The sequence below is a fragment of the Trachypithecus francoisi genome, unplaced genomic scaffold (assembly GCF_009764315.1).
Source record: "Trachypithecus francoisi isolate TF-2019V2 unplaced genomic scaffold, Tfra_2.0 Lachesis_group15, whole genome shotgun sequence".
Classification (NCBI taxonomy): domain Eukaryota; kingdom Metazoa; phylum Chordata; class Mammalia; order Primates; family Cercopithecidae; genus Trachypithecus; species Trachypithecus francoisi.
Window position 1 is genome coordinate 104,511,144 of NW_022681460.1, and position 72,089 is coordinate 104,583,232.

The 72,089-nt window shown below is 40.2% G+C and overlaps 1 protein-coding gene and 1 long non-coding RNA gene across 3 annotated transcripts; one reads left to right on the forward strand and one right to left on the reverse strand.

Moving 5' to 3' along the window:
* Nucleotides 1-217: 217 nt before the first annotated feature.
* ATF7IP2 (activating transcription factor 7 interacting protein 2) lies at nucleotides 218-60,127 on the reverse strand. Of its 2 annotated transcripts, XM_033235775.1 has the most exons (11): nucleotides 59,974-60,127; nucleotides 57,723-58,555; nucleotides 54,890-55,014; nucleotides 44,045-44,179; nucleotides 41,797-41,895; nucleotides 24,624-24,781; nucleotides 10,186-10,259; nucleotides 8,855-8,910; nucleotides 7,703-7,769; nucleotides 2,884-2,969; nucleotides 218-2,033 (listed from the first exon to the last, which is right to left on the reverse strand). In XM_033235775.1, the coding sequence occupies exons 2-11, from the start codon at nucleotides 58,543-58,545 to the stop codon at nucleotides 1,620-1,622; spliced, it is 2,037 nt and encodes a 678-aa protein (XP_033091666.1). In that variant the 5' UTR covers nucleotides 58,546-58,555; nucleotides 59,974-60,127; the 3' UTR covers nucleotides 218-1,619. The 2 variants fall into 2 exon arrangements, with proteins under 2 accessions (XP_033091666.1, XP_033091667.1); XM_033235776.1 differs by lacking the exon at nucleotides 7,703-7,769 and having other exon boundaries at nucleotides 1,756-2,033.
* On the forward strand, nucleotides 37,417-38,920 carry LOC117097662. Its single transcript, XR_004443021.1, has 3 exons — nucleotides 37,417-37,658; nucleotides 37,776-37,881; nucleotides 38,721-38,920. It is a non-coding gene; the product is annotated as an uncharacterized LOC117097662 (long non-coding RNA).
* Nucleotides 60,128-72,089: the final 11,962 nt, after the last annotated feature.

Sequence of the window (72,089 nt, forward strand, 5' to 3'; positions counted from 1 at the left end):
TAGATGGCCCAATGGTTGCAGATGTAGACTCACTTGGTGATGGGTACCAAAATCTTGTTTATGGGCTGCGTCTTTGGGCTTCACAATGAGTAAATGTCTACTCCATGACAATCCCAGGGTGAAATCTTCACCCAGGGTGGCTCTGAGCAGGAAATGGGAACTCACAGGGCAGTTCCTCTCATGAATCAGTAATTTTCTTAAAAATGAAGACATAGGATGCAGAAAATAACAGCTTTATTACTGCAGATGTGAGAGCATTTACAAAATGCCAAGGAAAACCATTCCCCGTTTTAAGCCTCTGGAGCCCGAACCTTCACCATGTACCAGGAAAGAATGCCCCTCTTTCGAACTTTCAAACAGTTGGGATTATTTTTATTTTTTATCATCCCAGTTATTTTCTCAAGTTTGCCTCCACTGGGTCCTGTTGAGTTTCTTGGGCTGCTTGTACTAGTCACAGCTCCACTTCTTCTCAGGAAGAGGTGGGCACAAGACACATCTGAGCTCCTTAGTATTGGGATGGCAGCCAGGAAATGATCAAAGGGTAGCATTTAGGAAATCAATAAACTAAAGCCTCACATCTAAGGTGGACAAATCCATTCTCAACTCAAACAGTAGGTTGGGTAATGCTTTCATGAGAGATACTATTACGTTTTTGTGTACACAGCACACAAATTTTATTATGTCTACAGATTCAGGAAAGACCTCCAGGCTTTTTCCTCAAATGATTGACATAGTGCAAAACAAAACAAAAAAGAGGAGGGGCACAAATGAACAGCCCACTTAGAAGCTGAATAGAATGGGAAGCCATTTCTTTTCATAAAATCTTTTAGTTTTTGGCCAGGTGTGGTGGCTCAACGCCTGTAATCCCAGCACTTTGGGAGGCCGAGGTGGGTGGATCCCCTGAGGTCAGGAGTTTGAGACCAGCCTGACCAACAAGGTGAAACCTCATCTCTACTAAAAATAAATTAGCTGGGTGTGGTGGCAAGCTACTATAGTCCCAGCTACTTGAGAGGCTGACACCGGAGAATTGCTTGAACCTGGGAGATGGAGGTTGCAGTGAGCTGATATTGTGCCACTGTATTCCACCCTGAGCAATGGAGCAAAATTTCATCTCAAAAAAAATTTTTTAAAAATTTTTATATTAATTTTTATTATGCAGTCCAACATGTCATCTTTTCATAAAATCTTGGTAGAGGTGCACTCCAGGGATGATCTGGCCCTCAGTCAAGGGCTGACTTTTCCTGTAGCTATGCTGACCACAGCAGGTCACTAAAAGCTGATTGTTAATGGAGGAAACAGTGGCTGCTTGTATCCTAGGTCTTCTGATAGAAACAGCAGTTCCACAGTCACCAAAGGTATTGTTCACAACACACCTCAGCAACACGCGACCAAGATAGCATATGTTTTAGAACTTATCCATTGGAAGGACATATTTAATACAAACCAGAAATTCATCAAATTATTGGCCACTTACAACATATAGAAGAGGACTGTCCCAATAGAAAGGGCTCACAATCTGAGCTGGCCTTTTACAACGGCAAATAGTATTGCAGTAACATTGTAAACAAACAAATATGAAAAAAAAGTAGTATAATATATAATTATTAAAGACCTCCCTTTTAGGTAAGATTTTCAGAAAACCCAGGGACAGATTTTATATCACAGAATGGTCCATATCGTCCAAAAATATCTTTTGACTGGACAGTAAAATAGTATCTGTTGGAAGCTAAAAACTGAGATAAAGTACAGGCCATGGGGAGTGGTAAAGCTTTAATTTCTCCAATCTTCTTCCAAATCAATTTATTATTAGAGTTCTCATGACACAGGAAGAGGTGGTAGCTTTCTACAGGAGCGCACTTGGGATTGATTTTGGTTATATTCCAAGTCAGGGCAATGCCATTTGGTCTGAAAACCCGTTTCACTTTGAGCTCAGGCTTCTGGGGAGGAAGTGTGTCTCGGGTTTTGTCTACTAATTCAGGTAGTGGTGCTGGTGGTTCTGGGAGAGGTGGCAGGTGCTCAAAGGACTGAGGAACCTAAAAACACAATTGTAAGAAAGTACAGCTTTTAAAGTGGTCAATTGCAGTTGTAGAAATATATACTTCCCATTCTTCAATCCATTTATCAAAATAATAAAAGGATATTTCAATAATATGTGAGGCTGGATCCAGTCCTTTAAGCATAATCCTCTTTTGGATTTAAGATTTCTACACCCTGGAATGTCAATAATCCAGAATGGGTTAGGTTCCAGATATGTGGGATAAATATTCCATCTCATTTCCAAATTGCGTTCTCAAACACTGTACTAATTTACATGAAAAGTGTCAGCGTGGCTGGGTGTGTTGCCTCACCTGAGGTCAGGAGTTTGAAACCAGCCTGGCCAACATCGCGAAACCCCGACTCTACTAAAAATACAAAAATTAGCTGGGCATGGTGGTGCACGCCTGTAATCCCAGCTACTCAGGAGGCTGAGGCAGGGGACCCACTTGAACCCAGGAGGTAGAGGTTGCAGTGAGCCACGATCACGCCACCGCACTACAGCCTGGGCGACAGGGCAAGATTCGGTATAGTCTGGGCAAGATTTGGAGTCAAAAAAAAGAAAAAAAGTATCAGTGTATGAGAACACCCTTTTCCTCCCATCCTCATCAACAATGGCTATTGCTTCTTTTCCAATTTCTTCAATTTAAAAAAAGTATTTGTTTTAATTTCTGTAGCTTCTGTAAAACTCACCTGATTTTAATTGTATAAATAAGTAGATTAACAACAGCATATTAAATTGTTTTCTAAGCTGAAATGTGACCCAAATGTTTCTTCAAGAGTAAGATAGGTAGTACTTCCCACTCAATTTAGAATACATATCCCTTACAGAGCACTCTGAATCAGTACCTGGGCTGCATTTTGCGCCAGTGGGGTTGTTCCTTTTGAGTTTGAAACAGCTTTCGAATGTGACTCCAGAGGGGATACTGGACTTTCTGTGAACAACACAAGGTTTAAGAAGTAAATTTTATCTGCAGTAATCAATTCCATAGCCTTTAAGATATAGTTTACATCTTTGATGATAATTAAATGTGAATTAAAATTATAAAATTGAATTATGAAGACACACTTTTAAAGTTCAAGATACAGAGGTACCAAACAGAAAATTTTTAGGGTGACAAAAATTCTGCTTAAGGTGAACACTTTAGACATTGTGTAACTGGGAACCAGATACGTTTACACATGGGACAGAGACCTCTGATCAATGATCTTAGAGGCAAATTTTCTCGTTAGGCCAACAAAGATGTTCAAACACAGAGCCATTTATAATCTATACCCAAGTTTTAGGAATTCAAACTAAAAATCATGTGGGTTGGGATTAAAGAAATCTCAACTAATGAGGTCTGTGCTCATCTGGAAGGAATTAGGTATAAAATGTGGAGTGGGGAAAAGAAGAGGGGAAGGAGTAGAAACGGAAAGGAAAATAGATGGTGAGAAGAAGAAAGGAGGCGAATAGGAAAGATGTGGGTGGGTGGGAGGGAAAGAAGGTACAAGTAGGTAAAAGAATGGATTGAAAACAACTGGGGAGGCCAGGCGTAGAGGCTCATGCCTGTCATCCCAGCACTTTAGGACACAGATGACTTGAGGTCAGAAGTTCCAAATCAGCCTGGGCAACATGGTGAAATCCCATCTCTACTGAAAATACAAAATTAGCCAGGCGTGGTGGTGCATGCCTGTAGTCCCAGCTACTCGGGAGGCTGACACAGGAGAATTGCTTAAACCTGGGAGGCGGAGGTTGAAGTGAGCTGAGATCAAGCCACTGCATTCTAGCCTGGATGACAGAGGATAGAGTGAGACTGTCTCAAAAAAAAAAAAAAAAAAGATATTTCCAGTTCTAAATCACTGAGACTGTCTTCCACAATGGTGGAACTAATTTACATTCCCAACAACAGTGTAAACGCATTCCTATTTCTCCATATCCTCGCCAGCATCTGTTGTTTTTTGACTTTAATAATCGCCATTCTGACAGGCATGAGATGGTATCTCACTGTGGTTTTGATTTGCATTTCTCTGACGATCAGTGATGTTGAGCTTTTTTTCATGTTTGTTGGCCAAATGTACGTCTTCTTTTGAGAAATGTCTGTTCATGTCCTTTGCCCACATTTTTTTTTTTGGGACGGAGTCTTGCTCTGTCGCCCAGGCTGGAGTGCAGTGGCAGGATCTCAGCTCGCTGCAAGCTCCGCCTCCCGGGTTTATGCCATTCTCCTGCCTCAGCCTCCCGAGTAGCTGGGACTACAGGCGCCCACCACCTCGCCCGGCTAGTTTTTTTGTATTTTTTTAGTAGAGACAGGGTTTCACCATGTTAGTCAGGATGGTCTCGATCTCCTGACCTCGTGATCCGCCCGTCTCGGCCTCCCAAAGTGCTGGGATTACAGGCTTGAGCCACCGCGCTGGGCCCTTTGCCCACTTTTTAATGGGGTTGCTTTTCTTGTAATTTTGCTTAAGTTCCTTGTAGATTCTGGGTATTAGACAGATTGCAAAAATTTTCTCCCATTCCATAGGTTGTCTGTCTGCTGATGACAGTTTCTTCTGTGGTACAGAGGCTCTTTAATTAGATCCCATTTGTCAATTTTTGCTTTTGTTGCAATTGCTTTTGACGATTTCATAATAAAATTGTCATTTGGTCTAGCAGTCTCATTACTGGGTATATACCCAAAGGAATATTAATCATTCTACTATAAAGATACATGCATGTATATGTTAATTAATTGCAGCACTATTCACAATAGCAAAGATATGGAATCAACCCAAAAGCCCATCCATGATAGCCTAGATAAAGAAAATGTGGTACATATATACATAGAATACTATGCAGCCATAAAAAGAAATGAGATCCTGTTCTTTGCAGGGACACGGATGGAGCTAGAAGCCATTACCCTCAGCAAAGTAACGCAGGAACAGAAAACTAAACACCACATGTTCTCGCTTATAAGTGGAAGCTAAACAATGAGAACACATGGACATAGGGAGGGGAACAACACACACTGGGCCTGTTGGGGGAGGGCGGAGGGTGGAGAGAACATCAGGAAAAATAGTTAATGCATGCCAGGCTTAACACCTAGGTGATGGGTTGATAGGTGCAGCAAACTACCATGGCACACATTTACCTATGTAACAAACCTGCACGTCCTGCACATGTACACCAGAATATAAAGATAAACACACACACACACACACACAACTGGGGAGAGCAAATATAGGGATGATAAGAAAAGGGGGCTTATATTGGAAAGTATGAAAGCTGGGTAGCTAAAAATCCCAGAACTAAGCAGTAAAAACCATTTTAGATCCTTTATATCCTATGATATAACTAATACATTTTATGAATCCTCCAAATGAAATTTCTTTTACTTGTATTTTTCTTTTGACAAAGATGAACAAGATTCTGTACTGTTGTTTCAGAGTTAGTCCCTTATTTACTGGTATTTTTACAAAAACCTTCCTAGAAGAATTAATGAGTTTATTGTTTTAGAGAGTCTGTTCAGCTCTTTTGTACTAGCTTTAAGAGACAGATTTGTAAAATTATAATCTGTAGGTTAAGAACTAATACAAATAACCTTTAAATTTTTAGCCAACAGCTGAATATTCAAAATATCCTAGCAAATATCATTTCTTGTAAATAATATTCCTTCTTTCAAGGCAGTAAGTCAACAGGCCCTTGGCAAATTAAAACACACTGCAATAGAAGCTCAACTTTATGATAATAAGAGACAAGACACGACTTTCATTTCAACCCAATTAATGTTTATTTCCTTTTTTTTTTTTTGAGACGGAGTCTCGCTCTGTCGCCCAGGCTGGAGTGCAGTGGCCGGATCTCAGCTCACTGCAAGCTCCACCTCCGGGGTTTACGCCGTTCTCCTGCCTCAGCCTCCCGAGTAGCTGGGACTACAGGCGCCCGCCACCTCGCCCGGCTAGTTTTTTGTATTTTTTTTAGTAGAGACGGGGTTTCACCGTGTTAGCCAGGATGGTCTCGACCTCCTGACCTCGTGATCCGCCCGTCTCGGCCTCCCAAAGTGCTGGGATTACAGGCTTGAGCCACCGTGCCCGGCCTGTTTATTTCCTTTTTAAAGTACATCTCTTGTAATCACAGTTGAGACTTGTATTGTTCTCCAGTCTAACAATGCTTTTCAATTGAGTGGACCATTTATATTTATTATCAGTGTGGTCAGATTTAAATTGATCATTTTGCCTTTTGTTCTCTATTAGTCTTGTTTGTTCTTTCTCTGCTGTTTTTTTCTTTTTTTCTTTTTTTTCTGGCTTAGATTGGGTATTTTAAAAATTCCGTTTATCTCCACTACTGGTTTTTCAGCTTTACTTCTATGTAAAAGAAAAAACTGTTGCTCTAGGCATTACCATGTATATCTCTAGCTTCAAACAACATGACACCACTTCACTTAAGAGCGTTACAACAGCATACTTTCAATCCTGTGACTATCTTTTGCACTACTGTTTTCATCTACTGACTTCTATATACATTCTATAATACAGTTTTATTCTTTGTGTAGATCTGCTTTCTATCTGGTATCTTTTACTATCACTTGAAGAACTTCCTTTATTTCTGATAGCAAAGGTCTGCTGGGCAATGCATTTTGTTGATCTGAAAAATTTTAATTTTGCTTTATTCTTATTTTTGTAGAGATGGGGTTTTGCTATGTTGCCTAGGCTGGTCTCAAACTCCTGGCCTCAAGCCATCCTCCTGACCCGATCTCCCAAAGTTGCTTTCATTTTTGAAAGACTTATTTTCTAGATAAAGAATTACAGGTTGATAGTTATTTTCCCCCAGCCTTTTAATGAAGTCATTCAATTGTCTTTGGCTTGTGTTGTTCTAGCCTAGAAACCTGTGAATTCTCTGTTCTTTCACCTACATTGTATCTTCACTTTTCTCCTTATCACTGGATTTCAGGAACTTGACTATGATATGTCTTGGTATGACTTCTTTTTTTTTTCCTGGAGTTTATTAAACATCTTGGATATGTGGGTTTATACTTCTCATTAAATTTGAATGAGACCTTATAATTGATCCCCAGCCCCATGATTGTATTTCACTTCTGTTTCCTTAAATGTGTGAAAGACAGACACTGTTGTCACTCTCCCTCTACATTTTTATGTTATACCCCAGTTTCTGTCTCTCTGTGCGTCCTCTCAGTAGCTATTGTTGTGGTTAGGGAAAAAAGTATGTACCACAGGAAGAAAAGAAATTTGTAAAAGTCCCCAACATGCCAGATGTCTTTCAGTGGGTTTATGAATAAACAAATTATGATGCATCCACACCACGGGCTACTCTTGGCAATAAAGAGGACCACACTACTGATACACAACAATGTGGATGACCCTTAGAATTATGCTGAGTGGAAGAAGTCAATCTCAGAAGAACACATATTGCATTACCAAATTTATATAAATTTGTGAAATAACAGTTACAGTACAGAACAGATTGGTGTTTGCCAGGGACTGGGGCAGAAATAAGGTGTGAGTATAAAGGGGTAGCACGAAGGAGCCTTGTGGCTACAGGTTCTGTACTATGACTGGGATGGCAGTTACCTGAATCTGCACATGTGCTAAAACTGCATAGAGATATAAACATCTGCACACTAACATATTAAAACAAACTTCATAAGTAAGCCCTTCCTGCCTTTTTACAAAAGAAAGATCTAAAAAATCATTTTACCTGTATTGCAGTTGGATAGGCCTTCTTTTGTCAAATCAATTATAAAATCAAGTTTCTTCTGTACAGCCTAAAAAAATTATAAATAATAATAAAGCTTTGCCTCAATAGCTGAAAATGTTTTTAAAAACTTAAACGTTTGGTAATTTTAAATGGTAATTTTCTTTTTTTTTTTTTTTTTTTGAGGCGGAGTCTCGCTCTGTCGCCCGGACTGGAGTGCAGTGGCCAGATCTCAGCTCACTGCAAGCTCCGCCTCCCGGGTTTACGCCATTCTCCTGCCTCAGCCTCCTGAGTAGCTGGGACTACAGGCGCCCGCCACCTCGCCCGGCTCGTTTTTGTATTTTTAGTAGAGATGGGGTTTCACCGTGTTAGCCAGGATGGTCTCGATCTCCTGACCTCGTGATCCGCCCGTCTCGGCCTCCCAAAGTGCTGGGATTACAGGCTTGAGCCACCGCGCCCGGCCTTAAATGGTAATTTTCAATTACCATTCAGAAAAATTTGGTAATTTTAAATGGTAATTTTCTTTTTTTTTTTTTTTTTTTGAGGCGGAGTCTCGCTCTGTCGCCCGGACTGGAGTGCAGTGGCCAGATCTCAGCTCACTGCAAGCTCCGCCTCCCGGGTTTACGCCATTCTCCTGCCTCAGCCTCCTGAGTAGCTGGGACTACAGGCGCCCGCCACCTCGCCCGGCTCGTTTTTGTATTTTTAGTAGAGATGGGGTTTCACCGTGTTAGCCAGGATGGTCTCGATCTCCTGACCTCGTGATCCGCCCGTCTCGGCCTCCCAAAGTGCTGGGATTACAGGCTTGAGCCACCGCGCCCGGCCTTAAATGGTAATTTTCAATTACCATTCAGAAAAATTTGGTAATTTTAAATGGTAATTTCAAATTACCATTCAGAAACTAGAGATGAATATCTCAAAGTTTCCTGTGGTTTAACTCTACTATTAAAAAGTTCTTATAAAATACTATATGGTTTCTGAGAATAAGACTAAGGAGAACGTACATGAATTTGGTAAATGAGTATCGTTATGAATTATGCTTATCATTAGCTGTCTGCTTTTCATTGTGTAAGCTGGACTAAAACTAAATCATCCAAGATGTCGCAAACACTGAAGTTCCTAGAACTAACATGTTTAAATGAACAATTTCTTACTTACCGTAACTTCAGCATTAGGAGAACTGCTAGAATTTCCTGATGTAGTTTTTCTGGTATCTGAAAGAAATGAGTCATTTGACAAATTGATTACACAGTATTTATGGGCTTTGTGAAATATGAATGCTAAAACAAAATAATGGGGATGCTAATTAGCTGTTAATTATATAGTGATAAAAAGTAACTCAATTGACTTTACCTATTCCAAAGACTGAATGAATTTTTTTTTTTAAATGTAATTTTGGGTCAAACCATTTTTTCTTTCTGTAACTTTGCAACTATATTAGTAACTCTTTTTTTGAAAATCCTTCTACCTAGAAATTTGCATGAGAAAATACACTTGGAAATGCACGTACTTTTAATTCACAGTATCTTTAGACTACAACTGCCTGACCTGGCTGAGAAGCGCCCTTCCTGGAACCAGTAGGAAGCCTAAGATAAATGATTAACATCCTTTGTAATTGTGATTCACAATCTTAACAGCCCAAACTGTGGGGACAAGTAAGTAGCTATAAGTGGAGGCAAAGCTTTAAAATTACAACGCAAATACTCTAACATAGTAGAAAATGAAATGAAAATGGGGAATTTTGGATAATAAATTATGAGCCAAACAAGATGGCTATTTTTGAGACAGAAATGTTATCATTGGAAATGTAAGGTTAATTTTTTTTTTTTGAGATGGAGTCTTGCTCTGCTGCCCAGGCTGGAGAGCAGTAGCGTGATCTCAGCTCACTGCAGTCTCCGCCTCCCAGGTTCAAGCAATTCTCCTGCCTCAGCCTCCCGAGTAGCTGGGATTACAGGCATGCGCCTCCAGGCCCAGCTAATTTTGTATTTTTTAGTAGAGACGGGGTTTTTCCATGTTGGTCAGACTGGTCTCGAACTCCTGACCTCAGGTGATCCACCCACCTCGGTCTCCCAAAGTGCTGGGATTAGAGGCATGAGCTACCACACCCAGACTAAGAAAAACTTTAAATCTTAAGTTGAGTATAAGATAACTTAATAAATAACAAAAAGACAAAAAACAAACCATCACTACCATCAACAAAAGGCCAGGGCAAACGATTAAAAATAAGTAGTTTTACAACTTATAAAGTCATTAAACATATAAAAGAAACAAAAAGGCCATAAACTGATAGAAGGTTAAAATGAAATCTCAATTACATTAAGGAATCATTTATTTAGGTAATATTAACCATGATATAAGTTAGAACATTTGAGAGTACATTTAAATTTTTCATTTTATTAAAAGATATTATTCAATTTTTCACTTTTAAGCAAACATTGATTTAAGGCCTTCTAACTTGATAGATCATATTCTAATCAGCTATAAGATACCTGTTGGATTTGATGTAATTGGAGTTGTCAAATTAGGACTTTCCACAGAAATCAACATAACATCATCATTGTTACTAAAATGATAAAAAGAAATTAAAAACAAAAACTAAACATGCATTATTAGGCTTAAACATGCAATTAGTGGTTAGGAGTCCTCTAACTTAACATTTCATAATGTTTTAATTGAACAATCGTGGGGGGAAATAGAAATGATAAAACCAAATACCCAAAAAAACGCCATTTATTACCAATTCAGTTATATGACCAAAGGTTCATCAAAATCCAGTAATTAGATCCCTACTACATTTTATAGGTCCTTCACAATGACTCAAAATACATATAAATATACAACGGACATAAATGTATAAAACATACAAATTCATTTGAGCATATATACTTGCTTCTATAAAAATGAAACATCATTTAATGATGGAAATCTATTAAGACCAATAAAGACACCTGGACTCTTAAAGGTAGAAAACTAGAACAAAATTATTTTAAAAATAACTGCTACTGTATCTCTCCAGTAGCAATATTGACCACAAATTGAGGCAATGATGATAAATGATGCTGATTATGGTTACAGAATATTTCAAGCCATTTTGACCCTGTTCTTTTATGAGTGACTTTTTTGTTTTTTTGAGATGGAGTTTTGCTCTTGTTCCCCAGGCTGAAGTGCAATGGCACAATCTTGGGCTCACTGAAACCTCTGCCTCCTGGGTTCAAGTGACTCTCCTGCCTCAGCCTCTTGAGTAGCTGGGATTATAGGCATATGACACCACGCCCGGCTTTTATATTTTTAGTAGAGACAGGATTTCACCATGTTGGTCAGGCTGCTCTTGAACTCCTGACCTCAGGTGATCAGCCCACCTTGGCCTCCCAAAGTGGTGGGATTACAGGCGTGAGCCACGGTACCCAGTCCAATTATACCATTTCCTTGCAGACATCTTATATTTTTACTGTTTGTACTTAGGTGTATGATCCATTTTGAGTTAATTTTTGTTTATGGTATGAAGAGCTGAGGTTCACTTTTCCCTCTATTCCAGCAACATTTGTTGAAAAGAACATCTTTTCGTGTTAAACTACGTTGGTTCCTTTGTCTTAAACCAATGAACTGCATGTGTATTCTCTAGTGTGTCCATTGGTCAACATGCCTATCTCTGTGCCAACAACAGTCTTTTTTTTTTTTTTTTGAGACGGAGTCTCGCTCTGTCGCCCAGGCTGAAGTGCAGTGGCGTGATCTTGGCTCACTGCAAGCTCGGCCTCCCAGGTTTACGCCACTCTCCTGCCTCAGCCTCCCGAGTAGCTGGGACTACAGGCGCCCGCCATCTCGCCCGGCTAGTTTTTTGTATTTTTTCATAGGGACGGGGTTTCACCATGTAGGCCAGGATGGTCTCGATCTCCTGACCTCGTGATCCACCCGTCTCGGCCTCCCAAAATGCTGGGATTACAGGCTTGAGCCACCGCGCCCGGTGCCAACAACACTGTCTTAATACTACAGCTTTATAGTTAAGTCTTGAACAAAGATAGTGTAGTCTTGTAACTTTGTTCTTTCCCAACATTGTTTTCATCTTCTAGGTCTCTGCATCTTCAATGTATATAAAATTTTTTATTTTATTTTATTTTAAGAGACAAACTCTTGCTCTGTCTCCCAGGCTGGAGTGCACTGGTGCAAATGTATCTTGCTGAAGCCTAGACCTCCTGGGCTCAAAGGATCCTCTCACCTCGGCCTTCTAAGTAGCTGGGAAGACAGCATGTGTCACGAGGCCTGGCTAACTTTAAACAAAAAAAAATTTTTTAAATTTTTTTTATGTTGGCCAGGCTGGTCTTGAACTCCTGACCTCAAGTGATCCTCCTGCCCTGGCCTCCCAAGGTTCTGGGATTATAGGTGTAAGCCATCACACCTGGCCTGAAGTTTTTAACTAGTTTGTTACTTTCTACAGAAATGGCTGAGGCATTGATAGGTATACAATTTGGGGTGAAGTAACATCTTAATGAATTCATGAAAGTTGCATATATATCTCACCACTTATTCAGGTCTCCTTTAATTTCTTCAGTAATACTTTGTAGTTTTAGGTTAGGTAGTTTTGGTTTATTCCCAAATATATTATGATCTCTGAAGTTACTGTAAATGGTGTCCATTTTAAATTTCAAATTCCAATTGTTTCTTGCTTGTGTGTGTGTATATATATAATTTCCAAACTATATATTGTACATATATAGGATGTAGTGTTTCCATATAGTGTGTGTATACACTATTTAGAAACACAAATATTTTCTATTTGCCTACATATTTATAATGTCTGTCAGTCTATATTACTTTGTACAGATCCAAATTTCTATTTAATACTATTTTCCTTTTGCCTGAAAAATCTCCTCCAAAATTTCTTGTAGTGTACGTCTGTTGATGTATTCTTCTCACCTTTTTTTAGCTTAAAAAGTCTGTTTTCCCCTACACATATTTTCACTGCATATAGAATTCTGAATGGACTTTTTTTTTTTTAACCTTTCAATACTTTAGAAGTATCTATGATCTTAATTTTAGAGATGTCTTCTAGTTTGCACAGCTTACAGCATGAAGTCTGGTGCCATTCTACTTTTTGTTCCTTTTTTATTTTTTTTTTTTTGAGATGGTGTTTCGCTCTTGTTGCCCAGGCTGGAGTGCAGTGGCACAATCTCGGCTCACCGCAACCTCTGCCTCCTGGATTCAAACTGATTCTCCTGCCTCAGCCTCCCGAATAGCTGGGATTACAGGCATGCGCCACAATGCCAGGCTAATTTTGTATTTTTAGTAGAGACGTGGTTTCCCCATGTTGGTCAGACTTTCTGTTCCTTTATATGTGATGTGTCTTTTGTGTGGCGACTTTTTAAAATTTTCCCTTCCTCACTGACTTTCAGCAATCTGATGATGTGGTTTTATATGCTTTTATGTTTCTTCTGCTTGAATTTAAGTTTTTTTTCATTTATGGATTGAGAGTTTGCATCAACTATGGAAAATTTTCAGACATTGTATCTTCAAACATTTGCTCAGCCCCTGCCTTAGTGATACTCCAATAATATGTGTATTAGACTCCTTGATACTGTTCCATAGGTCTCTGATGCTCTGTTCATTGTTTTTTTGGTCTTTTTCCTCTCCATGCTTTAGAGTGAACATTTTCTATACCTATTTCACTGATATATTGGCAATAGCTCTTCTATGTCATCTGCTAAGTCCAAATTATTTCTAGGTAGATCACTTCATTCTTCTCCTTGTTAATGGGCCATTTTTTTTGCTATGTTGCATGCCTGGGAATTTCTCATTAGATGTCAGATATTGTAAAATTTATGCTGTTGGGTAATGGATGTTGTTCCATTCCTTCAAAAGAGTGTTAGACTTTCTTCTGGCATGCAATTAAATTACTTAGGATTAGCCTGATTCCTTTGAAGCTTGTTTTTGGCTTTTCTGTGTATAGATTCTTTGCAGTCTCTGGGACTAATTGAGCCCCACTAAAGCAGTCCCCATCTGTGGACCCTACCTGTTACTTCTGATTACAGTTTCTTCATTTTAGCCAAGGGGAAAGCAAAATGTTCCCAATCCTCCTAGTCAGAGGGAAAACAAGATGTATGACTTCTAGCAATCAATCACTTGGCCTTCTTTCCAATAGTACTTTCCCCAGTCTCTAGTAGTTTCATCCTTTGCATGCAGATCTGTACTCAGCCAGTATTTCAAGGACCCTTTGCAGATCTTCATAGCTCTATCTGAATTTTTTTCTCTTCACTGTTCCACCTCATAACTTCTAGCCAACTCAGACGCTCCAATCTCTGACCTAAACTCAGCAAGACCACAAGGCTCTGTTTGGAATCCCTCCTCCATCCCTGCTCTTGACCTGGAAAATGCCTCCAGGCAGTAAGCTGGGACAATGGTCGAGTTCATTTCCTTCGTTTTCCGAATCATGATCCTGAACTCCTGGTTGAACAATATCTGAAAACAATTTTTTTTTAGCCTGATTTGCCTTGTTTACGGCAAAATGTCAGTTCCTGTAGCTGTTGACTGCATGGGGAGAGGCAAAAATCATGTTCATTTTTCAGTTCATGCTCAACAGTTTTCCATGCAGATTTAAAAAAACACAAATTCAACAACTTTTTAAATATCACATTTCTCAATGGGACTCGAACATTTGCCATTATTTCTAACTAAGAAACACAAATATTTAAATCTAAATTTTATTAAGAATATTTGATTGGGGCCAGGCGCGGTGGCTCAGCCTGTAATCCCAGCACTTTGGGAGGTGCAGGTGGGAGGATCACCTGAGGTCAGGAGGTCGAGACCAGCCTGACCAACATGGAGAAACCTCGTCTCTACTAAAAAATACAGAATTAGTCGGGCATGGTGGCACAGGCCTTTAATCCCAGCTACTTGGGAGGCTGAGGCAGGAGAATCACTTAAACCTGGGAGGCAGAGGTTGTGGTGAGCCGAGATCGTGACATTACATTCTAGCCTGGGCAACTAGAGCAAAACTCTGTCTCAAAAAAAAAAAAAAAAAGAAAATTTGATTTTTGGCTGGGTGCCACGGCTCATGCCTGTAATCCCAGCATTTCGTGGGGTTGAGATGGGTGGATCACCTAAGGTCAGGAGTTCGAGACCAGCCTGGACAACATGGCAAAACCCCATCTCTGCTAAAAATACAAAAAATTACCAGGTGTGGTGGGAGCTCTACTCAGGAGGCTGAGGCAGGAGAATTGCTTGAACCCGTGAGGCACAGGTTGCAATGAGCCAAGATTACACCACTCTACTCCAGCCTGGGTGACAGAGAGAGAATCTATCTGTAAGAAATCTATCTGTAAGAAAATTTTAAGTAATTCTTCTCAGATGTTCATTATATGACAGTCAAAATACTTTAACTTTATCAATCTCAAAATCCTTCACTTAATTTTTCTTTGGTTGAAGCTATAGTACTTCCAATTAATGCTATTTGAGTGTGTAAGAAACTGAGCAGAAAGTCTTTAAAAAGGAAGGAATTTTTGGCAGTCTCACTATATTTACGAGGTAAATAATAATATTTGGGACCCACCAAGGTGAAGGAGCCCTGGCAACAGTCCAAACTTTCAGATGGGATCCATGGTAGACTATGTCTTAGAGACCAGAATGAACTAGAGGTAGAAGGAGCCTTACCAAGATTACTACAAGGCTTGTGATACCGTTCCCCGAGTAGATTAGGTGATCAGACCCCTACTCTATTTGGCAAGCAGAGGATTAGCCTTGTCTTATGGCAAGACATCACTTAGAGCCTCAACAATTTTTCAGAAACTATCAAGCATGCCAAAACAAACAAAAAAACTGGAAACTGACAGAAAAACAAAAGAAACAGACGCACAGGTTATCCAAATACTGGAGTTAAAACAAGAGCATTAAAACAACTATGATTAATAATTTTAAAAATATAGAAGATGTAGAAAACAGTTAAAACAGATGGAGCATTCATCAGAAAAGCATACAGTCTATGAAAAAAAGACTACACTGAAATTAAGTACAGTTGGTTCATATAAAGACACCATCAGGGAAACAACATGACTTTGGGTCAGGAAAGGTATTTATAATAAATGTATCTGTCAAAAAAACTTGAAAAGACAAAGCAAAAATCTTCATAAAAGAAGATATCCAAATGGCTAACAGGCAAATTCGCTTAATTTTCTTTATTAGAAGGAAATACAAATTAAAACCACAATGTGATGCTATACACCAGTATGGCTAAAAAGAAAGAGATACCACCAAGAGTTGACAAGGATATGCAGCAACCAAAACCTCATGTACTTATAGTGGGAGTATAACTTGGTACAACTTCTTTGGTAAACTGGTTGGTGGTATCAGACCTCAAGATACACATACCTTATGACCTAGCAATTCCACTTCTAGGCATATGTCCAACAGAAGTGTATATATGTACATTCACCAAAAGACATGTAAAAGAATGTTCACAGCAACACCATTTATACTTTCCCCAGTCTGAAAACAATCCAAATGGCCATGAACTAAACAGATTAACTGTGGCACATTCATATGATTGATATTACACAATTGTGGCATATTCATATGATAGATATTATATAGCAATGAATAAACTGCTGAATAGCAACAGCATGGATGGATCTCACAGCACATCATGTGGGATGAAAGAAGACATTAGAGAGCTCACTGAGTATGATTCCATTTCTATAAAGGCAAAAACAAAGCAAAAACAATTAAGACTGATGACTAGGAGAACAGGCATGAGGCAGGCTGGATGCCATTGGTGTTTCTTAATCTGGGTCATTTGTCACTTTGTGAAAATTCATCAGCCTAACACACTGTTCATGCAGCTTTTAGTAGATATTACATGTCCACTAACTTTATTTTTAAAATTATGTCTGTATATAAAGCTGTTAATGCTTATCCTGAGAAATCCATTTGTAAAACGGCAAACTTATGGTCTAACTGGAATTCCACTAGATTTTGATGTAATGATAGGAAACTTTCATGAAACTTTTCAACTAACTGCGACCAATGAAAGCTCTTTTTTGTTTTTGGGCAGGAGTCTCGTTCTGTTGCCCAGGCTGGAGTGCAGTGGCGCGATCTCAGGTGACTCCAACCTCCACCTCCCGGGTTCAAGCAAATCTCCTGCCTCAGCCTCCCGAGTAGCTGGGACTACAGGCGCACACCACCACGCCCAGCTAATTTTTTGTGTTTTTAGTAGAGATGGGGTTTCACCATGTTGCCCAGGCTGGTGTCAAACTCCTGAGCTCAGGAGCCTCGGCCTGAGGTTGGGATTACAGGTGTGAGCCACCGCGCTCGGCCCAGCTCTTTTTTAATGAACCATATCTGGGAGGAAAACTGAGGAAACTGTTAATTTTTATGGAAGCCTGAGTGTGACTAACATATGTTATCTACTTGTTTACCTTGGAGAAACATTTCTATGTCTAAAATTAGTAATTCATTTCTCCAGGCATTGTTATTATGTAGTAGTTATGTAGTAGGTAAGAGCATAGGTTCTGAAGACAGAATGTTTAGATCCAAATCCAGGCTCTGCCATTTACTACTTGAGTGTTTTGGGGCAAGAAACTGATTTCCTCATCTGTAAAAGAGGGATACATTTATTATTAGGATTAGATAAATTTTAATAAAGAATGAGTAGGATGGACAGGCATGGTGGCTCACACCTATAATTCCACTTGGGAGGCTGAGGCAGGCGGATCACCTGAGGTGACGAGTTCGAGAGCAGCCTGGCCAACATGGTAAAACCCTATCTCTACTGAAAACACAAAATTAGCCGGGCGTGGCAACACATGCCTGTAATCTCAGCTACTCAGGAGGGTGAGGCCAAAGAATTTCCTAAACCCAGGAGGTGAGGGTTGCAGTGAGCTGAGATCGTGCCATTGCACTCCAGCCTGGGCAAAAAGAGCGAAACTCTGTCTCCCAAATAACAACATCAACAACAACAGCAACCAAAGAATGAGTATGGAGGAACACATGCAAAATAGTAGTAACTTTCTTAAGATACTGTGGCTCGTAACTCCTTCCTGTCCCCCTTTCTATCTCTGTAAACATTTTTTTTATCACATGAAATTCAATGTGAGATTTTTTTAGGCCGTATTAATATTTTATTCAGTCAGTATTGGTGAAATGGTCTGCTCTTGGGTGCCTTAGACCCTGCTGCTTACTCTTTGGAAGTAATTGCATATAAAGGCATTTTCTTCCAACTTAAGCAAGTTTCATTTTTGTCATGTGTTTTGGGCCATAAACTTTCTCTTCTATGAGATTCTGCAGCTCAGTTGTTATTGCCTTTCCCATTTCCTCTTGATTCTAAAAACAAAAATGCTTAAACTTCTAAATCCAGCCATACTATAGACACAGACAACAGTGGCACTAATTCCTTCAATACCTGGGGCATGAGAAAAAACAACGATAAAATCCAGTTTTCTCTAGAGCCAGGATAATAATGGGGAACAATATATTTCTTTTTTCCTTTGTAACGGTTCCTTTATTTCTTAAATGTTTTTAAAAATTTAAAAATAGATAATGTACACAAAACTACATGAATGACAGGTAGAACAGCTACGATGGAGCCCCACACTTAAGTAATCTGAAAAACTGGGGGAAAAAATATCTATTTGAAGACATTAGAAAGCTGTGGAGAAAGCCATAACCTGAGAGACCAATAACTAGAGAGACCAAGATCCAAGAGACGTGAGCTAGACACTTGGCCAGTGTTCTTCTCTCAAGGCATTTGTCAAATCAGGCACACAGGATGCTATGAAACCAAGCAAAAAGTGACTGAAATCACAGAGGGCTGGTATTAAGGAGCCAAGAACTGGAATATAAGACCAGCAATAGGAGGGCAGCCACAGACCATATCCCAGGCAAGAGGGCTGTAACACAAGAATGGGGGAAAATAAGAAATCACCAAGTCTTATAACATCTGCAGATCAGCCTCAGTTCTGCTCAATTTCTGAATAGATTGAAATGTTGTACTGTATCTCTATTGCCACATAATAATGTACTCCAAAACATAATGGCCTAAAAATCCAAACATTCATTATTGCAATTCCCGTGGGTAAATAAGTAGGAAGTCGTGGAGTCAGGGGTTCTGGCTCACGTTTTCTCATGAGGTTGCAGCCAGGATGCTGGCAGGTGCTGTAGTCACTTGCTCCAGAGCAAGTGATCTAAGAGAGAACAAGGAAGCTAATGTATTTTATGATCTACTAAAATAATGTCACTTGTGCCATATTCTATGCATTAGAAGTGAGTCACTAAGTATAGTCCAAGATGGAATTAGGCTCCACATTTTAAAGGAGGGGTACTGAAAATTTGTGGACATATCTAAAATCCATCACAGGTGCTATGTCTCTCTGCTGCTTTCCAGAGTACAGGGTGAGTCTAGTCTAGTTGGAAGACATCATTCAGAGCCTTTACAATTTCCAATATACAATATCCAGTAATCAAACACAAAATTAGCAACTGTCCTAACAGACAGGTCAAAGATGTAAAACAGCAAGCACAAATAGAGTTCAAAGTGACCTAGATAGGAGAGTTGTCAGAAATAGATCTGAAAATCTTAGTGACTAAAATGTTCAACACATGGATGGCAAGGTAAAGAATTTCACCAGAGAATGTGAATCTGTAAAAAATAACCAAGAACTGAAAAATATACAAATTGAAATTAAGAATTCAATACATGAGTTTAATAGCTACTTGATCAAGTAAAAGAAAGGATTATGATTAATAAGCTGGAACACAATACAGTTAGTTGAAGATACCCACACAAAAGTATCTAGAGCAAAACAGATGCAGTATATAGAAAAGCACATAATTAGAAACCAGTAAGATAGAAGACATGGAATGCTCCAGAAGCAATATCTGAAGCAATATCAATAACTTTCCCAAGACAATGAAAGGTATCAAGCCATAGATTCAAGAAGGGCCAAGTATACTCCCCACCACCTAACATCTTATATTAATAGTATATTGATGAAAACCAAAGTAGAATATCTTAAAAGCAGCTGGAGACATATCTTCGAAAAAGCAAAAATTAAAACAAATGTTAAAACATTTCAACAGAAACAGAAGTCAGAAAGCAATGTGATGAAAATAACAGTACTCAAAGAAAATAGCTGCCAACCTATAATTCTATACCCAAGTTAACATACCCTTCAAAAGTAAAGACAACATGAAGTCATTTCCGGATAAAAACTGAAGGCATTTTTTTCTAAGCAGTACTAAAACCAAAAGAAATAATAAATAGAGATCTTCATGTGGAAAAAAAAATGAGCCCAGATGGAAAGATGAAACTACAGGAAGAAATGGGCAAGAGAAAACATAAATATGTGGGTAACTCTAAATAAACAATGATGGTACATAGTAGTCATCCTCTGGGACTTAATGTAAAATTGAAGTGCACAAAAACACATACGATGGGGAAAACAGTAAACAAAGCTGAAGTATTCTAAGATCAAGCATTGTCTATAAAAGAGCAGAAGTAGTACTCCAATGAGTAAAGAATACATATCATTAGGATAACTTCTAAAGGAATAATGAAAACAGTAAAATTAACAAGGTAATGGGGATGAAAAAAAGATTAATTCAAAAGATGGCTAAAACAGAGAGACAGCTACATATGAGGAAAAGGACCATAAAACTGGGCAAACAGAAAACAGACAGTAAGACTGTAATTATAAATCCACACACATCAGTCAGATTACACTAAGCATACATCACTTTGGTGATTAAATACAATGCTAGTGTCCATGCAGCCATATTCAGGTAAGTAAATTTTAAATTATCAGCACTTCAGAAATCCATATGCCTCTATCCTGTATCATAAACTTCCTCACCATAAATGGCACATGTGGTACTAATCTCCTTGTTTTACTCTCTAGATTTATTATGCAGCTTAGAATCCCTGAATCATACACTTCGTTTTATGGCTATTTTTGAACTTCATTTAAATGGAATCATACACGTCTTTTGTGTCTGCTTTCCAATCATACTTTGTGGGAATAATCCATACTGTTGCATGTGACTGCAGTTCCTTCATTTTCATTCATGTGCAACATTCCACTGTATAGATATACTGTAATTTCCTTTTCAACTGTAGATGGACATTTTCCTTTCAGTTTTTGGCCATTATAAAAAATGCCGCTAATAAACATTCCTGTACATATATTCTACGGCATATCAACATGCAATAGACATACCTCTAACTAGGGAATATCAAGAGATGGGACTGCCAGGTCAAAGGCTATTCATATCTTTGATACTTCCAGATAATGCCAATTTTCTTTTAGACTACTATACCAATTTACTCACCCAACAACAAAATATTAAATACAACTTCCTTTATTTCAAAACCTCACCAATACCCAGTAGTCAGATTTTTAAATGTATTTTTTCCTTACCTGATATGAAATGTTATCTCATTGTGGTTTTAATTTGCATTTCCCTGATTACTAATGAAGATGAACACCTTTTCATATGTTTATTGGCCATTTGAAACTCCTCTTTTGTGAAGTGGATGCACAAGTCTTTTGCCCAGTTTTCTTTTGTATTATTTAGCTTTTACTCATTGACTTGTTGAAGTTCTTTATATATATTCTGCGTACTAGTCCTCTACAGGTTATATGTGCTGCGAGTATCTTCTCCAACTCGGATGGCCTGTCTTCTCACTATCTTTATAGTGCCTTTTGAGAAAAGAAGTTTCTAATTTTAATGTGGTAAAATTAATCCATTTTTCTTTTATGGTAAGGGCATTTATGTCTTAAGAAATCTTTCCCTACCCAAGTTCATGAAGACATTATATATTCTAAAAGCTCTATAATTATAATATTCTAATATTCTATTCTAATATAATTCTAATATTCTAAAAGCTTTATAATACATATTCTAAAAGCTTTATAATTTCCTTTAGATATTTTTAGTTCCTTAATCCACGAGTTTGTTTTTATAGCTTTACATAGGGGTCCAATTTCATATTTCCCCGAACATAAACAGCAAACAAGATGGTACCATTTACTAAAAGTCAATCATTTCCCAAATGATTGACTGCCACACAGTCTCCACCACATATCACACGTACGTACATACATGGATTTCTGGACTCTCTACTGTTACACTGATCTACTTGTACCTGATATGTTTTGGGGCTTCTATAATGGTATTACAGCTTTTCCTAATTGTTTCTATCTTGTATTCTCAACAGGAATACAAAAGATTTCTTAGATATTCGAATTCAGCAATCTTCTTTTACTCTTACTAATTTTAATAATCTGTAGGCTTCACTGGATTTCATACATACACACCCCAATCACCCAAAAATAGTAATAATATTGTTCCTTCTTTACTATACTTTGTATTTTTCTTTTCCCCCCGATTTTTTGGCCTTCTTACTTTAGCTAAGACATTCAGTATGTTATATAAAATGGTGACAGCAGGCGTCTTTCTTTTGTATCTCCAAGGAACACTTCCAATATTTCACCATCAGATTTGTCTTAGGGTTTTTGTAGATAATTTTTGTCAGATTAAAGAAGTTACCTCTTATTCTGAGTTTGCCAAGAATTTATTTTAATCATAAATGGGTATTTTATCAAGTCCTGCATCTATAGTGAGTTGTGAGTTGATAATGGTTTTTCTCCAGGCAAATCACATTATTTATTTTATTTTTTGAGACAGAATCTTACTCTGTCGCCCAGGCTGGAGTGCAATGGTGTGATCACAGCTCACTGCAACCTCTGCTTCCTGGGTTCAAGCGATTCTCCTGCATCAGCCTCCCGAGTAGCTGGGACTGCAGGTTTTTGCCACCATGCCCGGTTAATTTTTTTTTTTTTTTTTGAGATGGAGATTTGCTCTTGTTGCTCAGGCTGGAGTGCAATGCTGTGATCTTGGATTACTGCAAACTCTGCCTCCTGGGTTCAAGCAATTCTCCTGTGTCAGCCTCCCGACTAGCTGGGATTACAGGCATGCACCACCATGCCCAGCCAATTTTGTATTTTTTTTTTTCTTTTTGAGATGGAGTCTAGCTCTGTTGCCTAGGCCGGAGCGCACTGGCATGATCCCGGCTCACTGCAAGCTCTGACTCCCAGGTTCACGCCATTCTCCTGCCTCAGCCTCCTGAGTAGCTGGGACTATAGGTGTCCACCACCACGCCTGGCTAACTTTTTGTATTTTTAGTAGAGACGGGGTTTCACTATGTTAGCCAGGATGGTCTCGATCTCCTGACCTCGTGATCCACCCACCTCGGCCTCCCAAAGCGCTGGGATTACAGGCGTGAGCCACCGCACCCGGCCTAATTTTGTATTTTTAGTAGGGACAGGGTTTCTCCATGTTGGTCAGGCTAGTCTCGAACTCCCGACCTCAGGTGGTCTGCCTGCCTCGGCCTCCCAAAGAGCTGGGATTACAGGCATGAGCCACCGTGTCTGGCCAATTTTTTAATTTTTTTTTTTTAGTAGAGATGGAGTTTCACCATGTTGGTCAGGCTGGTCTCAAACTCCTGACCTCCAGTGATCCACCTGCCTCAGCCTCCCAAAGTGCTGGGATTACAGGCGTGAGCCACCACGCCCAGCCACATTAATTGATGTTTAATTGTTAAACCAAGGTTCCCGTACTCTTGAGTCAAACTCAACTTTTGTAGACTATTGAACTTGGTTTACTAGTTATCTTGTTTAGGACACCTGCATCTATTCTGTGGTTTAAAGCAGACTGTAATTTTCCGTTTCTGTAAAATTTTAAAATTGATTTTATAATAGTATTAGGGTTATGCTAGTCTCATAAAATGAGCTGAAGAACATTCCCTTTTTTTCTATTATTTGGAAGAGTTTGCTTACAGCTGGTGTTATTTCTTGCTTAAATATTTTATAAAACTCACCATTAAAGCCATCAGAATCAAGTTACACATTTGTTACACCTATCCGCACATTCACCATGGGCTGAGAGTGCTGCCTCAGTTTTATAAATCCCAGGGTTCTTCCTTCAGAATAGAACATGAGATAGATTTGTTCATATAACAGACACAAACCACTGCTAAATTGGATATATTTTTCTATAAAGTGCTATTTTAATGGTGTCTTTTTCACTTCCATCACTACCACTTTTTATTTTTTGTTACTTTATGAGTTTCAGCACATGCATCAATAAGGGGTCACACTACAAAGTGTCACTGAAATGTGGCTCTTGCCTTCATCAACTAAATGCCTCCTTCACAGCGGCTTCCTGGCTTAAAATAAAATGTGGGCCCAATATTACAGAATATTAGGGCATCTCCTGAAGGGTTACAACTGCATGTTAAATCCCCCAACACAAACATAAATGGTTTAGACCTGTAATGCCTCTCCTTTGTTTTAGAGCCTCCTTGTGTACGCACAGTTATTTGTGGGAAAAGGTGTTCTTCAAACAATGGCCATCATTCAATCTACTTATCTTTGATTTTATGTTTTCCTCTTTTTAAAAACTCAAGTATAGGGCCAGGTGCAGTGGGTCACGCCTGTAATCCCAGCACTCTGGGAGGCAGAGGCAGGCAGATTGCCTGAGCCCAGGAGTTCCAGACCAGCCTGGGCAACATGGTGAAGCCCTGCCCCTACAAAAAATACAAAAAATTAGCCCAGTATGGTGATTGCACACCTGTAGTCCCAGTTACCTGGGAGGCTGAGGTGGAAGATCACTTGAGCCCAGGAGGTTGAGGCTGCAGTGAGCTGTGATTGTACCACTATACTCCAGCCTGGGCAACAACGTGAGACCCTGTCTCAAAAACACCCACAAAACCCTAAAACCAAAAAAAACCCACAACTGAGGTATAATATGTAAAAGTAAAACTATAGGACATTTTAAGAGTCAATGTTAAGAATAATCAATATTATAAAGATCCAAAACTGTGATGAAGAAAAAATTCATTATTATAGATTTAGATAAATTTATGCATGTTTGCAGAAACACCTACCTTTCAGAAACAGACTTATTTTGATCTGGTGACAAATTAATTATTTTACTTCCTTTTTCTGAAGGGTTAGAAGGCTCATATTTCACAGAAGACCTTTCAACTGGACTATTAACTGACTCCAGATTCTTATCCAAAATCATAGCCTCTGAATTTGCAACCTATTAAATACGTGAGAAAAAAGCAGTTGAGGGGAATTTTACCAATCGTATCCTTCCAAACAAAATAAGGATTTTCAAAGTATTCTTGCATACATATGGCAAAACATAAGTTAAATCACATGTATTTCGATGGCTGATGACCATGATTGTGATTTGCCTGCCAAAATGAATTTTTAAAAACTCGAAGAAATAAAAATGATGGTATACATCAACTTCCTAGCTTGGATGGAAAGAAGGAAAAACAAATGTTCAGGTACTCAGACAACACTGTATTCCTATTAGACTAAGTTTTAGGAACTAAATAACTTAAGAAAATTTTACTTTTGTTATATTTCTAATAAGACTAAAAATAACTCAGATTGCCAACTTGCTCTTCCAATTGCTGAGTTTATTTAAAACTTGAAGCTGAAACATTCAGTGTTCTCAGCTTTGGTTGAGAAGTTGCAGCATTTTATATATATGTAAATATGTATGTACATTAATTCAAAAGGATCAAGGGACAGCATGAACAAAAATGTACTGGGTGCCACGGAAGCCGGGCACCTGTTCGTTGCCCCAAACCTGTAGCAGTGGTGGCTAACCCCCCAATTCTATACTTGCAGGATCAGGGGGCACAGTTCACCACAGCAGCACTATCAGTTGGGTGCTCATCTGACATCTGGGGCAATGGCAGGCCCAATCTGTTGCAGTGGTAGTGACCATAGGCCAACTTTTCCTGAATTTCCTACCCAACAGCACTGGGGATTGAGGTGGCACCTGCAGGGGCTAAATGGGAGACCCTGTGGAGCCAGAAGAATGAAGCTAAGCAGTATGGTACTGTAAGAGCTCTGAAAAGTAAACTGTCATTGAAACCACAGCTTAAAAGAAGAGGCCAGGATCTACACACTAAACCTAAACAGGGGAAATTCCTGCTGAAAGAGAGTCCTATGCTTAGTGTTTTCAAAGAGCCCTCCATGTGACTGCATACTGAGACATTTAATCCTTCCCAAGGTACTAGCACAAGGGTGTCCAGCCAAAATCTTGACTTTCTCTGCATACTCTTCTGACAGTGAGCCTCCTAGAGTCTTCTGCAATCTGGACAGGTAGAGAATTGCCTAAATCATTAAGTCCTGATTCCTTTCTGGTAAACAGTTTCTTCTTCAGTTTTTCTTTTTCTCACATTGTAAAAAGAAGCAAGAGGAAATCAGGCCAAACCTTCAATACTTTGCTCAGAAACCTCACATGCCCCGTAATCCCAGCTACTCAGGAGGCTAAGGCATGAGAATTGATTGAATCCAGGAGGCGTATGTTGCAGTGAGCTGAGATTGTGCCACTGCACTCTAGCCTGGGCAACAGAGCCAGACTTTGACTCCAAAAAAGAAAAATAAAAGAAGAAATAAAAAAATCATAAGTCAAACAAAATCCAAATTCATTGTTTACAAGTTCTGCTTTCCATGTAACTATAGGATACGATGCAACTAAACTTCCTGCCACTATATAACACAAATCCCCTTTCCTCGTGTTTCCAATAACATGTTCCTCACTTCCTTTCAAGTCCTCACCAACAATGCTTTTAATGTCTGTATTTCTACCAAAAGTTTGTTTATGATCTAGGTATTAAGTCCATGGTAGGTTTTCTCCACTGTGCCCCTCATTTCCTTTTAACCCCCACGGGCAGTCTTTAACTTCCAAATTTCTACTAAGAGTCTGTTCAAGGCAATCTAGCCTTTTTATAAAGCATGCTCCTCAAAACTCTTCTAGTCTCTAAGCATTACCCTACTCCAAAGCCACTTTCACATTTTTAGGTATTGGTTACAGCAGCACCCCATACTTCCTGATACCAAATTCTCTGTAAGTTTCCTGAAGTTACCTTAACAAATTACCACAAACGGCAAGGCTTATTTTATCACAATTTTAGAAGCCAAAAGTTTGAAATCAGTTTTACTAAGCTAAAATCAAGGTACTGGCCTTCCTTCTGGAGGCTGCCTGTTTCTGGACTTGAGGCCCTCCTCCATCTTCAGTGTACTTCATTCTCCATCCTCTGCTTCCATTGTCTCATCTCTTTTTTCTGCCTTTGACCTTGCCACATGTTTTGTAAGAACGCTTTTGATTAAAATGAGCCCACACAGATAATCCAGGATTAACTACCCATCATCTCAAGGTACTTAATAATACCTACAAAGACTCTTTTCACCACGTAAGATAATATATTCACAAGTTCTGGGAATTAGGTCATGGACATCTTGCAGGGATCGGACCATTTTTTCCATCTACCATAGCTGTAGAAGGTCGAAAAAACACTATCAACTATCTTGGCACAATTAACTCAAACATGACATTTATAGAACATTACAGCCAACATTCTGTACACGGAACATTCATCAAGTGAAATAATATGCTGGCCTATAAAATAAGTTCAACTTTCAAAATTTAAGGTTTACATAGTATGTTCTCTGACTAAATGAAATCAGGTATTAGAAAAATAAAATACCTAGAAGTCACAAATATTTTAAAATTAAACACACATTTCCAAATAATTCACAGGTCAAAGAATACAAGGAACATTATAAATCATTTTGAACTGATGGAAAACAAAGATATGATGTTTGAAAGATTATAATCTTTGCATTAAGAAGTACATAATCTAACCACTAAGAAGATGCTTAGAAAAAGTGATGCTTAGAAGGAAATTTAGCTTTAAATGCTTAATGTTAGAAAACATCTCTTAAAAACCTGGAAAAAGAACAAATTATAACTAAAGTCAGTAAAAGAAAGACAATAAGAAAAAAACAGGAATCACAATAAAACAAATGATAGAATTAATGAAATTTGGTGATCAAGAAGGAAAAATAATAAATATAAAAATACAGATTAACCCACATCAGAAACAAAGTACAGTGTATCACTGTAGAACCCCAAACATTAAACGGACAAGTGAATTTTTTTTTTTTTTTTTTTTTGAGATGGAGTCTCACACTGTCACTGGGCTGCAGTGCAATGGCATGATCTCAGCTCACTGCAACCTCCGACTCCCGGGTTCAAGCGATTCTCCTGCCTCAGCCTTCCAAGTAGCTGGGATTACAGGTGCCCGCCACCATGCCTGGCTAATTTTTTGTATTTTTAGTCAAGACAGGGTTTCACTATGTTGGCAAGGCTGGTCTTGAACTTCTGACCTCGTGATCCGCCTGCCTCAGCCTCCCGAAGTGCTTGGATTACAGGTGTGATCCAGTGCGCCCAGCCTAGGATAAGTGAATTTTACTGATAATTTTGTGACAGTGAATTCAATAATTTAGATAACATGGACAAATTCCTTACAAAGATAACTTACAAAACTGATAAAAGATGGGAAAAAAAAATCTGAATGGCCCTATACCTATGAAAGAATTGTATTTTCAAGTAAAAACCTTCCTACGAAGAAAGCTGTGGGCCAGGCGCAGTGGCTCATGCCTGTAATCCCAGGACTTTGGGAGGCCGAGGTGGGCATATCAACTGAGGTCTGGAGTTCGAGACCAGTCTGACCAACATGGAGAAACCCTGTCTCTACTAAAAGTACAAAAATTAGCCAGGTGTGGTGGCGCATGTCTGTAATCCCAACTACTCGGGAGGCTGAGGTAGGAGAATAGCTTGAACCCCGGAGATGGAGGCTGAGGTGAGCTGAGATCGTGCCACTGCACTCCAGCCTGGGCAACAAGAGTGAAACTCTGTCTCAGAAAAATAAACAAAAAAAGAAAGCTCCTTGCTCAGTTTTCAGAATCTAAATGCTGAGTCTACAAATATTCACTATAAAATTATTTCGGATTGCTGGCAAGATGGCTGAATAGGAACAGCTCCGGTCTGCAGCTCCCAGTAAGACTGATGCAGAAGGCGGGTGATTTCTGCATTTCCAACTGAGGTACCTGGTTCATCTCACTGGGACTGGTTGGACAGTGGGTGTAGCCACGGACGGTGAGCCAAAGCAGGGTGGGGCTCTCACCAGGGAAGCACAAGGGGTCAGGGAATTCTCTTCCCTACCCAAGGGAAGCCATGATGGACTATGCTGTGAGGAACGGTACACTCCAGCCCAGATACTGCATTTTTCCCATGGTCTTCACAACCCACAGACCAGGAGAATCCCTCTGGTACCTATGCCACCAGGGTCCTGGGTTTCAAGCACAAAGCAAATGGCCGTTAGGGCAGACACTGAGCTAGCTGCAGGAGTTTTTCTTTTCCACACCCTAGTTGCGCCTGGATTGCCAGCGAGACGGTACAGTTTGCTCATCTGCAAAGGTGGCTGAAGCCAGGGAGCCAAGTGTTCTGGCTTGATAGGTCCCACCCCCTACAGAGCCCAGCAAGCTAAGATTCACTGGCTTGAAATTCTCGCTGCCAGCACAGCAGTCTGAGGTCAACCTGGAATGTTCAAGTTTGGTGAGGGAGGGGCGTCTGCCATTGCTGAGCCTTGAGTAGTTGGTTTCCCCCTCATAATGTAAACAAAGCCACTGGAAAGTCTGAACTGGGCCGAGTCCACTGCAGCTCAGCAAGGCCACTGTGGCCAGACTGCTTCTCTAGATTCCCTCTCTGGGCAGGGCATCTCTGAAAAAAAGGCAGCAGCCCCAGTCAGGGGCTTATAGATAAAACCCCCATCTCCCTGGGACAGAGCACCCAGGGGAAGGGGTAGCTGAGGGCTTCAGCAGACTTAAACGTCCCTGCCGAACAGGACTTTGAAGACAGCAGCAGATCAGTGGATCTCCCAGCACAGTGTTTAAGCTCTGCTAAGTGTCAGACTGGCTCCTCAAGTGGGTCCCTGGCCCCTGTGTATCCTGACTGGGAGACACCTCCCAGTAGGGGCCGACAGACACCTCATACAGGAGAGCTCTGGCTGGCATCTGTCAGTGCCCCTCTGGGATGAAGCTTCCAGAGGAAGGAACAGGCAATAATCTTTGCTGTTCTGCAGCCTCCGCTGGTGATGCCCAGGCAAACACGGTCTGGAGTGGACCTCAAGCAGACCTACAGTAGAGGGGCCTGTTAGAAACAAAACCAACAAACAGAAAGGAATAGCATCAACATCAACATCAACAAAAAAGGACGTCCACTCAGAGACCCCATCCGAAGGTCACCAATATCAAAGACCAAAGGTAGATAAATCCACGAAGATGGGCAGAAACCAGCACAAAAAGGCTGAAAATTCCAAAAACGAGAACACTTCTTCTCCTCCAAAGATCACAACTACTTGCCAGCAATGGAACAAAACTGGATGGAGAATGAGGGTGACAAATTGACAGAAGTAGGCTTCAGAAGGTGGGTAATAATAAACTCCCACGAGCTAAAGGAGCATTTTTTTTTTTTTTGAGACAGAGTTTTGCTCTTGTCGCCCAGGCTAGAGTGCAGTAGAGTGATCTCAGCTCACTGCAACCTCTGCCTCCCGGGTTCAAGTGATTCTCCTGCATCAGCCTCCTGCGTAGCTGGGACTATAGGTGTGCACCACCACGCCCAGCTAATTTTTTAATTTTTAGAGATGGGGTTTCACCATGTTGGCCAGGGTGGTCTTGAACTTTTGACCTCATGCCCACCTCGGCCTCTCAAAGTGCTGGAATTACAGGTGTGAGTCAGTGTACCCAGCCTAAAGGAGGATCTTCTAATCCAATGCAAGGAAGCTAAGAACCTTGAAAAAAGGTTAGACGAATTACTAACTAGAATAACCAGTTTAGAGAAGAATATAAACGACCTGATGGAGCTGAAAAACGTGGTACAAGAACTTCATGAAGCACACACAAGTATTAACAGCTGAATCGATCAAGCGGAAGAAAGGATATCAGAGAGTGAAGATCAACTTAATGAAATAAAGTAAGAAGACAAGACTAGAGAAAAAAGAATTTTTGAAAAAGAACGAACAAAGCCTCCAAGAAATATGGGACTATGTGAAAAGACCACATCTACGTTTGATTGTTGTATCCGAAAGTGACAGGGAGAAGGGAACCAAATTAGAAAACACTCTTCAGGACATCATCCAGGAGAACTTCCCCAACCTAGCAAGACAGGCCAACATTCAAATTCAGGAAATACAGAGAATACCACAAAGATACTCCTCAAGAAGAGCAACCCCAAGACACATAATCGTCAGATTCACCAAGGTTGAAATGAAACGAAAAATGTTAAGGGCAGCCGGAGAGAAAGGTAAGGTTACCCACAAAGGGAAGCCCATCAGACTAACAGTGGATCTCCCTGCAGAAACTCTACAAGCCAGAAGACAGTGGGGGCCAATATTCGACATTTTTAAAGAAAAGAATTTTCAACCCAGAATTTCATATCCAGCCAAACTAAGCTTCATAAGTGAAGGAGAAATAAAATCCTTTACAGACAAGCCAATGCTGAGAGATTTTGTCACCACCAGGCCTGCCTTACAAGAGCTCCTGAAAGAAGCACTAAACATAGCAAGAACAACCAGTACTAGCCACTGCAAAAACATACCAAATTGTAAAGACCATCGACACCATGAAGAAACTGCATCAACTAATCAGCAAAATAACCAGCTAGCATCATAATGACAGGATCAAATTCACACATAACAATATTAACTTTAAATGTAAATGGGCTAAATGTCCCAATTAAAAGACACAGACTGGCAAATTGGATAGAGTCAAGAACCATCGGTGTGCTATATTCAGGAGATCCATCTCACATGCAAAGACACACATACGCTCAAAATAAAGGGATAGAGGAAGATCTACCAAGCAAATGAAAAGCAAAAAAAGGCAGGGGTTGCAATCCTAGTCTCTGATAAAACAGACTTTAAACCAACAATGATCAAAAGAGACAAGGAAGGGCATTATCTAATGGTAAAGAGATCAATGCAACAATAAGAGCTAACTATCATAAATATATATGCACCCAATACAGGAACACCCAGATTTATAAAGTAAGTACTTAAAGACCTACAAACAGACTTAGACTCCCAGACAGTAATAGTGGGAGACTTAAACAATGCACTGTCAACATTAGACAGCCCAATGAGACAGAAAATTAACAAGGATATTCAGGACTAGAACTCAACTCTGGACCAAGTGGACCTAATAGACATCTACAGAACTCTCCACCCCAAATCAATAGAATATACATTCTTCTCAGCATCTCATTGTACTTATTCTAAAATTGACCACATAATTGGAATTAAAACACTCCTTAGCAAATGCAAAAGAACAGAAATCCTAACATTCTCTCAGACCACAGTGTAATCAAATTAGAACTCAGTATTAAGAAACTCACTCAAAACCGCCCAACTACATGGAGACAATCTGCTCCTGAACGACTACTGGATAAATAACAAAATTAAGGCAGAAATAAAGATGTTCTTTGAAACCAATGAGAACAAAGACACAATGTACCAGAATGTCTGGGAATATTTAAAGCAGTGTTTAGAGGGAAATTTATAGCACTAAATGCCCACAAGAGAAAGCAGGAAACATCTAAAATCGACATCCTAACATCAAAATTAAAAGAACTAGAGAAGCATGAGCAAATTAATTCAAAGGCCAGCAAAAGACAAGAAATAACTCTAAGATCAGAGCAGAACTGAAGGAGATAGAGATATGAAAAACCCTACAAAACAAATCAATGAATCCAGGAGCTGTTTTTTTTTTTTTTTTTTTTTTAAAAGATCCAACAAAATAGACTGCTAGTCAGACTAATAAAGAAGAAAAGATAGAAGAATCAAATAGACACAATAAAAAACGATAAAGGGGATATCACCACTGATCCCACAGAAATACAAACTACCATCAGAGAATACTATGAACACCTCTACACAAATAAAGTAGAAAATCTAGAAGAAATGTATAAATTTCTGGACATACACACCCTCCTAAGTCTAAACTAGGAAGAAATCGAATTCCTGAAAAGACCAGTAATGAGTTCTGAAATTGAGGCAGTAATTAATGGTCTACCAACCAAAAGTCCTGGACCAGATGGATTCACAGCCAAATTCTACCAGCGGTACAAAGAGGAGATGGTACCATTCCTTCTGAAACCATTCGAAAGAATAGAAAAAGAGGGAATTCTCCCTAACTCAATTTATAGTCCAGCGTCATCCTGATACCAAAACCTCACAAAGACACAACAAAAAAGAAAATTTCAGGCCAATACCCCTGATGAACATCAATGCGAAAATCCTCCATAAAATACTGGTAAACCGAATCCAGCAGCACATCAAATAGCTCATCCACCATGATCCAGTTGGCTTCACACCTGGGATGCAGGGCTGGTTCAACATACAGAAATCAATAAACTTAATCCATCACATAAACAGAACCCATGACAAAAACCACATGATTATCTCAATAGATGCAGAAAAGGTCTTTGACAAAATTCAACACCCCTTCATGCCAAAAACTATCAATAAACTAGGTATTGATGGAACGTATCTCAAAATAGTAAGAGTTATTTATGACAAACCCACAGCCAATATCATACTGAATGGGCAAAAACTGGAAGCATTCCCTTTGAAAACTGGCACAAGAGAAGGATGCCCTCTGACTACTATTCAACATAGTATTGGAAGTTCTGGCCAGGGCAATCAGGCAAGAGAAAGAAATATGGAGTATTCAAATAAGAAGAGAGGAAGTCAAATTATCTTTCTTTGTAGATAACATGACTGGGTATTTAGAAAACCCCATCATCTCAGCCCCAAATCTCCTTAAGCTGATAAGCAACTTAAGTCTCAGGATACAAAATCAATGTGCGAAAATCACAAGCATTCCTATACACCAATAACAGACAGAACCAAATCATGAGTGAACTCCCATTCACAATTGCTACAAAGAGATACCTAGGAATCCAACTTACAAGGGATGTGAAGGACCTCTTCAAGGAGAACTACAAACCACTGCTCAAGGAAATAAGAGAGGATACAAATAAATGGAAAAACATTCCATGCTAATGGATAGGAAGAATCAATACTGTGAAAATGGCCATACTGCCCAAAGTAATTTATAGATTCAATGCTATCCCCATCAAGCTACTATTGATTTTCTTCACAGAATTGGAAAAAAATACTTAAAATTTCATATGGAACCAAAAAAGAGCCCGCATAGCAAAGACAATCCTAAGCAAAAAGAACAAAGCTGGAGGCATCATGCTACCTGATTTCAAACTATACTACAAGGCTACAGTAACCAAAACAGCATGGTACTGGTATCAAAACAGATATATAGACCAGTGGAACAGAACAGAGGCCTCAGAAATAGGTGTCAACCACCTATCTACAACCATCTGACCTTTGACAAACCTCTCAAAAACAAGCAATGGGGAAAGCATTCCCTATTTAAGAAATGGTGTTGGGAAACCTGGCTAGCCATATGCAGAAAACTGAAACTGGACCCCTTCCTTACACCTTATACAAAAATTAACTCAAGATGGATTAAAGACTTAATCGTAAGACCTAAAACCATAAAAGCCCTAGAAGAAAACCTAGTTGTTAGGAACAGTTTCTCTTCAAAGGGTTTGACCCCCCTTGTCCTTTGTTCTATTTTATAAGTAATCTTTCCTGCCTTTAACATGCCCAGGCATGCCTCCATCCACCAAGATTGTAGCCGACCCACACTGCCTTAAAGTTGTTAGGTACAAACAATAAACTTCCTGGTTCTCTGTCCTATTCTAAATGCTAAATCTAGTCAATTAGGATCAGTTTAGATTGTGAGGTCCGACCCCAATTAACAGGGGAGGTGGGGGAGGAGGGAGGGAGGACACAGAAACAGTAACAACATTAGGAATAAAAACCCTTGCTTTCCTTTGTTCAGTGCGCTCTTGTGATTCTGACTGACACAGGCAGCACCCTTCTCAGAAGTAAATCTGCCTTGCTGAGAAGTCTTTTGAGTGTTCGTTTTCTTTCGACTCCCAGCTCATTTCTAACAATTTGGGGGCCCTGCCCAGGATCCCATTCTCCTCCAGGGAAGGGTCTCTGATCATCTTCTGGGAGGGTATGCATCCCACTGACTCACTGCAGTGGCCTCAAAGGCTGGAGATCGAGACCCACCCGTTGTGACGAATAAACCTGGAATCTCAGCAATGTGAGAAGAGAAGGCCTACAAATACCGTGGCAACCAGGTAACTCTGTGCACAGACCAAGGTAAGAAAAGCCACTGGGGCGGTGAAGTTCTTCCTTGATGGTGTGGATATCTTGGAGGTTGAAAGTGCGTGAATGGTAACAAGCACTACTGCTGTGCGGAGTGAATGAGTCCAATCTGCGGTTCCGTGGTCAACTCATATGGCTTATGGTGGCCCTTTGGAGGTCCCATCAGGGGTTTATACTGATCCACCAATGTTAAGAGGGACCTAAATTCCCTCCGGGGAAGTGGCCAGAGAAGACGAAGCAAAAGGAGAAGAGCGCGAGAAACTTCCAGTGGTGGGGGGCGGTGGAGGCTCTAGGAAAGGAAAGGCAAGAAATCTCCAGTAGGGGGGCACTGAGCCTCACACAAACCTCCAATAGTCGGGAAGGCAAGAAATTTCCAACAGGGGAAATTAAGCCTCACCACAAAACCCACAAGATGGGAAATACCCCAAATAAGGTAGGGCATACAAAGGATAATGCCAGCAGCAATAACATTCCCCGATTGTCCCCTAGGGCTTATGTTAAAATATTGGAAAGATAAAGGACTAAACACAAGAAAAAGCAACAGATGACAAAATATTTTTATATCTAGACTCAGGAACCAATCCTCGAACCCTCAGTTTTCTGGCCAAAGTTTGGGTCATATGAGGATTGGCTCTGTCAGCTTTCAGTAGGACGTATTAATTGTAAGAGCCCTACCTCCCAAGAGGAAATAGGTTATGCCATATGTTGGTGGCAAGGACTTGTACTCCTTTACCCCTGAAAGACGGGAGGGAACAAGTCAAAAACTAACCTTTGGTGGAAAGTTGGTTGTAATCACACCTCATCAAGTTAGAACCATCTTAAAAGGCAGGAAGGTGGCTTACCAACTTACTTAAAATATGAAGCTATCCTGTTAGAAAGAGATGATTTAACACTATCCACTGATAATTCACTTACCCAGCAGATTTCTTGACTGGAGATTCAAATGTAAAGAGACGTGAACATGAGTGTTTAGATATAATTAATTACCATACAATAGTTAGGCCTAATTTAAGAGAGACCCCTTTCAAAACAGGGCAGCACTTATTTATAGATGGCTCTTCCCAAGTAATTGAAGGAAAAAGATATAATGGGTACTCAGTAGTCAATCGATGGGGAAGCCCTTGAAGAAGTAGAGTCAGGAAGACTGCCCAATAATTGGTCTGCCCAAACATGTGAACTGTTTGCATTTTATCAAGCCTAAAGCACTTGCAGAACCAAGAAGGGACTACTTATACTGCTTCCAACTACGCTTTTGCGGTAGCTCACACTTTTGGAAAAATTTGGACCAAACAAGGCCTTATTAATAGCAAAGGTCAAGACCTAGTTCACAAAGAGTTAATCACCCATGTACTGAATGATCTCCAGGGCCGGGCGCGGTGGCTCATGCCTGTAATCCCAGTACTTTGGGAGGCCGAAGTGGGTGGATCACCTGAGGTCGGGAGTTCGAGGCCAGCCTGACCAACATAAAGAAACCCTGTCTCTACTAAAAATACAAAAAAATCAGACAGGCAGGTGGTACATGCCTGTAATCCCAGCTACTCGGGAGGCTCAGGCAGGAGACTTGCTTGAACCTGGGAGGCAGATATTGCTGTGAGCCAAGATGATGCCGTTGTACTCCAGCCTGGGCAACAAGAGTGAAACCCTGCTCAAGATAAATAATCTCCAGTTGACAGAATAAATAGCTATTGTCCATGTCCCAGGACACCAGAAAAGCCTTTCTTTTGAAAGTCGGGGAAATAACCTTGCAGATCAAATAGCCAAACAAGTGGCTGTTTCCTCTGAGAGCCCTGTTTTTCACTTAACTCCTTGCCTTCCTCCCCCTACCGCAGTCCCCATTTTCTCTTCTACTGAAAAAGAAAAATGAATAAAAACAGGGGCTAAAGAAAACTCAGAAGGGAAATGGGTATTATCAGACCAAAGAGAAATGTTATCCAAACCCCTCATGAGGGAGGTCTTGTCTCAGCTGCATCAAGGAGCCCATTGGGGACCCAAAGCTATGTGTGATGCAGTTCTCAGAGTTTATGGGTGTACAGGAGTTTCTACCCTAGCCAAACAAGTTACAGATAGTTGCTTAATATGTAAAAAAACTAATAAGCAAACTCTAAAAAAATCACCCCTTGGGGGAAGACGTCCAGGACTAAGACCATTCCATAGTATCCACAGTGATTATACAGAAATGCCTCAATTAGTTGTCTAAAATACCTATTTAGTAATAGTAGATCACCTTACTCACTGGGTAGAAGCTATTCCCTTTCCAAACACAACTGCTAATAATCTAGCTAAGGCATTAATTGAAAATATTGTACCCAGGTTTGAAATAATAAAAAACATTGATTCAGATAATGGAACTCATTTTACTGCAAATATTGTTAAAGGGCTTACTCAGACTCTAGGAATAAATTGGGAATATCATACTCCAAGGCATCCGCCTTCATCAAGGAAGGTAGAAAAAAATGAACCAAACTTTAAAGAATCATTTAAATTGATTTTGAAAACTTGATTGCCTTGGACCACCTGTCTCCCCATTGCCTTGCTCAGAATTCGAACTGCCCCTCAAAAAGACATTATATATTTGGTTTATGTTCTACTTCGTCTTCTCTTAGGACCCAAGGTCTCTTAGTACAACCACTGCCTCTTGAGTTCCCAGTGCATCCATATCGATCTGGAGATTATGTCCTCATCAAAAGCTGGAAAGAAGAAAAACTCGAACCAACCTGGGAGGGACCTTATCTTGTGATCCTAACCACTGAGACAGCAGTCTGGACCGTTAAGAAAGGGTAGACCCATCACACTCAGGTGAAAAAGGCATCACCCCCTTTGGAGTCATGGGTCATCACTCCTGGGCCAACACCTTCCAAACTAATATTCAGAAAAGCTTAACCTGTCTAACTTGCTTCCTCTTTCTTCCTTTAGCTACCCAGGAACATTTTATTATCAGTGTAACCCGATCATCATTTCCTCAAACAATTACATTTGATGCTTGCCTTGTTATGCCCTGTGGGGACCTACAAACCCAAAGGTAACTAGCCTCTTTAGGGAAGTACCTTTGCCCTGGCCCTCTAGAACACACAGAACCCACCCCTAACTCTCACCGTTGTGACCATCTAGCATGGTATTTGAAATCCTGTAGCTCTTGGGAACATTTTTATTGGACCACTCAGTACCAAGGCTGGACTTTCATGGAAGGTCCCTGTGCCACCCTAAAGCCTTATTTCCACATCGCTAAATGAACCACCCCCTCTAATTGTCAATCCTACCAATGTAACCCAGTCCTTATCCCCACTACTGCTTCTACTTCCATTGACTGTAAGCCCACCTTAGGCTGTCTCTATGGTTTAGGAGCAAATGTTGCTGGAAGGGACCCTATAGCCTCCCTGAAATACATTTTGTCCACCATTCTCCACCTCCTACCACTTCATCTTCCCTAAATCCACCAAATCAAATAGTGGGTGCCACTCCTCACCCCCTTCCCAATGACAAAACTAAAGTAGCTATTGTAAAAGTAAAAGATTTAAAACAGACTTTAGCAATTGAGACTGGATACCAAGAAGCAAATGTCTGCATGGAATGAATTGAATAATTCTGTTAACACTCTAAACAAAAGCAGTTGTTACACTTGTGCACATGGTAGGCCAGAGGCCCAGGTTGTCCCCTTTCTACTCGCATGGCCTTCAAATCAACTGGGCATGGACTGTATGGTAGCTCTCTTCTAGCACCCCACAGCCTGCGGTAATAAGTCATGCCAAACTCTTTCTCTGTTACTCCCCGAAGTCCAGCACCCTGCATGCAGGTCAGTCCCTGAGGGCCACCCAGCTTCCATCTTCTGATGCCAATTTTACTTTGTGTCTCTCATGACAGGGAGAAAATTAAGCCTTCCTTGGAGACCTAAAGGCATGCAGTGAGCTTAAGCCTTTCCAAGAGCTTACCAATCAGTCTGCCCTTACTCATCCTTGAGTGGATGTATGCTGGTACTGTGGTGGACCCTTACTGGACACTGCCAAACAACTGGAGCAGTACTTGCACTCTAATTCAATCGGCCATCCCTTTCACCCTAGCATTCCATCAACCAGAAAAAGGAAAAACAACACCATAAAACAAGAGAGGCCCCTCATGGATCTTTTGATTCTCACGTTTATATAGATACCATTGGAGTCCCACAAGGGGTACCAGATAAATTAAAACACGAAACTAAACAGCTGCAGGGTTCGAATCCTTGTTCTGGTGGGTAACTGTTAACGTGGATTTGATAAATTATATCTACTATAACCAACAACAATTTGTCAATTATACTAAGGATGCCATTAAAGGAATAGCTAAGCAATTAGGGCCTACTAGCCAAATGGCCTGTGAAAATAGGATGGCACTAGATATGATACTAGCAGAAAAAGATGGAGTCTGTATCATGATAGGAACCCAATGTTGTACCTTCATCCCTAACAATACAGCCCCTGATGGAACAATCACTAAACCTCTACAAGGTCTCACCTCCTTATCTAATGAGTTAAACCAGGAATTCTGGGGTAAATGACCCTTTACAGGATGATTAGAAAGGTGGTTTGGTAAATGGAAAGGACTCACAGCTTCTACTTTTACTTCCCTGGCAATCAATTATAGTTAGGGTTCTCATTCCCACTGGCTGCTCTATCATACCTTCTATTCATGGATTAGTTCAATAAAACAATAACTTATAAAAACAGCCCCTACTGGCTGGGCATGGTGGCTCAAGCCTGTAATCCCAGCACTTTGGGAGGCCAAGGCGGGTGGATCACAAGGTCAGGAGTTTCAGACCTGCCTGGCCAAGATGTTGAAACCCTGTCTCTATTAAAAATACAAAAATTAGCAGGGCATGACGGTGCGTGCCTGTAATCCCAGCTACTGGGGAGGCTGAGGCAGGAGAACGGCTTGAATCCAAGAGGTGGAGGCTGCAGTAAACTGAGATCCTGCCACTGCACTACAGCCTGGGAGACACAGCAAGGCTCCATCTCAAAAAACAAAAACAAAACAGACCCTACTAAAACTTTCTTCATTTCTTTTCCACCCTATTCTGACAAGCTTTTACTTCTAGACAATCAAGAAGAACAGCAAAGTCAAGACATGTTAAGTAAGTTTGAAGAAGAAAATGTATAAATTCTCAGAGGAGGAAAATTGTTAGGAACAGTTTCTCTTCAAAGGGTTTCACCCTCCTTGTCCTTCGTTCTATTTTGTAAGTAATCTTTCCTGCCTTTAACATGCCCAGGCATGCCTCCATTTACCATGGTTATAGCTGACCCACACCACCTTACTTGAAGTTCTTAGGTACAAACAATAAACTTCCTGGTTCTTTGTCCTATTCTAAATGCTAAATCTAGTCAATTGGGATCAGTTTAGATTGTACAATCTGACCCCAATTAATGGGGGAGGACACAGAAACAGGAATGGCATTAGGAATAAAAACCCTTGCTTTCCTTTGTTCAATGTGCTCTTGCGATCGTGACTGACGCAGGCAGCACCTTTCTGTGGAAGTAAATTTACCTTGCTGAGAAATCTTTTGTTTGTGTGCTCATTTTCTTTGCGACTCCGAGCTCTTGTTTTTAACATAGGCAATAATATTCAGGACATAGGCATGGGCAGAGATTTCATGACTAAAACACCAAACGCAACAGCAACAAAAGCCAAACTTGACAAATGGGATCTAATTAAACTAAAGAGATTCTACACAGCAAACTATCATCAGAGTGAACAGGCAACCTACAGAACAGGAGAAAATTTTTGCAATCTATCCATCTGACAAAGGGCTAATATCCACAATCCATAAAGAACTTAAATTTACAAGAAAAAAAAAAACCCATCAAAAAGTGGGTGAAGGACATGAACAGACACTTCTCAAAAGAAGACATTCATGTAGCCAACAAACATATGAAAAATAGCTCATCACTGGTCATTACAGAAATGCAAATCAAAACCACAGTAAGATACTATCTCATGCCAGTCAGAATGGCAATCATTAAAAAGTCGGGAAACATGCTGGACAGGATGTGGAGAAATAGGAATGCTTTTTATACTGTTGGTGAAAGTGTAAATTACCTCAACCATTGTGGAAGACAGTGTGGTGATTCCTTAAGGATCTACAGAACCAGAACTACCATATGATCCAGCAATCCCATTACTGGGTATATACCCAAAGGATTATAAATCATTCTAATATAAAGACACAGGCACATGTACATTTATTGCAGCACTATTTACAATAGCAAAGACTAGGAATCAACCCAAATGCCCATCAATGATAGACTGGATAAAGACAATATGGCATGTATACAACTTGGACTACGATGCAGTCAAAAAAAAAAAGGATGAATTCGTGTACTTTGCAGTGACATGAAGCTGAAAACCATCATTCTCAGCAAACTAACACAAGAACAGAAAACTAAACACATGTTCTCACTCATAAGTAGGAGATGAACAATGAGAACACGTGGAAATAGGGAGGGGAACATCACACACCAGGGCCTGTTGGGCGGTGGGGGGATAGCGGAGGGACAGCATGAGGAGAAATACTTAATGTAGATGACAGGTGCAACAAACCACCATGGCATGTGTATACCTATGTAATGCAACTGCACATTTTGCACATGTACCCCAGAACTTAAACTATAATTAAAAATAATTTCAACTTTGCTGTATATATTTGACACTTTTCATGATAAAATGGGGGTGGGGGAAGACAATCTTGGCAATCACCAATCCTCTTTCTGCTTCCTTTACTACAGAAATACAAGTGGCATTTACTACCTAAGGGTGTCTTCTCCAGAGACAGATTCATGGGAACACTCTAAGTAAAAACTTACTTACCTTTATACCTTCTGTCCTAGCTTGGAAATATATTCATTTCTTATAATCAAACCATTTATATGAGTCAACTAAATTATTAAAATTCCTGTGTGTTTATACAAACCTTACAGGCTCCATTACTGGATAACATGTTTGGTTTCAAACAATTCCTTTGAAATAATAATACTGTTTTAATACGTCTTTGAAGTTTTGCTATTTTTGCCTAGAAGAAAAACAGAAAAGAAATAAATACTAAGCCAGAGTGCTATATATCATATAGAGATGGAGGGTCAATTATTTGCCAGAGTAGTTGTGTAAGACTTACTCATCTATCCAAATGAGAAATTCTAATATATGCAAAAGCTTGAAATAACATTTTATGCTATATATATGCACACACACATATATATATATACACACACACACACACACATATATATATATATGTATTTTTTTTTTTTTGAGACAGAGTTTCACTCTTGTTGCCCAGGCTGGAATGCAATGGTGTGATCTCGACTCACTGCAACTTCTGCCTCCCAGGTTCAAGCCATTCTCCTGCCTCAGCCTCCCAAGTAGCTGGGATTACAGGCATGTGCCATCACGCCTGGCTAATTTTGTATTTTTAGTAGAGACAGGGTTTCTCCATGTTGGTCAGGCTGGTTTTGAACTCCCGACCTCAGGTGATCCACCTGCCTCTGCCTCTGCCAGTGCTGGGATTACAGGCGTGAGTCACCATGCCCAGCCTATGCTTATATAATATTAAAGTTAAGGAAGATAAAAATCTCAAACTTCAGCCTGGCACAGTGGCTCACGCCTGTAATCCCAGCACTTTTGGAGGCCGAAGTGGGTGGATCACTTGAGGTCAGGAGTTTGAGACCAGCCCGACCAACATGGAGAAACCCCATCTCTACTAAAAATACAAAAAATTAGCTGGGTGTAGTGGCAGGTGCCTGTAATCCCAGCTACTCGGGAGGCTGAGGCAGGACACCTGCTTGAACCTGGGAGGTGGAGGTTGCAGTGAGCCGAGATCATGTCACTGCACTCCAGCCCGGGCGACAGAGTGAGACTCTGTTTTTTTTTTTTTAAAAAAAAAAAAAAAAAGGCCAGGGGCAGTGGCTCATGTCTGTAATCCCAGCACTTTGGGAGGCCAAAGCGGGTAGATCATGAGTTCAGGAGATTGAGACCATCATGGCTAACACAGTGAAACCCATCTCTACTAAAAATACAAAAAAATTAGCTAGGCATGGTGGCGGGCGCCTGTAGTCCCAGCTACTGGGACTTGCAGTCCAGAGCTTGCAGTGAGCTGAGATCGCACCACTGCACTCCAGCCTGGGCGACTGAGCAAGACTCCATCTCAAACAAACAAACAAAACAAAACACTCAAACTTCTAACTGGTCTACAATAAAATTAATATGGGTAAAAACATCAGTCAGCAAGTAATCCTAGAAGAGGAAAACAAAAAGTAAAAAAAAAAAAGCTTGAAACAGGTTATACAAGTTCTAATAAAGGATATATTTAGATTTAAAAGAAACTGCCTATGTAATTTTTTTGTTTTGTTTTTTGAGATGGAGTCTTGCTGTCAACAGACTGGAGTGCAGTGGCGCAATCTCAGGTCACTGCAACGACTGCCTCCCTGGTTCAAGCAATTCTCCAGCCTCAGCCTCCTGAGTAGCTGGGACTATAGGTACATGCCACCATGCCCGACTAATTTTTGTATTTTTAGTAGACACTGGGTTTCACCATGTTGTCCAGGATGGTCTTGATCTCTCGACCTTGTGATCTGCTCACCTTGGCCTCCCAAAGTGCTGGGATTACAGGCATGAGCCACTGCACCCGGCCAAAATTGCCTAAGTATTAAGCCTGTCAATTGACACAGAATGCCTAACAGTTCTATGAATATTTCTCAAAAGCCAATATTGCTAAGCTATAATAAATTACATTGTCTATGATATGTTCTTACATTAGGCTAATGGCCAGGAATCAGGTATGTCTTCCTTTATCGTTTTCCTTTGCTAATATGAAAAATATCACCAAATTCTTCCTTTTAAAAGGACTCAAATGGGCCAGGTGTGGTGACTCACGCCTGTAGTCCCAGCACTTTGGGGGGCTGAGGCTAGAGAATCACTTGAGCTCAGGAGTTCGAGGGCAGTCTGGGCAACTGGTAAAACCTCATCTCTACAAAAAAATCCCCCAAATTAGCAGGGCATGGTGGTGTACGCCTGTAGTCCCAGCTACTCTGGAGACTGGGGTGGGAGGACTGCTTGAGCTCAGGAGGCAGAGGCTGCAGTGAGCCACTGTACTGCAGCCTGAGCAACTGAGCAAGAACACTCCCCACTCCCCTCAAAAGGACTAAAATGAAATCAAAACTTACCAAGAGTTTATCAGCTATTCCTTCATGTTTATTTCTGCACTCTGTCTTCCCAATGCGTTGGTTCAATTCTTTCAGTTTCTTATCAAATAGTTCGTAATTTATACTATAGATCTCCTGTTGAATCAAATGTCTGACCTAGAATTTTAAAATAAAAAACGAAACACCCCACGTTTCAAATTTAAAAGCAATTTTACTTTCTACTTAAAAAAAAAAGCCTTGCTCTTTTCCAGATTTACTGTAACCAATTATAGTTTATTTGTTTATATTTGTATGTTTATATAACTATACCAGTAAGTTTTATAAAACTTGGATATTAAACTCAGAACACACCCAATATTTAAGTATACTGGACATGTTAGAAATTAAATTTATTCTCATAATGCTAACTTTCATTTCCTGCAGTTCCACTTGAATTCCACATTATACATTATAGAAACAATTAAGAGACTATATACCATTTATATTTTTTAATGTCCCTAACTCCTAGTTAGTATTCCATATAAAGGAACTCTGCTTATCTGAAAACCAGAGCCTGATGAAAATGGTTGGTCTGTAGTAGATACAGAACAAATTACACAAGTGTGAGACTGGACATTACCACTACTAAGCTACCTGACCCTTTAGTCAGTCGCATTACTTTTGAGCTTCATTTTCCTTCTTGACAAATAAGTAGATAATATAATAAATGTTGAACAAGTGATACTCAAAGGATTTTTATAGGAACAAAATACGCAAAAGAGCACCACAAAATAAAAAAACACTGAATTGATATGAAATAAATAAATATGCAAGATAATCACCACTACTTCCATAACTTTTTTAGGGCGTGGCTTTCTTATTGTTAAAATTTAAATATCATTCGGCTGGTTAGCTCAGCTAGTTAGAGCATAGTGCTAAAACTGAAAGAAGCCAGCAGGGTACAATAGCTCATGCCTGTAATCTCAACACTCTGGGAGGCCGAGGTGGGCAGATCACAAGGTCAGGAGTTCAAGACCAGCCTGACCAACAGGGTGAAACCCCGACTCTACTAAAAATACAAAAATTAGCCAGGCATGGTGGCAGGCGACTATAGTCCCAGCTACTCAGGAGGCTGAGACAGGAGAACTGCTTGAACCCGGGAGGTGGAGGTTTCAGTGAGCCGAGATCACGCCACTGTACTCCAGCCTGGGTGACTGAGCGAGACTCCATCTCAGAAAAAAAAAAAAAAAAAAGACAGCCGAATAGGAACAGCTCCAATCTCCAGCTCCCAGCGCGAGCGACACAGAAGACAGGTGATTTCTGCATTTTCAACTGAGGTACTGGGTTCACCTCACTAGAGAGTGCTGGACAATCGGTGCTGGTCAGCTGCTGCAGCCCGAACAGCAAGAGGTGAAGCAGGGCGAGGTATCGCCTCAACTGGGAAGCGCAAGGGGGAAGGGAATCCCTTTTCCTAGCCAGGGGAACTGAGACACACAACAGCTGGAAAATCGGGTAACTCCACCCCAATACTGCGCTTTACCAAGGGTCTTAGCAAACAGGCACACCAGGAGATTATACCCACACCTGGCCGGGAGGGTCCCATGCCCAGGGAGCCTCCCTCATTGCTAGCACAGCAGTCTGCGATCTAACGGCAAGGCAGCAGCGAGCCTGGGGGAGGGGCGCCCGCCATTGCAGAGGCTTAAGTAAGTAAACAAAGCTGCTGGAAAGCTGGAACTGGGTGGAGCTCACAGCAGCTCAAGGAGGCCTGCCTATCTCTGTAGACTCCACCTCTGGGGACAGGGCACAGCTAAACAACAACAACAGCAAAAAAGCAGCAGAAACCTCTGCAGACACAAACGACTCTGTCTGACAGCTTGAAGAGAGCAGTGGATCTCCCAACACGGAGGTTGAGATCTGAGAACGGACAGCCTGCTCAAGTGGGTCCCTGAACCCTGAGTAGCCTAACTGGGAGACATCCCCCACTAGGGGCAGACCGACACCCTACAACTCACATGGTGGAGTACACCCCTGAGAGGAAGCTTCCAAAGCAAGAATCAGACAGGTACACTCGCTGTTCAGCAATATTCTATCTTCTGCAGCCTCTGCTGCTGATACCTAGGTACAGAGGGTCTGGAGTGGACCTCAAGCAATCTCCAACAGACCTACAGCTGAGGGTCCTGACTGTTAGAAGGAAAACTAACAAACAGGAAGGACACCCACACCAAAACCCCATCAGTACGTCACCATCATCAAAGACCAGAGGTAGATAAAACCACAACGATGGGGAAAAAGCAGGGCAGAAAAGCTGGAAATTCAAAAAATAAGAGCGCATCTCCCCCTCCAAAGGAACACAGCTCATCGCCAGCAATGGATCAAAGCTGGACGGAGAATGACTTTGACGAGATGAGAGAAGGCTTCAGTCCATCAAACTTCTCAGAGCTAAAGGAAGAATTACGTACCCAGCGCAAAGAAACTAAAAACCTTGAAAAAAGAGTGGAAGAATTGATAACTAGAATAATTAATGCAGAGAAGGCCATAAGCGAACTGGCAGAGATGAAAACCATGACATGAGAAATATGTGACAAATGCACAAGCTTCAGTAACCGACTTGATCAACTGGAAGAAAGAGTATCAGCGATTGAGGATCAAATGAATGAAATGAAGCGAGAAGAGAAATCTAAAGAAAAAAAGAAGAAAAAGAAATGAACAAAGCCTGCAAGAAGTATGTGATTATGTAAAAAGACCAAATCTACGTCTGATTGGGGTGCCTGAAAGTGAGGGGGAAAATGGAACCAAGTTGGAAAACACTCTTCAGGATATCATTCAGGAGAACTTCCCCAACCTAGTAGGGCAGGCCAACATTCAAATTCAGGAAATACAGAGAATGCCACAAAGATAATCCTCGAGAAGAGCAACTCCAAGACACATAATTGCCAGATTCACCAAAGTTGAAATGAAGGAAAAAATCTTAAGGGCAGCCAGAGAGAAAAGTCGGGTTACCCATACAGGGAAGCCCATCAGACTAACAGCAGATCTCTCGGCAGAAACTCTACAAGCCAGAAGAGACTGGGAGCTGATATTCAACATTCTTAAAGAATTTTAAACCCAGAATTTCATATCCAGCCAAACTAAGTTTCATAAGTGAAGGAGAAATAAAATCCTTTACAGATAAGCAAATGCTTAGAGATTTGTCACCACCAGGCCTGCCTTACAAGAGACCCTGAAGGAAGCACTAAACATGGAAAGGAACAACCGGTACCAGCCATTGCAAAAACATGCCAAAATGTAAAGACCATCGAGGCTAGGAAGAAACTGCATCAACTAACGAGCAAAATAACCAGTTAATATCAAAATGGCAGGATCAAGTTCACACATAACAATATTAACCTTAAATGTAAATGGACTAAATGGTCCAATTAAAAGACACAGACTGGCAAACTGGATAAAGAGTCAAGACCCATCAGTCTGCTCTATCAGGAGACCCATCTCACATGCAGAGACATACATAGGCTCAAAATAAAGGGATGGAGGAAGATCTACCAAGCAAATGGAGAACAAAAAAAAGCAGGGGTTGCAATACTAGTCTCTGATAAAAAGACTTTAAACCATCAAGATCAAAAGAGACAAAGAAGGCCATTACATAATGATAAAGGGATCAATTCAACAGGAAGAGCTAACTATCCTAATATATATGCCCAATACAGGAGCACCCAGATTCATAAAGCAAGTCCTTTAGAGACTTACAAAGAGACTTAGACTCCATACAATAATAATGGGAGACTTCAACACCCCACTGTCAACATTAGACAGATCAACGAGACAGAAAGTTAACAAGGATATCCAGGAATTGAACTCATCTCTGCAGCAAGCAGACCTAATAGACATCTACAGAACTCTCCACCCCAAATCAACAGAATATACATTCTTCTCAGCACCACATCGCACTTATTCCAAAATTGACCACATAATTGGAAGTAAAGCACTCCTCAGCAAATGTACAAGAACAGAAATTATAACAGTCTCTCAGACCACAGTGCAATCAAACTAGAATTCAAGACTAAGAAACTCAATCAAAACCACTCAACTACATGGAAACTGAACAACCTGCTCCTGAATGACTACTGGGTACATAACGAAATGAAGGCAGAAATAAAGATCTTCTTTGAAACTAATGAGAACAAAGATACAACATACCAGAATCTCGGGACACATTAAAGCAGTGTGTAGTGGGAAATTTATAGCACTAAATGCCCACAGAGAAAAGCTAGAAAGATCTAAAATTGACACTCTAACATCACAATTAAAAGAACTAGAGAAGCAAGAGCAAACACATCAAAAGCTAGCAGAAGGCAAGAATAACTAAGATCAGAGCAGAACTGAAGGAGATAGAGACACAAAAAACCCTCCAAAAAATCAATGAATCCAGGAGTTGGTTTTTTGAAAAGATCAACAAAATTGACAGACCGCTAGCAAGACTAATAAAGAAGAAAAGAGAGAAGAATCAAATAGATGCAATAAAAAACGATAAAGGGGATATCACTACCGACCCCACAGAAATACAAACTACCATCAGAGAATACTATAAACACCTCTACGCAAATCAACTAGAAAATCTAGAAGAAATGGATAATTTCCTGGACACTTACACTCTCCCAAGACTAAACCAGGAAGAAGCTGAATCCCTCAATAGACCATTAGCAGGCTCTGAAATTGAGGCAATAATTAATAGCCTACAACCAAAAAAAGTCCAGGACCAGATGGATTCACAGCTGAATTCTACCAGAGGTACAAGGAGGAGCGGTACCATCCTTCTGAAACTATTCCAATCAATAGAAAAAGAAGGAATCCTCCCTAACTCATTTTATGAGGCCAACATCATCCTGATACCAAAGCCTGCAGAGACACAACAAAAAAAGAGAATTTTAGACCAATATCCCTGATGAACATCGATGCAAACATCCTCAATAAAATACTGGCAAACCGGATCCAGGAGCACATCAAAAAGCTTATCCACCATGATCAAGTGGCTTCATCCCTGGGATGCAAGGCTGGTTCAACATATGCAAATCAATAAACTAATCCAGCATATAAACAGAACCAAAAGAAAAACCACATGATTATCTCAATAGATGCAGAAAAGGCTTCTGACAAAATTCAACAGCCCTTCATGCTAAAAATGCTTAATAAATTCGGTATTGATGGAACGTATCTCAAAATCATAAGAGCTATTTATGACAAACCCACAGCCAATATCATACTGAATGGGCAAAAACTGGAAAAATTCCCTTTGAAAACTGGCACAAGACAGGGATGCCCTCTCTCACCACTCCTATTCAACATAGTCTTGGAAGTTCTGGCTAGGGCAATCAGGCAACAGAAAGAAATCAAGGGTATCCAGTTAGGAAAAGAAGAAGTCAAATTGTCCCTGTTTGCAGATGACATGATTGTATATTTAGAAAACCCCATTGTCTCAGCCCAAAATCTCCTTAAGCTGATAACAAACTTCAGCAAAGTCTCAGGATACAAAATTAATGTGCAAAAATCACAAGCATTCTTATACACCAGTAACAGACAAACAGAGAGCCAAATCACGAATGAACTTCCATTCACAACTGCTTCAAAGAGAATAAAATACCTAGGAATCCAACTTACAAGGGATGTCAAGGACCTCTTCAAGGAGAACTACAAACCACTGCTCAGTGAAATAAGGAGGACACAACAAATGGAAGAACATACCATGCTCATGGATAGGAAGAATCAATATCGTGAAAATGGCCATACTGCCCAAGGTCATTTATAGATTCAATGCCATCCCCATCAAGCTACCAATGAGTTTCTTCACAGAACTGGAAAAAACTGCTTTAAAGTTCATATGGAACCAAAAAAGAGCCCCATTGCCAAGACAATCCTAAGTCAAAAGAACAAAGCTAGAGGCATCACGCTACCTGACTTCAACTATACTACAAGGCTACAGTAACCAAAACAGCATGGTACTGGTACCAAAACAGAGATATAGACCAATGGAACAGAACAGAGTCCTCAGAAATAATACCACACATCTACAGACATCTGATCTTTGACAAACCTAAGAAAAACAAGAAATGGGGAAAGGATTCCCTATTTAATAAATGGTGCTGGGAAAATTGGCTAGCCATAAGTAGAAACCTAAAACTGGATCCTTTCCTTACTCCTTATACGAAAATCAATTCAAGATGGATTAGAGACTTAAATGTTAGACCTAATACCATAAAAACCCTAGAAGAAAACCTACGTAATAGCATTCAGGACATAGGCATGGGCAAGGACTTCATGTCTAAAACACCAAAAGCAACAGCAACAAAAGCCAAAATTGACAAATGGGATCTCATTAAACTAAAGAGCTTTTGCACTTTAGCAAAAGAAACTACCATCAGAGTGAACAGGCAACCAACAGAATGGGAGAAAATTTTTGCAATCTACTCATCTGACAAAGGGCTAATATCTAGAACCTACAAAGAACTCAAACAAATTTACAAGAAAAAAACAACCCCATCCAAAAGTGGGCAAAGGATATGAACAGACATTTCTCAAAAGAAGACATTCATACAGCCAACAGACACATGAAAAAATGCTCATCATCACTCGCCATCAGAGAAATGCAAATCAAAACCACAATGAGATACCATCTCACACCAGTTAGAATGGCAATCATTCAAAAGTCAGGAAACAACAGGTGCTGGAGAGGATGTGGAGAAAGAGGAACACTTTTACACTGTTGGTGGGATTGTAAACTAGTTCAACCATTATGGAAAACAGTATGGCAATTCCTCAAGGATCTAGAACTAGAAGTACCATATGGCCCAGCCATCCCATTACTGGGTATATACCCAAAGGATTATAAATCACGCTGCTATAAAGACACATGCACACGAATGTTTATTGCGGCACTATTCACAATAGCAAAGACTTGGAATCAACCCAGATGTCCATCAGTGACAGACTGGATTAAGAAAATGTGGCACATATACACCATGGAATACTATGCAGCCATAAAAAAGGATGAGTTTCTGTCCTTTGTAGGGACATGGATGCAGCTGGAAACCATCATTCTCAGCAAACTATTACAAGAACAGAACATCAAACACCGCATGTTCTCACTCATAGGTGGGAACTGAACAATGAGATCACTTGGACTCGGGAAGGGGAACATCACACACCGGGGCCTATCACGGGGCGGGGGTAGGGGGTGGGATTACACTGGGAGTTATACCTGATGTAAATGATAAGTTGATGGGTGCTGACGAGTTGATGGGTGCAGCACACCAACATGGCACAAGTATACACATGTAACAAACCTGCACGTTATGCACATGTACACTAGAACTTAAAGTATAATAATAAAAAAAAAGAAAACTGTAAACAAAGTAGGTATAGAAGAAACTTACCTGAACACAACAAAGGATATTTATAAAAAGTCAAAAAAAAAAAAAAGTCAGGGGGGAAGCCAAGAACAATTATGTAGTTAACAATGTTATCTGGCATAATGCATGCCATTCTAACAAATCATAGTAGTTATAATATGAAAAATTAACAAACTTCATTATCTTTTTTTTTTTTTTTTAAACAGACTGGCCCATTTTCAGGGAGAATAATTTCAATGCCACTGATACAAGCAGCTCTGCTGAGCCATACACTGAGAATAATTTCATTGCCACTGATATGAGCAGCTCTGCTGAACCATACATTCAGAAACATTCACTGTAGTTTTCTACTCAGTGTGTATCCTTCTGGTAAGCAATTTTCATCACAGTGTACGTAGTCTTTGTTAATATGACCTGCTATGCTACATTTAAAGTATTTAAAATATTTATATATTTTTTCCTCCAGTATCTTGCTTCATGATGCTCAAAATAGAACACATAGTTCCCATGTTAAACTCTTACATTGATACCACCTGGATGATTATATTCTTTTTGATCATTCCCAAGGCTCTTCCTTCCTGTTTTCAAGCATTCTCACTTGTCAACATTGTCTACTTGATCTCTTCTTTAATGCTTCACTAACATTTCTTCCATGGTTTCTCTACATTATTAGACATGATTGTCATTTTACTTTCATAACTTTTAAACATATGAGCAAATGAATGTGCTCAAAATGTATTATGTTAAAAAAATGGCTCAGAAACACACACTATTATTATTATTTTTTTGAGACAGAGTGTCACTCTGTTGCTCAGGCTGCAGTGCCGTGGCATGATCCCAGCTCACTGCAACTTCCACCCACCAGGTTCAAGTGATTCTTCTGCCTTAGCCTCCCTAGTAGCTGAGACTACAGGCATGCTCCACCATGCCCAGCTAATTTTTATATTTAGCTGAGACAGGGTTTCGCCATTGTTGGCCAGGCTGGTCTTGAACTCCTGACCTCAAGTGATCCACCCGCCTTGGCCTCCCAAAGTGCTAGGATTACAGGCATGAGCCACCATGTCTGGCCAATACTATTATTTTTACCGATGACCATTACCTATTATTCGTGTGGTGTTTTATGATCACATGTTTGTTAGTTCACTGCTGGGTTCAATATGTGAAGCTCATACCCACATGAATCTTGGAGACACAGATCTAAATGTTTTGAACATGGAGACACTGTTTTGTACAGTGTTTCTCTAACAGTGTTCCTCATCCTTGGTGAGGAACAATCACAGGGGATGGTTGTTAAAATGAAATTCCTAGGCCCCATCCTGGATCCACCAAACACAATCTTTTGGAAAGGAGCCTGGAAAGTTGTATACTAAACAGTTACTACAAATTGTTTTTATCAGGTACGTTTGAGACAGCAGTAGCCTAAAACAACAATCTTCAACTATGAGCTCAAGAAACCACAATTTAAACAAGTACTCCTGGTGGTTCAGACTGGGACAGGTCCTTAAATTTGATCATTTTAGACTAAGTACCCACCATGGTGTAACTCCTCTTGGGTAGACTATACATTTGTTCTAATTTAATGGTAATGTTCCTTATACAGAAGGAAGACACAATAACCTCCATCAAATACCTCATAAATGTTTTTACCAATGGTAATGGGCCCATCAACAGGGAATGAGATTGAAGTCTTGGCTTCAAAGTACAGATGGCACCCAAATTGGCCTGAAGTTTGGAGAAAGTATAAACTTATCTCCAATCTGTGCCAACTTTCTGAGATAGTGGGTAGAGTGAATAACTTAAGACTATAAAGGAAAAACCCTTCCTCTTCAGTAATTTAACTGGAATTAACCAGGCCATGCTCCTTATGAAACCTCAAAAGGCTAACAAACAATCACTGGAGGACTCTTTCAGTAGGGGAGAACAATGTCAGAATGATGGGGAGGGCTATCTCATTGAGATTCAAACAAGGTAAACTTATAGATATGGTTTAGAGAGATAACTGTTTGGACAGGAATAAGAAGTGAGGAAAAGCTAGCTATTTAGAGATGGTTATGTACACATCAGAACTTACTTCAGCCTGGGTGTGGTGGCCCACACCTGTAATCCCAGCACTTTGGGAGGCCGAGGCGGGTGGATTACTTGAGATCAGCAGTTCAAGACCAGCCTGGCCAACATGGTAAAACCTGTCTCTACTAAAAATACACACAAAAAATTAGCTGGGCGTGCTAGTGCACACCTGTAGTCCCAACTACTCAGGAGGTGGAGGTAGCACTGAGCCAAGACTGTGCACTGCACTCCAGTCTGGGTGACAAAGTGAGACTCTGCCTCAAACAAATGAACAAACACAAACTTACTTCTCAGTTCAGCTACTAATTACTGGAAACAAGACACAGCTGGAATCCCCAACCTTCTTCTTGAATAACATGGTCCTTAGGGCTAGGATCCATGCTTACCATACTTCTACACTTTCCCTGCCAACAACAGAACACTTACATATTTTTTATTGTGTCTCCTTTGGTCTTCTTCGAAGAAAACCAAAAGGTAGACCGGGAAAAACTGCTGACTCACTCTTTAAGCTGGTTCTGCATAAGTCTTTCTCTTTATTTTCCCTTATTATTAGGTGAAGAATACACATTCATAGTATATGTAACTATGCAATTGTAATGGTCTGTTTTGAAAAATGGTAGTGTTTCTGTTTCTGAAAACAGTTGCAGGGCAGCTTGGATGGGGACATTTTGGTCCATTACAGCTGGGAGACATTAGTCTACCACATCATGATTTATAGTGGTGGCATTCTAGTGGTAGTGAAATAGGAAAACATGGTCATCAAAACCCGTCCTGAGTATAGGCATTCTACTAGAACTGAAACACGCTACACTTCAGCTAACAATTGATCAGACACATATTGAGACTGTAGTACAATGAGGTAAAATGAGGCCACAATGAAAGCAAGAAGTGTATTTAATGATGCTATAAAGCAAAATGTCAGATAATGCACCATATCCGTTTAAGTTTGGAAAATAGGGCAAGTAAACCTGAATGCAGAGGGACTTTGCAATGGACTTCCAGGTTGAGTCTTTTGGGTTGTGGTGAGATCTACAAACGGATATAGCTGCAGATCTAAGAACCCCATGACTAGTACAAAAGACACTGGATTGTTTAACAAAGCTGAAGGTCATGCAGTGTCTGACTTACAGACAAATCTGAGTGTAATATTGACTGAAAGCCCATTCTCTTTTTGCAACAGGACTCTACCTACACATGATCCCTAGGTTATTCTGCATGAGAGCATTTTCAAGAAACCAGAGCTGTTTGGTGATGTAAATAATTCTCTCTCCCCAGTCTGTCTGATAACTTGGCTTTTACACACCAGCTTTGCATCAAGTCAAAGTTGTCTGTGTTATGTCATTGTGGAGACCAGATAATTAACTTTTACCATGTTTTACTAATCAAAAGTAAAAGTTTTATTTAAGCCCCAATATTTTACCTGTTCCAGGAATGCTGTTTGCCTTTCCAAACTTACACAAATATTTTCATTAATTTGCTCTGAAGTTTTCATGCGTTTAACATTTTCTTTGTTTTCTGAAAACATCCTCTTCTTTTGATAATGGCCTTGAGGAGATGGAAAAATTAGAAAGATATTTTAAAGAAAAAAACAGGTTTATTGTGGTGGCTCATGTCTGTAATCCCAGCACTCTGGGAGGCTAAGGAGGGAGGAGGGCTTAAGGCCAGGAGTTCAAAACCAGCCTGGGCAACATAGTGAAAATTCATCTCTACAAAAAATTTAGAATTAGCTGGGTATGGTGGGACATGCCTGTAGTCTCAGCTACTCAGGAGGCTCAGGTGAGAGGATTGCTTGAGCCTGAGAGGATTGCTTGAGCCTGGCAGTGAGCACCTCGACCACTGCACTCCAGCCTGGGCAACACAGTGAGACCCTGTTTCGAGGAGGAAAAAAAGAGAAGGACGGCCGGGCGCGGTGGCTCAAGCCTGTAATCCCAGCACTTTGGGAGGCCGAGACGGGCGGATCACGAGGTCAGGAGATCGAGACCATCCTGGCTAACATGGTGAAACCCCGTCTCTACTAAAAATACAAAAAAAACTAGCCGGGCGAGGTGGCGGGCGCCTGTAGTCCCAGCTACTCGGGAGGCTGAGGCAGGAGAATGGCGTGAACCCGGGAGGCGGAGCTTGCAGTGAGCCGAGATTGCGCCACTGCACTCCAGTCTGGGCGACAGAGCGAGACTCTGCCTCAAAAAAAAAAAAAAAACAAAGAGAAGGACATAGGAATTCTCTAACTTAGAGACCCTCTGAGCATATGAAAAAACTAAAATGTGACACTGCAGCATTTTTTAGAATGTTCAATTGAATAACAACATACCCAAAAACTAATCTTAAAAAAAAAAGAGTTATCTTAGGTAGGGTTCTGGTCTCAGACACACTGTCCCTTCAATCTTAATAATTCAATACAAATATAAGAACAAAAACTTAACAAATTATGGCATTTAATTCTCTATTTATAGAGACTTAAGTGGTTCTACGTTATTTTATATAAAGGTACTCTTTTTTCATTTTGAGAAGGAGTCTTGCTCTTGTCGCCCATACCAGAGTAAAGTGGCGCGATATCGGCTCAATGCAACTTCCGCCCCTCCAGGTTCAAGCAATTCTCCTGTCTCAGTCTCCTGAGTAGCTGGGATAATAGGAGCCCCCCACCATGCCTGGCTAATTTTTTTCGTATTTTTAGAAGAGATAGGGTTTCGCCATGTCGGCCAGGTTGGTCTTGAACTCCTGACCTCAGATGATCCACCTGCCTCGTTCTCCCAAAGTGCTGGGATTATAGTTGTTAGGCACAGTGCCTGTTTTTTTTTTTTTTAAGAGACAAGGTCTTGGATCTGTTGCCCAGGCTGGTCTGGAGAGCTTAAGCGATCCTCCTGCCTTGGCCTTCCAGGCATGAGCCACCGCACCCAGCCAGTTGTATTATACATATTTTAAATAGATGATACTGTTATTATTTTTAAATAATTTTAAATTTATCTTGTTAAAAGACCATTCTGTAGTCTAGACAAGAACACAACATTTATAGCATTAAATCACTTTTTTTCTATTTAATTAACAAAACACCCTACTTCAAATGAAATTCACTTTTGCTATTTTAATGATGTTATAACCCAAGGACTTCATTTACTATTTGGGGTGCTTCTCTTTCTCTACACACACATATATACACATGTGAATGTATTATCTATCATCTTATACTTAGCATGTGATTTACAGGTCAATTCTTTTTTTTTTTTTTTTTTTTTTTTTTTTTTTTGAGACGGAGTCTTGCTCTGTCACCCAAGCTGGAGTGCAGTGGCCAGATCTCAGCTCACTGCAAGCTCCGCCTCCCGGGTTCACGCCATTCTCCTGCCTCAGCCTCCCGAGTAGCTGGGACTACAGGCGCCCGCCACCTCGCCCGGCTAATTTTTTGTATTTTTAGTAGAGACGGGGTTTCACCGTGTTAGCCAGGATGGTCTCGATCTCCTGACCTCGTGATCCGCCCGTCTCGGCCTCCCAAAGTGCTGGGATTACAGGCTTGAGCCACCGCGCCCGGCCTACAGGTCAATTCTATAGAAAGAAATAGGGTTGGCTGGGTACGGTGGCTCATGCCTGTAATCCCAGCACTTTGGGAGGCAAAGGCGGGTGGATCACGAGGTCAGGAGTTCGAGACCAGCATGACCAACACGGTGAAACCCCATTTCTATTAAAAATACAAAAAAAAAAAAAAAAATTAGCCAGGCATAGTGGTGCCCACCTGTAATCCCAGCTACTCAGGAGGCTGAGGCAGGAGAATCACTTGAACCTGGGAGGTGGGGGTTGCAGTGAGCCGAGATTGCACCACTGCACTCCAGCCTGGGTGACAGAGCAAGACCCCGTCTCAAAAAAGAAAAAAAAAAAAAAAAAGAAAAAAGAAAGAAATAGGGTTACCAAGAATTTTTAAAACCCACTCGCTTTAAACTAGCCTCCTTCTTAATCTAATAAAACTTCAAAATAAGAAGAGATGTATATGAAATGAACTAAATAATTGCTATAAACCACCTTTTGATATTTTGTACTTAAGGAAAAGTGATTGATTCCTTCTTTGTAATAATTACCCTTTTAATACGGTGGATAGCTGTCCCCCACCTCACTGAGAACGGTTCAGAAAGAAGATACTGTGATATTGTTGTTATCATTTACCTTTTTCCTATCTATATTCCACTTGTTCGTATATTTGAGACTTTAAAATACCCCAAGGAAAAGTGACTATTTTAATTTTTCTAAAAGGTGCATAAGTATATACTTACTGTTAGTGTCACGTGATGACTGCCATGTTGAGTCTGCACTTTCACAATTTGAAATACTGGAAGGACAGGTTCTACTACACTCATTGGTTTTCAAAATGTCATCAGCACAATTGTTAGAAGTGACTGAATTCACTAAATTAGGTGTTTTCTCAACAGGCACAAAACCTGAGTCTTGTGAACATAAAATGTTGTCACCTTGCCTTTTACCATGTGATTCTGAATTGGAGTTTGCTTCTAAATGGAAAACCATCTGGTCAGTTTTATCATCCACAGTACAGGTTACTGTAGACTCTGGCATCTGAACACCACCACTCAACACACTGGGTGGACAGCAACTGGACTTCAGTCTACAAGCCCCTTCATGCTCAAAAAGGGATCTTGTTACATTTGTCTGACACTCAGAATCATTTTCAGAAGTGTTCAGTGAATCTTTTGCCTCTTCTGTGAAGACTCTGCTGGGGGGATCTGTTGTTTTACTTGGCTTTTGGTCCGAACAAACAACTTGTTCCAATTTTGTTTTTGAATGAATGATTTCTTCTACTGGTTTTATGCAATTCTGAGAGAATACGTTACTTTTCTGTGATATTGAATTTTTATTAGAGTCCAGTGAGGATGCACCATTTTCAGAAGGGCTACATTTGGTAGTTATGACACTAGGACTGAAACGCTGATTACCACTTGGAACATTACTCCCACTTGCTGCTGTTTTCAGTGCTTCAACATTCCTTGACTTATTCAGCATCTCTACTTGCTTTCGGCAACTTAGGGGCATTGTTTTTTTGGCTTTTAATATCTTTCGTTTAATTATATCTGGACTTGCCATCTTTCATATCCTGGAATTTAAGACATCATATTTAAGTGCATTCCTCTAGTGAATAAAAGTTATTTACTAGTGAATTAAAGTTATTTATTTATAATATTAAAATAACATTGATACTGTCTCTCCAGATAATCACCTTAACGAAAATATATCCATTTTCATGTCACTGAAAGCAGAAATCATTTCTATTGTTTCTATAAATCGAAACTATATAAATTCAAAATCTGTATTGCTAGTAAGCCTCTACCTGATAGTTTTATCTAGCCACTTCTTGTTTTATCACCTCAGTGCCATAACCATTCACTATTTACTCATCAAGGTAAGTCAGAGTTTAAATAACCTAAAGATTAAATTGCACTTATTCATTAAAAAAAAGTTTTGTATAAAACATTCCATTTTCTATACATATTGGCATCTAAGATTTCCTAATGTTCAAGTTTCTAAAATAAATGTGGCCGGGTGTGGTGGCTCATGCCTGTAATCCCAGCACTTTGGGAGGCCGAGGCGGAAGGATTATTTGCAGTCAGGAGTTCGAGACCAGTCTGGCCAATGTGATGGAACCCTGTCTCTACTAAAAATACAAAAATTAGCCAGGCATGGTGGCATGCACCTGTAATCCCAAACTACTCAGGAGGCTGAGGCACAAGAATCACTTGAACCCGGGAGGTGGAGGTTGCAGTACGCCAACATTGCACCACTGTACTCCAGCCTTGGCAACAGGGTGAGATGGTCTCAAATAAAAATAAAATAAAATAAAACAAGCTCTAAGATACATAACATTCCAGCTTAAATAAACAAGCCAACTAACCGGGCGCAGTGGCTCATGCCTGTAATCCTAGCACTTTGGGATGCTGAGGCAGGTGGATCACCTGAGGTCTGGAGTTCAGGCCAGCCTGGCCAACAGGCCAAAACACCATCTCTATTAAAAATACAAAAATTAGCCAGGCGTGGTGGTGCATGCCTGCAATCCCACCTTCTGGGAGGCTGAGGCAAGTGAGTCACTTGAACTCGGGAGGCAGAGGTTGCAGTGAGCCAAGATAGTGCCACTGTACCCCAGCCTGGGCTACAGAGCGAGACTCTGTCTTAAACAAACAAACCAACCTGATATGTATACTAAATAAATCCAGAAAAACAGCAGAACACTCTTCATTAATTAAGACCCTAATGTGCCTATATAATTATATCTTTCCTGTAGGACTGTGTATTATTTGATTGTCTCTTTGTGAATACAATTTTTGTATTATTTTCCAAAGAAAATGAACAAATCAAATCTTTTCTCTAGCATGGTTTAATGATGTATTTGCTAAAACTGATAATCATGACGCATAAAACTAGCAGCTTTGCCTGAAGACACTGCTAGTTTTGTATCCTACAAATAAAAACATTCTTATATTATTTTAAAGGGAGAATTCAACCAGGTGTGGCACATGCCTGTGGTTCCAGCTACTGAGGAGACTGATGCAGGAGGTTCACTTGAGTCCAGGAATTAGACACTGCCGTGATCTGTAACTGCACCACTGCACTCCAGCATGGGTGACAGAGCGAAACCCTGTCTCAAAGAAAAAAAAAAAAAGCAGGATTCCTATAAAAAAAGAAAATAAAAATATGGTGAATTTATAATTGAATGTGCTATGTTGTTATTTCTGACGGGAGAAAAGTGCTGTTTTGACTGGAAATTGATGAGAACAAAATCCTGTACTTAAAATTTTAAACATCAGATAACTGGGAATTTTTTCCTGATTACCTTCTGGTTTCATAAATTTCAAACTTTGGCTTCTCTAATACTCACGTATTACAGGTGCCAGGCACCAGAGACCACATTCCCAACACAATCAGGCTAACAGGCTATAATTACCTATAGCCAGAAATGACTCTGAATCACAAACACATCCCACTAAACACAAACAAATCCCCCAATCACAAAATGCCTGAAACCACTCTACTGCCATCTGACACAAAGAAGAAATCAAAGTGAAGACAGGGGTCTTAAATGACTACACTTACAATATCTTACCATTGTAAAACTCATGAAAACGTCCAACCACGTGAACATATTGTTACTATGGCTCTTCTAAGGGCCTTTGGCAAACGCCCAAACTAGTACAAAGTGCTGAAATTTAAGCCTTGCAGTAAAAAAGTGCCTTTATATTTGATGCATACAAGAGACTTGTAATATGTGTTCATTACAAAGCATAATAAAGTGAACATCTTTGAAACACCCGCAACAAATAAGTAGAATACTATCAGTAACCTGCATTTACTTATGTTTCTCCAAACAATGCCCCTTGCACCTCTTCTCCATCCTGATGAAGTTTCCTAAACTTAGTTTATAATTCTATTACTTTTTCTACACTTTCATCATAAATGTCATATGTAAACAAATATACTGTTTAATTTTGTTGAGCAAATTATAGCTAATACTTGTTTTTACAGTTATGTGTATGTATAAAATTCATCCATGTGCTTGTGTATAGCAATAATTTATGTTCTTCTTTGCACTGTAATAATTCACTGGGCAGATATTCCCACATTTGTTTATCTGATCATTTGTGAAAGATCTTTGGGTCACCTCCAGTTGCTTTTTTTTTTTTTTTTTTTGAGACAGGGTCTTGCTGCTCTGTTACCCAGGCTGGAGTGCAGCATGGCTCACGGCAGCTTCAACCTCCCAGGCTCAAGCTATACTCCCACCTCAGCCTCCTAAGAGGCTGGGATTACAGACATGCACCAACACACTTGGCTAATTTGTAAAAAAAAATTTTGTGGATATTGGGTCTTACTATGTTGCCCAGGCTAGTCTGAAACTCCTGGGCTCAAGTGATCCTCATGCCTCAGCCTCCCAAAGTGCTGGGATTACATCTCCAGTTCTTGTTGATGTTCTGACACAACGCTATTCTGAACACTTCTGTCTCAAGGTGCTTATGTATAAGCATTTCCTGAGTGCATTTCTGGATACTAATAAGGTATCTATGTTCAACTTTTCAAGAAAGCCAAATTATTTCCTGGAGCAGTTCTACCAGTTTGCATTTATACAGTCAATATATGGGAGTTACTACTGAGCCACATCCTCTTGAACCCTTGGTATTGCCAGACTTCATTTTAGCCAATCTACTTGGATAAAGAATTAGCTCTCATTGTCTTAATTTGCCTTTCCCTAATTACTATCATCTTTTCCTATGTTTATTAGCTATGTTTACTTGTCTGTAAAAATTCCTGGTTATTTCCTGCTCATGACTTCTTCGGGTGTTTTTCCTCTTTCATTTTTAAAGCATACTTAACATATTATAAACCATATTCCAGCCGGGTGTGGTGGCTCACACCTGTAATCCCAGCACTTTGGGAGGCTGAGGTGAACGGATCACCTGAGGCAAGTTCGAGACCACCCTGGCCAACAGGGTGAAACCCTGTCTCTACTAAAAACTACAAAAATTTGCTGGGCGTGGTGGCACACGCCTGTATTCCCAGCTACTCGGGAGGACGAGTCAAGAGAATCACTTGCACCCAGGAGGTGGAGGTTGCAGTGAGCCGAGATCACATCATCATACTTTAGCCAGGGCAACAGAGTGGAACGTTGTCTTAAAAAAACAAAAACCAAAAACAAAAACATATTCCTTCGTTAATCCTTTGTTATATGAGTTACAGGTCTCTTATTAGGCTCTTCCTAATTTTAATATAGTCAAATTAAATACTTTTTCTTTCTTTTATGGTTAAAGTTTGATCTCTCTTCCTTGTGACATCCTTCTCCACCCCATGATGTTGTGTGAAATAGCGAAGCCTACTGGTGGTAAAGAAGCCTTTCGCTGATGTAAGTTATTTAAGGACGTGGTGCTATACCACGGCTGTGCAATTATTACAATATATACAGTAGGATTGCAGAGTGCCAGCTCAGAGTACATTACTGTTAAACTTCATAAAAAACATGAACTAAATGATCATTAACATTACATACTTTATAACTGGTTAAACTTACGGCTCTGAGGAGAGGTATTTCACCTGGAAAACGTCTGCATGAGAATGTTTAGGGGAGACAAGTAAAACTGCCAATAAAAGGTGCAAGTAAGTTAAATATTTCTAACTATATAGTTTGCCTATCATTGAAACTGTTTAGTGAAGTTGAATTCATTGCTGAGAATAAAAAATAACCACCCAAACTAATCGCGGATCCCTACCATCACCAGAACTCCTCTCTTCAGCCAACTTCAATTCTTTGCTGTCACATAAGCCAAAACTCACAGATCTTTGAGATGGAAACACCGTCCTATAAACACACTGCAAAAGATGAATTATATTTTCTCAAGTTTTAATTATACTTTCTCAAGTCTTTTACAATTTAAGTCCTTAATCCATCTAGAATTTATTTTAGCACATAGAGGAAAGGACTTATTTTCATTTTTCCCTCAGATGTATAATTGCTTGGCTGTATCCTCACTGTTAACTTCATTTTAAAATCATAAAATAATCTAATCTGTAATCTGTTTTATGATGATGTAAATCCTACTGAATATGTTGACCATCCTTTACCTTTAACTTTTTTTTTTTTTTTGAGACTGAGTTTCACTCTTGTTGCCTAGGCTGGAGTGCAATGGTGCGATCTCGGCTCATCACAACCTCTGCCTCCAGGGTTCAAGTGATTCTCCTGCCTCAGCCTCCCGAGTAGCTGGGACTACAGGCGTGTGGCACCACGCCTGGCTAGTTTTGTACTTCTAATACAGATGGGGTTCCTCAATGCTGGTCATGCTGGTCTCAAACTCCCGATCTCAGGTGATTTGCCCACGTCAGCCTCCCAAAGTGCTGGGACTACAGATGTGAGCCACCACACCCGGCCTACCTTTAACCTTTTTTTATCAATTTGTTTCTTGCAATACCCCAAAATTTTCACCTAATGTCTTTCAACAGAATTTAATCCATTTACATTAGTTATATATGACATATTAAAATCTTAATTTACATTATTGTTTCTATATTATTTAATATTAAGATGTCTTTTTTTTTTTTTTTTTTTTTTAAGATCTGAATCTGCTTCACAATTGCATGGAACTGACCACCTTTAAAGATTTCTGGCTTGGCACAGTGGCTCACGCCTGTAATCCCAGCAGTTTGGGAGGCCGAGGCGGGCGGATCACTTGAGGTCAGGAGTTCAAGACCAGCCTGGCCAACATGGTAAAACCCTGTCTCTACTAAAAATACCAACAAACAAACAAACAAACAAACAAACAAAAACCTTAGCCAGGCATGGTGATAGGCACCTGTAATCCCAGCTACTCAGGAGGCTGAGGTGGGATAATCACTTGAACCCGGGAGGCAGAGGTTGCAGTGAGCCGAGACTGAGCCATTGCACGCTAGCCTGGGCAACAGGAGCGAAACTGTCTCAAAAAAAAAAAAAAAAAAAAAATTGATATAAACATTCATGTACAAGTTTTTATGTGAACATGTTTTCATGTTTCTTTGTTCTATATACCTAGCAGTAGAATTATCTGGTCATGTGGTAACTCTAGATTTAACCTTCTGAGCAACTACCAGACTGTTTTCCAAAATGTCTGGAACAACTTACACTCACACCAGCAGTGGATGAGAGTTCCAATTTTAACACCCTTTTCACCAACACTTCTTATTTGTCTTAATATAGTCATCCTGTTGCAACTGATGTGGTGCCTTATTGCCATTTTGATTTGCATTTACCTGATGGCTAATGATGTTGAGCATCTTTTCACGTACTTCTTGGAGGCTTGTGCATCTTCTTTGGATAAATGTCTATGCAGATTCTTTGAGAATTTAAAAATTGTGTTATTTGCCTTTTTACTACTGGCTTGTAAGAGTTCCTTATATATGTTAGATTAAGTCCCTTATAAGATATAATTTACAAACTTTCCCTCATATTCTATGGATTGTCTTTTCCATTCCTTGATGGTATGCTTTGAAAACAGTGTAAAATTTTCATAAAGCACAATTTCTAAAGATTTGAAAACACATTTACATGTGTTTTTAGCAAAGATATCACAGCCTAATCCAAGGTCCTAAGAATTTTGAAGTTTTATAAGTGCTTATATTTAGGTTTTTCATCCATTTTTGTTAAGTTTTGCATATGGTGAGACATAGGGGTCTGTTGGGAACAGGCCCCCAAATCTGGCCATAAACAGGCCCCAAAACTAGACATAAACAAAATCTCTGCAGCACTGTGACATGACTGTGATGGCTGTGACGCCCACGCTGAAGGTTGTTGGTTTACCAGAATAAAGGCAAGGAACACCTGGCCCACCCAGGGCGGAAAACCCCTTAAGGTGTTCCAGAACCATGAACAACAGCATGAGCCATCTGTGCCTTAAAGACATGTTCCTGCTGCAGATAACTAGCCAGAGCCCACCCCTTTGTTTCCTGTTTTAGTTAAATTATAATCTACAGAAACAATGCTTATCACTGGCTTGCTGCAAATAAATATGTGGATAAAACTGTGTTCGTGGCAGTCAGCTAGGAAGGCTGTTACCCCCAATTGCCATTCTGCACTCTATATTTCTATGTGTCTTTAATTCCTTTAGTGTCGCTGGGTTAGGGTCTCCATGACTGAGCTGGTCTCAGCAAGTGGTGCCCATATGTGGGGCTCGAACCCAGGTCGAAGGGTCACCAGAGTGATGGATGGAGAACGTGGAACTACGCTGGAGGACACCTGAGTACTCTTAAGCAATCCCTGTGGTGAGTAAGCAGGGGAGCTCGGAAGCATCAGGATAACAATGGGACAAGTGTGGGCTCTGGTTCATTCCACCCTGGAACCTTTTCACACTGATGAGGAGGAGGAAGGAGGGTATAACAAAGTAGCATGAGAGGTGATAGAGCAGGTCTGTTGACCAGCTAAAGCTAAAGCAGCAAAGGAGGGAGAGGTTTGTCCCTACCCTTCTGTACCCCCTCATTATTTTGAAGAAAAAGAGTGGCCTGACCCTCTAGATCTTTCTTTTCCAGAGGACAGTGGGTGAAAAGTAGTTGCCGCAGTAACTGTTTGGGCAGCGCCTCAAGCGACCACTCTCAGTTCTATTCATGAATTCAGCAAGCTAGACAAGACGGTGATATAGAGGCTTCGCAGTTCCCTGTTAGAATACACCACCCAGATTAACACGGACTTTCGAGCCTTTTCTCTTTAAAATACTTAAATAATTTAAACAAGTTATTAATCAATACAGACCAGGTTCTCCTTCTGTAATAGTACTGTTAAAGAATGTTGCCGTCTCCAGTTAGATGATGCCAGCAGTCAGGATGGTAGGATTACTTCTAGGTAGGTCTAGTTTAAATTTATTTATTTATTTGATGGAGTCGCGCTCTGTCACCCAGACTGGAGTGCAGTGGCAAGGTCTCAGCTCACTGCCAGCTCCACCTCCCAGGTTCACGCCATTCTCCTCCCTCAGCCTCCTGAGTAGCTGGGACTACAGGTGCCCACCACCACATCTGGCTAACTTTTTCTATTTCTAGTAGAGATGGAGTTTCACCATGTTAGCCAGGATGGTCTTGATATCCTGACCTCATGATCCGCCCACCTCAGCCTCCCAAAGTGTTGGAATTACAGGCGTGAGCCACTGTGCCCGGCCTCTGGTTTAAATTTAAAAGGAATGCAAGTACATACAGCAGTCATTAATTCAGATTACAATGGGGAAATTCAAATTGTTATATCTACTTCTGTCCCCTGGAAAGCAGAGGCAGGAGAGCATATAGCATAGCTCCTGATTGTGCCGTATGTGGAAATGGGGAAAAGTGAAACTAAACGAACAGAAGGATTTGGAAACACAAATAAACAAGGCAAAACAGCTTACTGGGTGAATCAAATTACTGATAAATGTCCTATCTGTGAAGTAACTATTCAGGGAAAGACATTCAAAGGTTTGGTAGACACAGGAACGGACATTTCATTTCATTCATTTCTCTACAGCACTGGCTGGCTCTGTGGCCAATTCAACCTGCTCAATTTAACACAGCTGAAGTTGGTAAAGCACTGGCAGTATATCAAAGCAGTTATACCTTGCATTGTGAAGGGCCTGATGGACAACCTGAGACTACTCAACCAATTGTAACTTCTATATCTATAAATTTATGGGGGAGAGATTTATTACAACAATGCGGAGCACAAATTCTAATTCCAGAGCAATTATACAGCCCTTAAAGTCAACATATGATGCATGAAACGGGGTATGTCCCTGGTATGGGGCTGGAAAAATTTTGCAAGGTTTGAAGGAACCGCTTCAAGCGGAAAGACAAAGTTCCCGCCAAGGTTTAGGATATCATTTTTGATGGCGGCCATTGTTAAGCCTCCAGAACCTATACTTTAAAATGGTTAACAGATAAGCCAATTTGGATAGAACAATGACCGCTGAGCAGAGAGAAACTGGAGGCTTTAGAGGACTTAGTTACTGAACAATTAGAAAAAGGTCACATAGCTCCAACAATTTCCACTTGGAATTCTCCAGTTTTCGTAATTAAGAAAAAATCAGGTAAATGGAGAATGTTAACTGACTTAAAGGCCATTAATTCAGTTATACAACCTATGGGGGCATTACAGCCAGAATTGCCTTCTCCTGCTATGATTCTGGAAAACTGGCCTTTAGCAGTCATAGATTTAAGACTATTTCTTTTCTATCCCCTTAGCTGAGCAAGACTTTGAATGGTTTGCATTTACAATTCCTGCACTAAACAACCTGCAGTCTGCTAAACGTTTTCATTGGAAAGTGTTGCCACAAGGCATGTTAAACAGTCCAACAATTTGCCACACATATGTAGGGCAAGCAATTGAATCTACTCATAAAAAATGTTCACAGCGTTACATTATTCATTATATGGATGATATACTTTGTGCTGCCCCCACTCGAGAATTATTACTCCAATCTTATGATCACTTGCAAATTGCAATTTCTTACGCTGGTTTAATTGTAACTCCTGACAAAATTCAGACTATTGCTCCTTACTCCTACTTGGGAACCTTAGTAAATGACACAATAGTGCCACAGAAAGTAACCATACGTAGAGATCAATTGAAAACATTAAATGACTTTCAAAAATTACTAGGGTAACCTGCTTTAGGCATTTCTACCTATGCCATGAGTAATCTGTTTTCTATCCTTAGAGGAGATCCTAGTCTCAATAGCCCTCAGTAATTAACAAAGGAGGCTGAGACAGTTACAGTTAATTGAGAAGCATGTGCATAAGGCTCAAATAAGTAGAAAAGATCCAGAGAAGACTCTAGATTTGCTAATTTTTTTAACTCAGATTCACCTACTGGTGTTACTGTTTAAGAGCAAGATCTTGTAGAGTGGCTTTTTCTTCCACATACTAATTCACGGACTCTAACTCCTCATTTAGATCAAACCGCTATTACGATAGGAAATGGAGAGAACTCGGATTGTTAAATTACATGGATATGATCCTGGAAAAATTATTGCCCCTCTCATGAAGGCACAAATACAGCAAGCTTTTATAAATAGTCTTAATTGGCAAACCCATTTAGCTAACTTTGTGGGTATTCTCAATAACCATTTTCCTAAAATAAAACTGTTCCAATTTTTGAAAATTTTGAAATTTAATTGGATTCTCCCTAAAATAACTAAATTTAAACCAACCGAGGGTGCTCAAAATGTCTTCACAGATGGGTCTAGTAATGGTAAATTTCTTATTCTGGCTTGAAAGGTAAAGTTTTTCAGATGCCCTATACTTCAGCTCAAAAAGCAGAGCTTGTAGCTATAATTGAGGTATTGACTGCTTTTGATATACTTATTAATGTGATTTCTGATTCTTCATAGGTGGTTCATTCCACACAATTAATTGAAAATGCTCAGTTATGATTTCATACAGATGAACAACTGATTATTTTCCCAATCGCAAACAGCAGTTAGGAGTAGAATGCACCCTTATACATCACTCACATTAGGACTCATACGCCTCTTCCAGGACCTTTGACTGCAGGGAATCAAATGGCTGATTGCCTAGTTGCTACTGCAATATCTAATGCCAGACACTTTCACAATTTAACTCATGTTAATGCCTCTGGTCTCAAATGCAGATACAGCATTACCTGGAAAGAAGCTAAAGCTATTATCCAGTGATGCCCAACTTGCCAAATGGTACATTCCTCATCTTTTACAGGAGGAGTTAAACCTTGTGGACTGGAACCTAACTGTCTTTGGCAAATGGATGTCACCCATGTTCTCATTTGGGAGACGAGTTTACGTGCACGTATGTGTAACCTTTTCTCACTTTGTCTGGGCTACATGCCAATCAGGACAGTCTTCTGCCTGTGTTAAATGTCACCTTTTGCGGTGTTTTGCGGTGACGGGCATTCCAGCCTCTATTAAAATGGAAAATGTCCCAGGCTATACTAACCAAGCTCTAGCTACATTCTTCTCCATATGGAATATTAAACACATTACTGGCATCCCATATAACTCTCAAGGACAACCATTGTGGAACGAATGAATCTCTCCCTGAAACAGCAGTTGCAAAAGCAAAAGCGGGGAAACAGGCACTACAGGACACCACATATGCAATTGAATCTAGCATTATTGACTAAATTCTTTGAGCCTTCCTAAAGCCCAGATGCTATCAGCAGCTGAACAGCACTTACAGAAACCAGCTGCAAAGACAGAAGCAGAACAACTGGTTTGGTGGAGAGATCCGATAACAAAAAGTTGGGAAACTAATTAATTTACCCTAAGTAAATTAATAACGGGGTAGAGGTTATGCTTGTGTTTTGCCAGGACCGAATCAACAGCCAATCTGGGTGCCACTGAGACACCTAAAGCCAGATACTCAGGAAGAGGTTTTGGGAGGATCCCAAAGACCCATCAGTTGCAGCCATGTTGAGACTGACACTGAGGAGGACCCCAACTGTCACGAGCAACACCTGTCGAATGCAGCCACCTACCTGGGGACAGATCAAGAAGCTGTCACAGATGGCAGAAGAAAACCTGAGGAAAGTGGGACAACCAGTCACAATGAGTAATTTAATGATAGCTATGACAGCGGTAATCACCACTGCCCTGAGTATTCATTTAGCAAGGGCTGACACAGAGAACAATTATAGTTATTGGGCATATTTACCTCTTCCACCATTTCTACAGCCTGTAACTTGGCTGGACCCTGCAATGGAGGTATACACTAATGATAGCTCTTGGATGCTTGGTCCTACAGATGATAGAGGCCCGTCTCACCCACATGAGGAAGGAGCTGTTACGAATATTTCTTTAGGATTTGAACATTCACCTATCTGTTTGTGAAAGGCCACTAGTTGCCTACCCCCTTGCTATCAATCTTGGCTGGCAATAATGCCTAGACATAATTACTAGATGATACAGTTACACGTGACTTCTGGTCCTATTTGTAAACAGAATTGGACCTGGCCCGAAAAAATGAACGTACTTGTTTGGGAAGATTGCATTGCAGAACAGGCAGAGGTGCTGCGCAATGATTCCCATGGAATCATTATTGATTGGTCCCCTAAGGGGATGTTTAGCATGAATTGTACCTCTCAGTCAGCATGCCATGGTCACACTATGTTCAACTGGTCTGAAAAAAGTGGTCAGATGGCAGAAATGGTAAGAAGAATGACAAGAGTTCCTATCATCTGGAAACATGGCAGTATAGTGGCACCTCAACCTCAAATAATATGGCCTGCTCTAGGAGCTAAACACAAGGATTTGTGGAAACTATTAATGGCTCTTAATAGGATCAAAATTTGGGAAAGAATAAAAGGCATCTAGAAGGACACTCTACAAACTTGTCTTTGGATATTGCAAAATTAAAAGAACAAATATTTAAAGCATCCCAGGCACACCTAACCTTAATACCAGGAACTGGAGTGCTTGAAGGAGCTGCAGACAGATTAGCAGCTATTAACCCATTAAAATGGATAAAAACACTTGGAGGCTCTGTGATTTCAATGATGATTGTGTCTTTAATCTGTGTTGTCTTTGTATAGTCTGCAGATGCGGATCCTGACTCCTGAGAGAAGTAGCTCACTGTGATAAAGCCACCGTTGCTTTCATTGTCTTGCAAAAACAAAAAAGGGGGACATGTTGGGAACAGGCCCCCAAATCCGGCCATAAACAGGCCCCAAAACTAGCCATAAACAAAATCCCTGCAGCAGTGTGACATGCTCGCGATAGCTATGATGCCCACGCAGAAGGCTGTTGGTTTACCAGAATGAGGGCAAGGAACACCTGGCCCACCCAGGGCAGAAAACCACTTAAGGGATTCCTGAACCATAAACAATAGTATGAGCAATCTGTACCTTAAGGACATGTTCCTGCTGCAGATAACTAGCCAGAGCCCATCCCTTGGTTTCCTGTTTTAGTTAATCTATAATCTAGAGAAACAATGCTTATCACTGCCTTGCTGTCAATAAATAACTCTGTTCGTGGCTCTCAGCTCTGAAGGCTGTCAGTCCCCGATGTCCACTACACACTCTATATTTCTATGTGTGTGTCTTTAATTCCTCTAGTGCCACAGGGTTAGGGTCTCTACGACTGATGTGGACATCCAATTGTTACAGCACAATTTTAAAACACTATTACTTTCCGTTTTTAATGACACCCTTATACAAAACAAATTGACTTTAAATGAGAAGATACATTTCTGGCCACAATTCTATTACATTTGTGTATAGGTCTGTACCACACTATCTTGATTACTGTCATTTGTGAGAAGTTTGGAATTCACGATGTGTAAGTCCTCCAACTTTGTTATTCTTGGAGAAGACTGTTTCGGCTATTGTGGGTCCCTTGAATTTCCATATAAATTTTAGGATCAGATTATCAATTTCTGTCTAGTATGAGTGTGGTGATGTTCCCTACCATTACTGTTCAGCTGTCTATCTCTTTAACTACAGTAATATTTAATGAATTTGGGTGGCCCAGTGTTGAGTGCATGCATATTTAGAATTGTTATATCCCCTTTTTGAAATGATCCCAAATAATAATCATGTTTGTCTGTCTTTACTGCTTTTGATTTAAAGCTAATTGTATGTGAGATATGTATAGCTGCGCCTGCTCAGTTTTGGTTTCCATTGCACAGAATATCTTTTTCTGCTCCTTCAACTCGAGTCTAAATGTGTCTTACCATGTAAGATGAGTTTCTGGTAAGCAGCATATACTTGGTTGATGGGTTTTGAAAATCCATTCCATCAGTCTCCCTTTTCAGTGGAGCATTTCATCCATTCATGTTCAATGTTAATATCAATATGAGAGGTTTTGATCCTGTCACATTATCAGTTATTACCTAGTTGTTTTATAAATGCTTTCCTTGTCTTCCTCTGTATTTGTGGTATAATGGAATTATATTGTGTTGCCCTTTGATTCCTTTCTCTTCTTCCTTTATGTGATTGTTTTATATGACCTCTGATTCTTAGACTTTGATGAGGTTTTTTTTTTTTTTACTTCCAGTTTTAATTTGTAACTTTTGTGGGTATGTAAGACACTTTGATGTAGAAATGCAATGTGTAATAATCACACTGGTAGGCCGGGCACGGTGGCTCAAGCCTGTAATCCCAGCACTTTGGGAGGCCGAGACGGGCAGACCACGAGGTC

What these genes read in the sequence shown, in the direction of transcription:
- ATF7IP2 (XM_033235775.1), bottom strand. Translation starts at nt 58,545, where the DNA reads ATGGCAAGTCCAGATATAATTAAACGAAAGATATTAAAAGCCAAAAAA. An exon ending in AAACAGCATTCCTGGAACAG is followed by an intron (nt 44,180 to 54,889) that starts GTAAAATATTGG and finishes TTAAAATTCTAG; the next exon opens with GTCAGACATTTGATTCAACA. An exon ending in CCTATCCAACTGCAATACAG is followed by an intron (nt 2,970 to 7,702) that starts GTAAAATGATTT and finishes TGTTGTTCACAG; the next exon opens with AAAGTCCAGTATCCCCTCTG.